Below are 61408 nucleotides of genomic sequence, written 5' to 3'. Positions count from 1 at the left end.
ACGTATTGTATACTTGTATAATAATACGCGTACATTTGATAATACTCATACTTAATCTATATTTTGTACTATGTACCTATTTCATGAATCACTAATCACAATGATTCGATTATTTGTTCGCTTCGACTGACATAATAGTATATTATGCAACTAGGGAGATAAAGTGCGTGATTACAAACGAGTGATAAATACAACACGAGGCGTAGCCGAGTGTTGTATCTCACTCGTTTATGATCGCGTACTCTATCTTCCTAATTGAATAATATATTTTTTATATAACATACATATGATACTTATCAGTACAACGTTGTTGTGAGGTGCAAAAATGACTGCCGCCTGCCGCAGATTGTGGGAATACCTACTAATACATACGTTTTGTTTTGAATTCAACTAAATTTTAATGAACATGTGAAGATAATTTTCAAAAGAGGTTTCATTTACCTAAACATTTATTGTGAATGTACATACGATTTATTTATATCAAAACTCAACAATTCTAAAGTGAAATGTATTTTGTGACCGTATCGTTCACCATTGTTAATCGAATATTCATTTTAAGTAATTCCCGCACGTCAAAATTCACTAATTAAATCACAATTATTTACTACAATGGCCTGAAGTTCGATTCACCGATTCGGTTGCATCAAATATTCATTTTAAGTAATTCACGCACGTCAAAATTCACTAAATAAATCACAATTATTTACTACAATGGTCAGAAGTTCGATTCACCGATTCAGTTTGCAACCTCAAACCTGTAACATGTGGCTGTACCTAGTTGTTAAGCTGAACGGCCGACGCGAAGTACGTACGGTCCGATAACGTGTTTACATTATACATGCTACGAAAGTAACGCGTTACCTACTCGCAGATAAATTATGTAGCCGAAATTATATAAGGAATACAAACGGAAGGGCGAGGAGGGAGGGGGAGGAGGATGGATCTCCATTTTTGCTGAATTTTTTTTGAGGTGTTGGGGCAACGTGTTCTTTCGTAGCAGTATAATGTAAACATAGCAGTGTTGCCAAATCGCAAAATTTTAGATTATCTCCCTAGGGAGTATCCAAAATTTAGATTACCTCCCGGATAGAGATTCATTCCTCTTCTTATTTACTCGCTCAGAATGTTCCAGTTTTTGCATCGAATAACAACGTTGTAATGATACGTATTATATGTATGTTATATGAAAAGAAAAATTTCAACACACGACGCACGTCAGTTCTTAACTTGAAATACCTATTACGTCCTACCTATCACATTTTTAAATGTTTTCACCCTCATCGACCTAGCAAGAAGGTATTATCCACTCGTATTTGGAATAAGTAGGTATCAAACTGCATCGGTACATAGATAATCTTAGGAGCGTAGTTAATTGAATCGTTTTTGAATTGCAACTGGACGAGAGTACTTCTTAGCAAAATAATTTTAAATATATATTTTTTTTTAAATTGAAAAGAAATATAGTACACAAAATATGAATACCTAAAAATGATTTAAAATGACGAAAAAATTAATATATGTAAGTAAAACTGCATAAAAATGAATGTGACAAAAGGTGACAAGGGCCAAGTAGGCGGACGCTGTAATGAAGTCGAATAGAAAGTAGGTAGCTAAAATTGTTCAAAATGTTATGAGCGTATTAGTAAATAATTGAAAATACGCGAAGGAGAAAAAAATTGAGAACTGTCAAATAGCCTATCGTTTAAATCAAAAAGTCGATAAACTTTCATTAACGTTTTTAATACTTTGAATAGATTTTAAGCATCAAAACTGTTCTGGTTCGTGACTGATTTCAACAATCGGACAATTTTTGCGACGATTTGAATACTTTTCAACGCTATTTTACTCAATTTTACGAAACCCTTGATTTTTCAAAACTTCCACGCTCATTCGATAAGTAAATCTTTTTAATCTTTGCGCTATTTTCCACTGGTTAATTCATTAGCATTACTGCATTAGTATTACCAATGAGTGACCTTGGTTTCAAAATGAAGCAGTGCACGGTGTTCGGCGCAATTTTTCTGTTCCTCTAGAGCTATGTGTACAGGGTGTTCCGAGAATTGTCTGCCAAAATTCAACTGTAGATAGTCCTCGAGGAGACGAACAAAAAACAGTATTATGACTGGTTGCCTATCTTGTGAATTGAAGGAGCCACGTGCTTCGCAAAAATCATCAAAAGTAAGTAAACGTTTGAATCATTCAAATGATGCCCATAACCCTTAGTACTCGAGTAGACGAACAAAAAATATTATTATGGCAGATTGCCCATCTTCAAAATTGAAGGGGCACCTTGATTCAACATTTCTAAATTTGGGATACTTCCAATTCAAATTTTCAAATTGTGTTGGCGCCTTCAATTTTGAAGATAGGCAATTTGTTATAACATTTTTTTGTTCGTCCATTTGAGCACTATGGATTACTGAAGTCATTTCAATGAAGCAGACATTTCTTACTACGTATCTGTAAATTGAAGAAGTTGCACAAGTTTTGGCCAATGAGAAAATGTTTGGATCATTTTAGTGACTATACTAACTCATAGTATTTTAGTGGACAAACAAAAAAAGTTATATTATGAGAAATAAATTGAAGGGGCCAACACAATTTGAAAATTTGAAATTGTCAAAATCTGGGACACTTAATTTGAAAATGTTGAATCAAGTTTGCCCCTTCAATTTTGAAGATAGGCAATCAGTCATGATAATATTTTTTGTTTGTCTTCTCGAGTACTATGGGTTATGGGCATCATTTGAATGATTCAAACATTTCCTTATTTTTGATGATTTTTTTCAAAAATTAGTAAATTTCGATTTTTTGTTAAGCACGTGGCTCCTTCAATTCACAAGATAGGCAACCAGTCGTAATAACGTTTTTTGTTCGTTTCCTCGAAGACGATCTGAAGTTGAATTTTGGCAGACGATTCTCAGAACACCCTGTAGACGCTTCCACCTGTTAAAAAAGCTGTACCTACATGAACAGAAAGTTGCAATGAGTATTGCTGGGTGCTGGAACAATACTTACTTACGGGTCATTCAACGTCAATTCGACCAAGAAGTGGTAAGGGGGAGGGGTCGGTGATTTTTTTGAAATTTTTCCCGAGGAAAGGCCTTCCGAAGGGATGATTAATGAAGCAAATCGCAGCTCTCTAGCACTTTTTTAACGGCTGTTAGGGGGGTGTCAAAGTTTTCAGTGAACTTGAAATATCATCCACTTCAGCAGTGGATTACTCAATAAATTTTATGCCAGGTCCAGGCCGGTCCACTCGATCTTGTGGGAATTTTTTTGAGTACGGTCGCGGCCATTGGTCCAGTTTTTCAGTCCGGTTCGACAAGCCTGTGAAAAAGTAGTGAAATTGAATGAACTGTATTTTTAGATTTTCATTTTTCTTTTGGAAAAGGACAAAAAAAATTTCGCTTGCACGTGGGGTGGGGGAGGTGAAATGGTTTTTTTTTTGACCTAGAAGGACAGAAAATTTGGCCATGTGACCTATCAAAATGAGTTGAAATTTTGCGCTGAACTCATAAATATCAACAGTTTTTTGTGTTACACCCCTCTCCGCGTATACTAACCCCCTAAAAGCCAAAACATTTTTGATTTAGAATAAGTAAATATAATGGTGAAAAACTTCTTTTTGTTTTTTCCGCTCCTCGGATGAGAAAATCACGCCATGCAATGTTCTTCCACCTGAATAAAAACTCAGTGGTGACGATGAGCCCCCTCCCCCATTGTACAAAATATAAAAAAATCAAAGTATCAGACAAAATTTTAAAAATTTCAAATTTTCCAGTTCCAACACCTCAGTCAAGTCCCTACATGGGTAAAATCAACTTAAATATAGCATACCAATTCAATTTTAGCCCCCTATCTCCACGCACTAACCTGTGGTTTTGAGGTGAGGGCTCTCAATCTCTCATTTATACGTACCTTGGTACTTATGAAAAATATATTTGTCAATGCTCTAAAATTGTAGGATTTCATGAGAAAAATTTCTTCAACCATGTTCGTAAAAATTCCCCATCCCCCATCCCTCGTTCTCAAAATACCTAGCTAAGGGTCATTTCACCTCATCTTGACCAACGTTTTTGAGTTATGTCCTTAGATTTTGCTCAATTTTTTTCTTACAATGTCTACCCACCTAATAAGTAAGAAACCCGCAATCAGTTTGGTCCCAGCCACCACTGGGGCGGGTGGGAGGGCTCCAAATTATTTTTACATTGTCTCGAGGTACTCAACTTCAGCAGCGCATACCTCCAAAGCTATGATACTTTGATCAAAACTGATTTTACAATTCGAAAGGGCATTGCATTTTGAACTTTTTAAGTATTTTGACATTTTCGAAAGCTGAAAGTTGGACTTTCAAATTGAAAGTTCAAATTTCAAAATGGCGCTGCATAAGTGGAAGCTACCATTTAGAATTTTGAAAAAATGTCCATGGATGTGCTTTTTGATGCTTTTTCGAAATGCTAAATTTTCGAGATGGGATCTTTTAATGGAAGAGGAGCACCGAGCACTCCCTCCCTCAAATTTGGGTGAAACTTAAAAAAAATCTGGGGCATGTGATATATCGAATTGTATGTTTTTGGTGACGCTGAACACAAATATGACGTTAGATTTTTGATTGGAACCCATCAACGGCCCCCAGCACCTCCCCAAAGGGGGTAACAGCCGGAAAAATGGTTTCATTCGTGTAACGCATGAAATAATAATGTTTTTTCGATATCGCTGAACACGAATATAGCCTTAGTTTTTCAAATTGACCTCACCCATGGCCACCAGAACTTCCCCCAATGGGTTAAAGCCCAAAAAAAATTGTTGGGAGTCGTGTATGGGTTCCAATCAAAAATCTGACGTTATATTCGTGTTTAGCGTCACCAAAAACATACTATTTCATGTGTCACACGAACAAAACACTTTTTTGAACTTTCACCCCACGTGGGGAGGTGCTGGAGGCCGTAGATGGGGTCCAATCAAAAATCTGACCTCATATTCATGTTCAGGATCAACAAAAACATACAACTCGATATATCACATGCCCCAGTTTTTTTTTGAAAGTTTTACCCAAATTGGGGGGGGGGTGGTCTGCATGATGAAAACAGTGGAAATCATCCCCTTTCTCAAAAAAAGAAAAAAAGGAATAAATATTTTTACTTAAAAAAAATCCAATCTTGGATTTGGTTCATCTTTATATTCTTTATAAGAAAATCATTACCTACCTGCGTATTTAATGCTTTCGATTTGCCCTCCTCCCCACTTCCACGATGAAGATTTTTTCATGTCATTTTCGTAAATGTTGAAGTGATACTAACGTTATCTCAAATAAACTTTTCGCCCCAAATTATTACGATATCGTTGATTTCAAGACTGATGCACTTTTTCCTCGTGAATCTTAGAATAGACTAACTTACGCTAGTTGCAAACTAATTCGCCAGAGGGCATACTTTTGCTTTTATTGGCGAATGCAAGCACGAGTAGCCGAGTAGGTCGACGCGACTTGCAGACTTTCAGATCAGAACTTACGTTGCATTGTTTGTAAAAACTAAACATTAAAAACGAAAAAAAAAAGGTCCCTTGCATTAGTGCGAATCGCGAATTTATTCTTTTCTCGTGAATTGGCATCGATACAAATTTCTGCGCGGCGTATGTTCGTACTTTGTTCTTGTATGAGAGAAGGAGGGGGGACGAAAAAGCAAATAAAAAAATAATAAACGAAGAAAATAGGCGACCGGAGAAAGAGAAAGGGAAAGAAATTGGACGTCAGCGCCCAGCGCCGCGCTACATTTACCATTCCACCTTCATCACCGCGATCGTCTTCATCGTGATTAGCAGCAGTGGCGCGGCGCCGGCAAATACTCGCAGTAGTTCAAGTCGTACATAAAAATAGATCGCAATGCTTCAACGTTGGCTGCTAAAGCACAATCATACCTATTTTGGTACGAACCGTACTCGACATTCGTTTAGTTTCATCAATCTGTATTATAAGAAACGTCGACGACTACTACGACGACTACGACGTCAACGTCGCGACACACAGCAGCGACAACGTTTATTTACGATTACGTACCTACGACCAGGACTCTGCGACTGCGACGAGTACTTTACGTCGCAGAATTCGACAATCGTCGTTTATTCGCATATTAATTGTAGTAAGTAGGTAGTGATAATAGGTATCCGAATCGCCGAATTGATTCGTCGCCGTGGTCGCGTTCTTCTCGCTTTTGTCGGTCAGTGTACTGTACATATTCGCATGTCGCACCCTCCACCACAAATGTCGCTTCGTCTTCTTCGACTCCTTTATATGCGTTGTGTTTGATCGCCGTCATCGCCGCTGCAGTTGAAATAGTTGTATTTTAAGCTATCGTTAATTTGCGAAGTTTCAAATTGTGATTTATTTTCGATTTTACCTTCTGATTTGGTTTGGTTTGGACCTCGGACTGTCGCGAATCGATGTATCTATCGTAATAGCAATCGCAATAACAAACGATCAGATCACACTCAAGCACAGTTATGCTTCTGCGTCTTCGCACCTATACCTAGGAACATAATCGCTCATGAAATCGGTAATACTTCCAGCCATATCTTACAGCTTGCGGTGCTTTGTTTTTTTACAAACTGGTGACAAGTGATTTCCATTACCGTCGTCGCCTACAACGCAGCAAAAACCGTCAAATAACGCGATCGAATCGGTAGAAGTAAAGGAAAAGTGCTGGTTCTTGGTCGTAGCAGCAGCAGGTAAGAAGTCAAGTGGACTGTCGCTAGTGCCAGTATCTTTAATATCGGAATTCGGAACATAGCTTACGTTAGTAGGATGATTAGACCTATTTACTCTTGTAAATGTCAAAAGCACCCAATCATCTCCGAACTACGCGAATAATCTCTGATGATAATAATATTCCCGAATATGCTCAGAATATTCTCGCAGATTCCCACATATTCTTATTCCTGGTAACAGAAGCAGTAAATATCACGAAATACCCCCCCCCCCTCTTCTCCTTCCTACATTACGCTCAACTCGTTTTATCAATAGAACGGATCGGAAAAAATGTATCATCTATTCAACGAAATTATGTACCTACAGTTCAATCTTAGGTTTACCTATACCTGAGTAGGTACTTATGTACCTACATTTGAACGAACGAAAATTCTTTTTAAGAAATCGAAATCACAATATTGCATGGGTACAATAATAAATTCAAGTCCAAGTATCAATCTAAACTTTAATTTTTGGTTCGTTCATTGTTTTATTTGTTTTTCATCATTATTCAGTTCATCGATGACGTTATCTGACTCTTCTACGATATCTGTATGTATCTGCATTTAAATGGTACAAAAGTGTCTGATTCTTATTTTGAGTCTTCATACATCATATGATAATGGATTGATGGCTCTGATTCTGACTGCTCTTTCTGCCTTTTTGCAATAATATGGGCAAACCTTTCGTTAGAAAATCGGGAATTTGTATCGATACTTTTTGAGCATTTTTGAAAAATTGCCAACTTGAAATTTGATTGGTTTTCAGAAATTATTATACGTCGTATTCCGGAAAATCGACTCAATTGAGGACTCGATAAAAAGAGGTCAAAAAAGTTCAGACATACATTTTCGATTTTCATTCTAATTCAACTTCATTATTTATGCTCAAAATTCTTCAAAATCGCTAAAATGATTTCTTTGGAATATTTGAATCACTCGCCGAATTTTAATCTAGTTTGGGAGGTCGTGCGACACTTTTAAAACTTGTGAAAATTATCACCCAATTTTGGACTTGAAATCCGCCAAAATATTTGAGTCATTCCATGTCAACTCGACAAAAAAAATTCGAGTTTGAAAGTCATGTCTTTCGATTTCGCTCGAATTTTTTTACCATACCTACCCCCCCTCCCCAATAAGTAAGAAACCCACAATCAAGTTTGGTCCCAGTCCCCTCAGGGGGCGGATGGGGGGCTTCAATTATTTCTACATTGGCTCAAGGTATACTCAACTTCAGCAGCGCATGCCTCCAAAGCTATGATATACCTTAATCAAAACTGATTTCACAGTTCAAAAAAGCATTGCATTTTGAACTTTCATGGTATTTTGAAATTTTCAAAAGTTGAAAGTTCAAATTTAAAAATGGTGCTGTAAGTGGGAGGTACCATTTAAAATTCTGAAAAAATTCCCATGCGTGTAAGTTCCTTTAGATGCTTTTTTGAAATATTCAATTTTTGAGGTAGGATCTTTCAATAGAGAGGAAGCACCCCCTCCCCCAAATTGGGGCAAAACTTTCAAAAAAAAAATCTGGGGCATGTGATATATCAAATTGTATGTTTTTGGTGACGCTGAACACGAATACGACGTCAGATTTTTGGTTGGACCTCATCCACGGCCCTCAGCATCTCCTCAAAGGGGGTATTAGTCCAACAAGTAGGTAATGATTTCCATATTATGAGGTTCAATCAAAAATTTGACGTCGTGTTCAGCGTCACCAAAAACATACTGTTCCATGTGTCGCACGAACAAAATACTTTTTGGAACTTTAATCCCATTTAGGGAGGTGCAAGGCCGTGGATGAGGTTCAATCAAAAATCTGACGGCATATTCGTGTTCAGCGTCGCCAAAAACATACAACTCGATATATCACATGCCCCAGATCTGTTTTTTTGAAAGTTTTGCCCCAATTTGGGGGAGAGGGTGCTCTCCGTCCATTAAAAAGTCCCATCTCAAAAATTGAATGTTTCGAAAAAGCAGCTAAAGGAACTTACATGTGTAGACAGTTTTTCAGAATTTTAAATGGTAGCTTCTACTTAAGCGCCATTTTGAAATTTGAACTTACATTTTTTGAAAATTTCAAAATACTTTGAAAGTTTAAAATGTATTGCCCTTTCGAACTGGGAAATCAGTTTTGATCAAAGCATCATAGCTTTGGAGGCATGCGCTGCTGAAGTTGAGTACCTCGAGACAATCTGGAAATAATTGACCCTCCCCATCAGCCCCCTAAGGGGGCTGGGACCGAACTGATTAGTGATTGTGGGTTTTTTACTTATTGGGTGAGTAGACACTGAAAAAAAATTGAGCGAAATGGAAGGACATGACTCAAAAACGTCGGCTGAATTAAAGTGGAATGACCCATTTGAATTTCTTGAAAAATTTTAACCCATTTCGTCACAGCATTAAAAACAAAAATCATGAATAAATTTTGGGCTAAAAATTCTTCGAAATCGTTCTAAAAAATATTGCATCAGTATTTGGATTTTTCACAAAACCCAAAATCCCGAATCACCACATTCCCGAATATTTTCATTCCGAATTTAAAAATCCTGAATTATTGATTTTCCAAATTTTCATTTTTTTATGGCAGATCCGATTTTTTCAAGACTACTTCGAATTTTAAATTTCAGCACTTATAATTTTTTAATAATTTTGCGGTTTTTTTCAAAACATGTCATTTCAAGTGATTTTTAAACATTTAAATTTTTCTTTGTTTTTTTAGATCTATTGCATTTGAAATTTCGACTTTTTAAATTGCATTATCATTTGTTTAGTCATTTTATTGATTGGTGTTGACATTTTCCACACATTAGATTGATTTTTCCACTTCAGATCAACTAACTCAAATTTTTTCAATTCACTTGCCAAATTTTATTATTGTTTTCTGGACCATTTTAATTTACAAAATTACACTTTGCATTCCTGCTCATTTGTTTCAATCTTTTTATTGAAGATCCGATTTTTTCAAAGCCTTTTTAAATTTTAAATTTCATCTTTTTTGATTTGTTTCATTCATTCACGACGTCTATTATTTTCCTTGATTAAGTTTGTCTGATTTCTCGAAATTTCAATATGTGCTCATTTGTTCAAATTTTTGGATGAAAAATTTAATTCTTTGAAAGAAAATTTTTTGAAATTTCGGGAAACAAAGAATTAAGGATTCTGGCATTCGGGAAATGTCCGTTCGGAAATTGGCGAATTCGGGAAAATGACCGTGAATCAACTTTAGCTAATTTTGAAAGGCTGTTTGACAATTTTTTTTTTCAAATTCCAAACATCGTTACCCAATTTCAAGCTTTCAAGCTTGGATTTTTTCAACATTGCTCAAAGAGAGATTTTGTCAAAGTATTTTGATTTCTCGCAAAATTTTAGCCTATTTTGATAGATTGTGCTTGTTAAAAAATTCCAATATCAGGACCAAATTTTTGACTCGGATTTTTTGAAACATGCTCAAAAAGCATTTCTGTCAAAATATTCAATTTCTCGCACAATTGATAATTTTGATGGGTTGCAAGGGTACTTTTGAATAATTCTACTACACTTCATTTTTGGCATAAATCGCAACTCCCCTAAAATCTGCAAGAGTCTCCAGAACAGCTGGAAATGCTTTGAAACCGTTTTCAATTGGTTCGGGGTTCGAAAATAAGATTTTAGTTTAGAAAAGTCCTCATCAAAATTTATGTAAATCACTTATCTACCTATTTCTACTAAAAAAAAAAAGTGAAAAAATATAATTTTTCCAATATACGAGTATGTAGATTGTAGGTAACCAAAAACTTGAAAATAATAACTTTTCTGAAAAAAAGCGAGAAATATGTAGTGCTATGGCGTCATCAATGAGGTACTCCGATCTTTGGTTAGATAGATATAATCAAAGATTGACATTTTGTTACAGCTGAAATCCAACATCGATTACGCGAATCAACGTTCACGAGAGCTTCGCAGGGACATCATCCGTAAGACCGTCACGTAACGCTATGGCAACCACCGATCCTGATTCCGCCACTCAAAGTAAGTGAACTCCTCTCCTGTTAAAATAAAACAGTAACATTCTGTAATTGTAAACGCGAATGGTTAGGTAAATTTGAACTTGTAAACGATGAATAAATCAGTCTGATGGCACATTTAATGAAAATTGAAGTTTCATCTGGACACCATAAATTTTTGTATATTAGAAAAATTTTATCATAAATTTTTGTATATTGGAAAAATGTTATTCAATTTACTTTTATAGTCGGGGGCCCGCATAACGATCACTTGCACCCCCCCCCCCCGCCGATCAAAATTATACCAAATTGACCTAGTACGCTGAAATTTGGGATATACTCTATTTTCGACTTGCCAAATCGATTGGAAACTGTTTCAAACCGTTTTGAGCAGTTCTGGAGCCTCCAGCAGATTTTTGAAACTCGAAATTCTCACAAAATTTCATCAAACGGAGTTGGAAGCCAAAATTAATTCTGAAAAATAATTTCAATACACTGTGAAGTTGACTGCAGGTAAATTTCAAGTCGTTTTGGAGCCTCCAGTAAATTTTTGAAACTAGAAATTTCCCTAGAATTTCGTCAAAATGGAAATGGAAAGCTGAAATTAACTATGCACTCCAATTTTAACACCCTCTGAAGACGACTTCTGGTGGGTTCAAGTAATTTTGTAGCCTCCAATGACTTTTTGAAAGGTTTCATGGTCAATTTGGTAAAATTTTGATTTTTTTCTCACATTTTGGCCAAAATTTGATTTTTGAAAATTCAACAAATATCGAAAAGGCACTTAAGCACTTGAAATTTTAACAGGTGATGAATTTTTGCCTGATCTTCCGATCTACCTTTGTACGGTTTAAAAAATTTTTTGCTAGTCCTATGTTGGAACGCAAAATCTGCTGTTTAGGCTGACCTGTCAATCAAAATGGCCGCCATTTTGTATGTAGGGCCACTTTTTTTTAGGACAAGGGCTAGAAATGTTCCTTAGGACTCCCCCTTTAAGAAAAAAGTAGTTCCGGAGGATCGGAAGGGGGTGCAAGTGATCCATATGCGCCCCCCCTCCGACCATCACTTTTAATCACTGGAAACATACAGATACAGAATATAAAGAGCAATTTGAACCAGATTTCTTAAAAATGCTCCCCACCCCATTAAAATAGGCGAAATGGCGGAATGCCCTCCCCCGCCTTACCCCACCACGGCCAGGGGGGCAAAAAACGCTTTTTAGGGTGAAAATAGAGATGATTTTTTTCTGATACAATCATACAATTGTGTGAAACTCGTGCTGTTTGCAGGGTGTTCAGAACCGATGCAAGCGCCCACTGTTTCAGCCGCCGTCGCCGCCACCACCGATCCGCATTCGTATACGCGAAATCACGGCGATCACAGCGGCGTGCCACTCGCTACGATATTACCGCAGCTGCAATCGCAGTCGCAGCCGCAGTCACAAAGCGTACGATGCGGCGAAAATGTGACCACCGCCATCGAAGACTCGGGAACCGAATCCGGAGAAGACTTACGGCTGCTGAATCCGCAGCTTCTGGACGAGGTGCGGGGAGCTTTGAACAAATTAGAAAACGCATTACCGGCGCTGGATGCGGCCCGACGTACATCTATAATTCCACTGGTTAATAAACTGCAGTCTTGTTTGAAAGTATCAGGTGGCGCCGGTGGAGGCGAAACGAGCAGCGCTAGCGCCGGCACCAGCCCTGTTCCGCAACAGTTGCTGTCCCCTAAACCAGCCACCAACGCCGGAACCGTTTCGGGGCGAAATCGTAAAGCCAGACACACCATCGGAGTCAGTCGAGAAGAACTGGACGACGCTCGTAAATGGCTAGCAGTCGCTCAAAACGTTACAAATCAATTGGATAACGATAACGATGAAGACGCTGCCGCCACAGCTACGTCAAGTTGCACACCGACGCCGTCACCAGCACCGGCGTCCAAGCCTATGAAATTCGATTCGCCGAATAGCACCAGTAAGGGGTATAAACCGGTGAAATTTACGCCGATAACAATGCAATCGCCTGCATCTGATGCGCACCAGGTCAACGAAACGTTGACTAAATCGAAATCGAAAACGCAGCCGCAGCCTTCGTCAGCTCCTTTGTATTGCACCAGCGACGAAGGCGACGTCTCCAGCGCAGGAGAGGAAACAAACGTAACCACTCCGGCAGCTACGAATGCACCACCTTGGTTATGCCAATCGGCCAATGAGCCTTTGTCGTCGTTCAAGAAAATGACGCCGTCTCGTTTTCAGCGTAAGAACAGCAAAAGCACTCGTATGAAACGGGCCAATACCATCGATGTGCCGAATCCGAGTGATTCTTGGGCTTGGGGCGACGATCATCAAAAACGTTATCACAACGACGCAGCTATCAAGGTAACCACAGTGGCACCGGTGGTGGCAGCCGTCGGTGGCTGCCAACCTGTACCACCTACGCTGCAATTGAAAACCGAAAACGATAAAAAATTCGCCGCATTTCTACAGCAAACCAAACAAGAGGAGTCGCAGTCTCATTCCAAAACGGTGGCGTACAATCCATCCGCAGCAGGTGGACTCCAGTGGAGCGCTCGTTTTTCCAACATTAAGACTGCTTTTGAAAGCACCGATTCGCCTACAACGCCTACGCCGACTCCGACACCAGCGTCAGCGGCAGCGGCAGCGTCTACAGTGGCCAAACCGAGTGCGTCTTTTTTCGAACCCATACATCGACCAACATCTGCCACGTTACCACGTCACAGCTTTACTCATGCTCAAAAGTCACCCTTCAAACCAGTCACGAAGGTGGCCCCATTTCATATGCATGCCCCATCGTCACCCATCGTAGTGGACTCGGCTGTTGCCCCCAGCAAGCCGAAATCGTCGGCCTTTAAAATGGGATCAACGACTGCCCCAAGTGCTGACCAACCAGTTCATGCTCCTAAGACATACTACCCACCAGCGACAGCCTCTGATGGCAAAATCAGCCACTCTCAACGGTATCCGGCCGACCGACAGCATCATCATCCCCATCAGCCTCATTATCCTCATCCTCAACATCTTCACTATCCTCATCCTCATCATCAGCAACAGCAGCAACCACACCAACAACACCAGCACCGACTTCCATTTGGAGATCCCCACAGCAATGACAATTCGCGCAAAAAACCGCTGACACCCAGCATGTATTACCCGAAACCCGATTACTTCTTGAACGAGCCTAGTTCTTACATTTCACAAAGCAACTGCAGCGGCAGCTCCAGTCAACCATGCTCGCCTCGTCCCGCATTTTTTGTAACTTCACCACCCATTGATTCCTTCAATGTCTGCACTTCCATTCCTTCGGCATATGGTGACCCCAACGCCGTTTACAGGTCTTTACCAACGTCACCAAATAACGACATGGTCGTTCAAACTCACCCATCCACAACAGCAGAAATGCAGCGTTTGCATCAGAATCAGAGTCAAAGTCAGAATCGCGATATTCATGCATCAATGGAAATGCAAACGCAAACGCTGCCGCTACAGCAGCAGTGGAATAAATTCCGACAAACAGATAATTATTCGGAAGAATGCGCACCTGTTGCCAAAATCATGGGAAAACCTCAGCAGTCTGTAGCGACCGTAGTCAACAGTAAAACAACTTACCATCAGCAGCAGCAGCCACAGCAGCACCAACAACAAAAGCATCAGCAGCACCAACAACAACAGCCACTGCAGCACCAACAGCAGCACCAGCAACAAAAGCATCAGCATCAGCAGCACCAACAACAACAGCAACTGCATCACCAACAGCAGCAACACCAACACCAACAAAAGTATCAGCAGCAGCAGCAACAAAAGCATCAGCATCAGCAGCACCAACGACAACAGCAACTGCAGCACCAACAACAACAGCAACTGCAGCACCAACAGCAGCACCAACAAAAGTATCAGCAGCAGCAGCAGCATCAAAAGCATCAGCATCAGCAGCACCAACAACAACAGCAACTGCAGCACCAACAGCATCAGCAGCATCAACAGCAACAAAATCAGCATCAGCAGCAACGCCAACAACAACAGCAGCAACATCACCAGTCCTCCATACTAAATACATATCAAAAATTAGCGGAAAAATCGCCCAGTTTGCAGAATTTCACAAAAACCCAGCCAAAAACGTGGTCATCCCAAAAATCATCTTCTTCGCCATCGTTGCCAAATGAGTCTCCGCAACCATCCAAAAAACAAATCAGAATCGTAACGTTAAACGAAAGCGAAGAGAATTTACCAGAGCAATTTTTCGTCCAAAATCAAAAGAATAAATTCGAAAGCATGAGCCGAGCAGCTGACGGCAACTTGCGAGCGCCGGCATCAACTTCGTGGTCGCAAGTCAACGAAAAAGCTTACTTTAAACCGCTGACGGTGGCTGCAGCACATACCAAAGTTTCACCGACCATTGTCGTGCAGCAGAGCAGATCTCCGCCTCAATCTCCTGTGATTATGCCGTCGGTGCTGCAGAAATCTGAGTCTTGGCATCAGATGATTATGGAAAAAATGAAACAAGCCAAGCCGCCGTCTCCGATTCGGCAAAATATACCGAGAGCCAAATCTACACATAATTTGAGCTGCATGCCCAAGCAATATGAACCAGCCTTCAGTGCCCAAGATATCTCTGTTAAACAGCAGACTGTCGAGCAGTTTTTGAATAAAGATAAGCGATCGAGGTCGCAAACGCAGAAGCAGACGATGATGTATACGGCGACAGGTAGCGCTTCTGGCATATCCACGCATTCTGGAACTTCTCAGGTCAAAGTTGACAAGCTGAATGAAGATTTTAAACACGTGGACGAAGCTTTCGAGATACTTTTCGAAGAGGCTAGTGGCAGAATCGCCAATCACTAGGTCGAGTACATACCTATCTACCTAATACGTACTTACAGGGTGCGCTAAAATATCGAGTACGTTGAAGAATGTTCTTTATCAAAATACCTATAGGTTGGCAATGTGAAATAGATACATATGATTGGTGGAATATTATCCCCTCATGTGCTATAATTATTATCATTTGCTGTGACCTACCTTAAGATTTAGCAGAAATTTTTTTTAGGGTACTCGATATTTTTGCACACCCTGTATATGTATCGGATCTATGCAGCGCACTTCGCCTTAGCATACAGTATTTTAGTTCGCACCTGTACCTACCTACCTATCTACCTAACCACCCTAAACTGGACACTCGACTCGATTCGATATTTGTCGCTGCTCTTAAATTTATCATCATAATTGCAATTGCAAATTAACCATTACCTACCTGTGATGAATTGGCTGTGATTCTGTGATACCTACCTACAAAATATACTTCTACAATTGAATAAGAATGAATGTGACGCATTACGTGACACGCTACTGTGACTGCGACCAAAACCTACCCAGCTAAGGGGTATCATAGTTACCTACCTACTTGTTACCATGCAGTAAATTGCGGAATTTCTTCGGCGGCGGGGCGGTGCGGTGTCAACGCAGTCATTCACCACCGTCAGATACAAAAATTTGTGATACAAGCTACAATTCACAACCAAAGCTCGACAGACTCCAAGACTCATTTCTAGATGCTAGTTTACTTTTCACCTTTACATAGAAGTGTATGTATTTTGAATGTAGCCTACAGTAGCGTTGCAATGTGTGTCATTTTCCCCTTTACCTAATCACGCCACTCATATTACACAAACCATCTTTTTTTTATTGTTCATTTTTTCATTTCACCATCATTGCCTTGATCGTTTCGTGACTGTATTTTGTTTGTCTACTTGTACGCAATTGTGAATGACCATTTTTGTGAACTTACTACACAAATTACCTGGTACTAATTTTCATATGTGGGTAGTTCTATCAATTTTACACAATTTTGCAGTAAGTATGTTTCCTCGCCAAAAAAAAATTTTTTGAGAATTTTTTTTTGGTTGGAATGGTTAATATATACACTTGAGGCTTCATTAATAGTGTTGTGCCCAATTCATATCTCTCAGGGGAGGGGGGAGAGCCATTTGAAAATGTGGGTCTTTTCTGCAAATTTCGAATCAAAACTGGTCTTTTTTGAGAGAACTGATCACCTACAAAATTAAGAAATGTGTTTCAGTAATTCAAATAATTTTTAAATTGAGAATATACCACGAATTTTAAGGATTTCTAGGTGAAAATTTCTCCGGCTTGGTCAAAAAAGTATAAATTCCATGACGAAGGAAAAAACATCATTCCCCATGACGGTGGATAAAACTTCATTAAGTAGGGATAATATAAATGTAAAATTGTTTAAATTTCGTGTTTTTTAGTGTAAGTAGTATCAGTACTCACCACATAATAATTTTTCAACATTTCTCAGTTTTTCTCTGTTTGTGTATGGCGAAGCTGAGAAACCATGACGAAAGAATCGGCAAAAGATAAATAACCATATTTTCATGGAATCACGTTTTTATATTGGATAGCAGTGTTCGGATTCAGTATTTTATCAGGGGACAAGATTTGGTTAACTGCTTAAACAGTTTTGCCATTTTCAAACACCAAAATTTGTAAATAGTGAGCCGTTGGGAATGCATTGAAAATTAACCACGCCGAGGGAACAAAAACTCGAAGACAGAGGTGTGAGGTCACTCCACAGCATATAGGTGTCACTGAAGTGAATTGTGTTCATACTGTAATTTTTGTGTAGTTTTCAGGAATAAAAAAACGAATGTCAAAATTGCAGAACATCACGACTCTTTGCTAACCAGCGATGTAACTATTTAAAAACGAAATGTAAGACAGCCATGACGATGGAACTTTTGATCATATAAGGGGGTCTGTGGCCCGGGGGGAGGGGGTTAAATTCATTGTAGTGCCTGAAAATGTTAGATGGGGACAACTTTTATTGACAAAACCATTCACCATTACTTTTCATGTGCATACTGTAAGTGATATTTTACACGGACACAAAAAGTGTAAAATTGGTAGAACTACCCATGTAGCACCTCTACCTACTCTTACTACCCATCGCCTATCGTCTTTGTTTTGAGTGCACATGTGCCTGTGCATGTTTGTGTTCATGTGTTGCACACTGTAATCTCCTTCTGCGGACTTAGACAAATGCAAACGAAAACCATGAACAGTGACATTGTCTTTCAGTCTCAAGTCTGCAATCCTCAAGGCAAGAAGTGTTCTAGAAATTGGTGTTATTAGGATTTTTTGGTGATGAAAAGTTTACTTGGCACAATGTCAGTCTCAGTTCCTACTACTCCCACAATTATGAAAATGACCAAAAAAATTTCATCTGCAAGTAGGGAGGGGGTAGGTTAAAAAAGGGTATCGTTTGATCTAGAGGAAGAGGTACACACAAATTGACTGGGGATCAATAGCACTGTATCTTGGGATGCTGAACTGGTTCTTTGATGGAACCATTTCACTGATCAAAGAGTTCAGGGATATCCCACATGATGCAAAATACCAGCGTAAGAAGAAATATGTGACTCAGCACCTCAACGAGCTTGCTCACCATGATAAGATAGGAACACCTACACCTACATATCCTCTGTATGTGAAGAAATTGAGTCTCATGCTGAAAAAAATGAAACACACCGCCTTATTCCAGAAGATCAGCTCTGTAAGCTGAGAATTCAAAACTAGCAGAGAAATCATTTGAGATGAATGGAGCGAGGTAAAGACTATTACCAAGGAAATTGCAAAAGTGTGGTAGAAGTACTGCTAAACATTATACAGTGAGGATACGATAGTGCTCAGAGTAGCAATCCACTGGGCAACAACATAAAAGAAAAAGAACCTTCAGTCATATACATATAATAAGTCTGTAAAAGCTATGGACTATCTAAAGAACAATAAAGCTCATGGACCTGACAACCTACCTGTCAAAGTCTTCAAAACTGGAAGTATACATGGAGTGCAGATATATCAAGCAAGGGCGTATTCAGGGGGGTGAATTGGGGTACAATCACCCCCCAGGGCCAAAAAATCCTTAGGTTAATATAATTTCCTACGATTTCTTGCATTGAATCACAGGAAAAAAATCATGTTGTTTTATGTTTCTAGGGAGATAATTTGCTACAAACTTCAAAATTCATTGAAAATCACATTATCTCTCTAGGTAGTTGCATAATCTATGTACTAATTATTTTTGTTTTTTGAATTATGAATTTCTAATGCTTTTGTTTCCTTTCCTTTTTTTGAAATTGAAATTTCTGGATGCATATTTTTCGTTATTATAAGGGAGAAAAAGTGCTCCTTTTGTTCCAGCTTACTGATCATTATTGGAATTGAATAGGTACTGGGATTTTTCTCCCTCACAACGAAAAATATGTTATCCAACTCAGGAGTAAAAATGATTTTTGACAATTTTGAATTATTTTCCTCGCGACGCTTGGGCAATAAACCTTGAAAATCGTCAAAAATCATTATCGCTCCCTAGTTGAACAAACTACGTAGGTACTAATTATTCAAGTCTGACTGTGAGGACGTGAGGAGTGTCAAGTTAAATCCAGAAAAATCAATTTTACAATCAGAAATGTAGTATTTTTTACTCATTGGATTGACAAATGTCCAAAATTTTGCCCTCGCTTCGAGTTCGCTCGTGCTTGTCTGAATTTCATTATAAATAGGTATAAACAATTTACTGGATAAATTTCAAAAACCTCACTCTGATCAACACGTTTTTCAAGCTCAAATTCAGCATGAAAATGTCTGCAATGTGCCTACTATTGACATTTTTATACATATGAGCCCGTTGGGAATTTTCTGATTTTTGTCCCCTACTTATGAGTCATTCATCACCCCCCAGGAGGAAATCCTGGATACGGGCTTGATATCAAGTGCCCCTAGAAAAATATTTTGCCAATTTTTTTTTGCTAGTCACAATGAATGATAATTTATTAATAAAAATGTCTGCTATTCTCACTTTTTTTGGCTGAAAGGAAACAAAATGGCATGGAACAAAATGATACCAATTTTATGGAATGAAAAGAAACAGGATAATGAAAAAGTTTGGTTCAAAGAGCTCAACTGAAACGAAACGATACGTTCAAGTTGTGTTCAACAGCCCAGTGACAGACACGGTTTGAAACCAGTGGTGGTGAGAGACACTGTTTAAAACCAGTGATAGTGACAGACACTGTTTAAAACCAGTGTTTGTGACACACACTGTTTGACACCAGTGTTTGAAACAGACACTGTTCAAAACCAGTGGTAGTGACAGACATTTCAAATCCAGTGTTTGTGACAGACACTGCTTAAAAACCAGTGGAAGTGGCAGACACTGGTTAAACCTGGTGGTAGTGACAGACACTGTTTGAAACAAGTGGTAGTGACAGACACTGGTTAAAACTGGCGGTAGTGACAGACACTGTTTGAAACAAGTGGTAGTGACAGACACTGGTTAAAACCATGTGTTTGTGACACACACTGCACAAAACCAGTATTTGTGACACACACTGTTTGAAACCAGTGTTTGAATCAGACACTGTTCAAAACCAGTGATAGTGACAGACACTTCAAAACCAGTGTTTGTGACAGACACTGTTTAAAACCAATGTTTTCGAAACAGACACTTCAAAACCAGTGTTTGTGACAGACACTGTTTAAAACCAGTGGTAGTGACAGACACTTCAAAACCAGTGTTTGTGACAGACATTGTTTAAAACCAGTGTTTATGACAGACACTGGTTTAAACCAGTAGTAGTGACAGACATTGGTTAAAACTGGTGGTAGTGACAGACACTGTTTTAAACCAGTAGTAGTGACAGACACTTCAAAACCAGTGTTTGTGACAGACACGGTTTGAAAATCAGTGTTTGATCAGACTCTGTTCAAAACCAGTCGTAGTGACAGACACTGTTTAAAACCAGTGGCAGTGACAGACACTGTTTTAAACCAGTGGTAGTTACAACCACTTCTTAAAAACCAGTGGTAGTGACAGATACGTACTGGTTAAAACTGGTGGTAGTGACAGACACTGTTTGAAACAAGTGGTAGTGACAGACACTGGTTAAAACTGGTGGTAGTGACAGACACTGTTTGAAACAAGTGGTAGTGACAGACACTGGTTAAAACTGGTGGTAGTGACAGATACTGTTTAAAACCAGTGTTTTTGACAGACACTGATTTATACCAGTGGTAGTTACAACCAGGGTTGTCAGCGTAGAATGTAAAATGTAGAATAACATGTAGAATAAATGTAGAATATGTAAAGTAGAATAAATTTTTATTCTACGTAGAATATGTAGAATAAGTAGAATAAATTGAAAAAATGCAAAAAATGTTCTAATTTGCTGGAAAATTGAACTTTGCTAAGCTTTTGGATGGTCAATTAATTATGTTTTTACCATTGTAATGCTGAAATTCTTCAAAAATGCTGAAAAAAGTTTAGTAGAAGCTGAATTTGTCATTTACCCCAACCCAACCCAACCCAACCCAACCCAAACAAATTACCTATTATAATAATTATTCTGGTTGAAAATTGAAAAATATTTTGAATTTCTCATGTGATTTCACCTCATTTTGATAGGTCACTTGACACTTTCTCAATTATCTCAAAATCATGACTCAATTATGATCTCAAAATTTTCCAAAAATGTTCAAATTCAATCAAAACATATTTTCATCATAAACTCATAATTTTAGTTTTTTTCGATTAGGTACCTATCTCAAAATCAGGACTCAATTTTTTGAGCTCAAGATTCTCTAAAAACTTTCAAAACATAATTATTTTAATCAAATTCAAAATATTCAAAATTGAAAAATTCCTCTCATAAATTCATAATTTCAAATTTTCGACCCATTGCATTTGCAGCAATAGGTTGGAAGGTTCCATGGCATGTCTCTTTTTCAATTATGAATTATTATCTCAAATTTTGAAATTTATGACTCAATTTTGAGCTCAAAATTCTTTAGAAATGATAAAAAAAATACATTTGTTGAAAATTGGAATTTCTCGTGAATAGTAAAGTTTTAACACATTTTGATAGGTTTCAACTTTCAAAGTTACTTTATTTGTTTGTTCTTTTTTTCTCCATGCATTCAACTTTCAAACTCACCAAAAAAAAATTAATGAACTTTTGGTCAATTTGTTATTGTTACATTTATTTTATTGTAAGTTGTAAGCTAAGCTCAAAGCTGCAGATTGTAATCACGTTTCATCATTTCTTATCTGGTAAACAGCCAATCAGAACTTTTTCTACATTCTACATTCTACGTATAGTCTACGTCGATATTCTACATATTCTACTTATTTTACATGTAGACGTAGAATAACTTATTCTACACGTAAAATGACAACCCTGGTTACAACCACTGCTCAAAAACCAGTGGTAGTGACAGACACTGGTTAAAATTGGTGGTAGTGACAGACACTGTTTTAAACCAGTGGTAGTGACAGATACCTACTGGTTAAAACTGGTGGTAGTGACAGACACTGGTTAAAACTGGTGGTAGTGACAGACACTGTTTGAAACAAGTGGTAGTGACAGACACTGGTTAAAACTGGTGGTAGTGACAGATACTGTTTAAAACCAGTGTTTTTGACAGACACTGATTTATACCAGTGGTAGTTACAACCACTGCTCAAAAACCAGTGGTAGTGACAGACACTGGTTAAAACTGGTGGTAGTGACAGACACTGTTTGAAACAAGTGGTAGTGACAGACACTGGTTAAAACTGGTGGTAGTGACAGACACTGTTTGAAACAAGTGGTAGTGACAGACACTGGTTAAAACTGGTGGTAGTGACAGACACTGTTTGAAACAAGTGGTAGTGACAGACACTGGTTAAAACTGGTGGTAGTGACAGATACTGTTTAAAACCAGTGTTTTTGACAGACACTGATTTATACCAGTGGTAGTTACAACCACTGCTCAAAAACCAGTGGTAGTGACAGACACTGTTTGAAACAAGTGGTAGTGACAGACTCTGTTTGAAACAAGTAGTAGTGACAGACACTGTTTTACACCAGTGGTAGTTACAACCACTGCTTAAAAACCAGTGGTAGTGACAGACACTGGTTACAACTGGTGGTAGTGACAGACACTGTTTTAAACCAGTGGTAGTGACAGATACCTACTGGTTAAAACTGGTGGTAGTGACAGACACTGTTTGAAACAAGTGGTAGTGACAGACACTGGTTAAAACTGGTGGTAGTGACAGATACTGTTTAAAACCAGTGTTTTTGACAGACACTGATTTATACCAGTGGTAGTTACAACCACTGCTCAAAAACCAGTGGTAGTGACAGACACTGTTTGAAACAAGTGGTAGTGACAGACCCTGTTTGAAACAAGTGGTAGTGACAGACACTGTTTTACACCAGTGGTAGTTACAACCACTGCTTAAAAACCAGTGGTAGTGACAGACACCGGTTAAAACTGGTGGTAGTGACAGACACTGTTTTAAACCAGTGGTAGTGACAGACACTGGTTAAAACTGGTGGTAGTCACAGACACTGTTCAAAACCAGTGGTAGTGACAGACACTGTTTAAAAACCAGTGATTGTGACACACACTGCTCAAAACCAGTGTTTTTTGTGACACACACTGTTTGAAGCCAGTGTTTGAAACAGACACTGTTCAAAACCAGTGGTAGTTACAGACACTGTTGCAAACAAGTGTTTGTGACAGACACTGTTTGAAACCAGTGGTAGTGACAGACACCGTTTGAAACCAGTGGTGGGGACAGACACTGTTCAAAACAAGTGGTAGGTAGTGACGGACACTATTCAAAATCAGAGTTTCAGACAGACACTGTTTAATACCAGCTGTAGTGACAGACATTGTTTGAAACAAGTGGAAGATCATAGATGGCTCAGATAGAGCTGAAAAATGGCGAGGAGGTGTCCTGATACTTACTGATAGATGGCTATAAAAGGATCTCCAACCTCCAGTATGCTGATGACACAACTTTGATGGCCTCAAATGTGGAGTAAAAGAAAAGATACCTACTTGTAATATTACAATGTAAATAATCAAGTACTTGCTGGCTACTTGGCTGTGACGTGCTTAGTTAAGTGAAAAACTGAAAATTTTAGGGCTGGGACTGTGCTCGTCACTCGCGCAGGGCAGAAGCAGTATTGGCCATTGCCTCATTCGGTACCTATACCAAAACCTACAAGCTACGTTTACCTGAAAATTTGTTGCACAATAGATATACATATAAGCACCTACCTTACTGTTGCTATAGTGCTGCTGTTGCCTTGTACTCTAACTTGTGACTTGCATGTAACCTATTGTAATGCTGTTTGAGTGTGAAAGTTAGTACCAAAAAGTAATCACAATCAGTCTAAAAAAAGTTGCAAATGGCAGACTGATGCCTTCGCCTATAGACCTAACGATGTACATAGACATACCTGTCATTTGCTTTGGTATTGGTACACATGTTTTTCATTACTTGGATACTTTGTTCACAGGTATGGAACCATATTCGGCAGAAAGAGTTGATGCGTCGTTGTCGCTGACAACCTTTGAAACTCGCCGGCAACAGGCTGAAAGCCAGGTCACTTCCATTTCAACCAAACAAGGTACGTCTATAGTAAAAGTAGGTATGTTTATAAGTACGTTAAAGTGCAAAATTATGAGATCCAGAAAACGGGTTAAAAAAAAGTCTATATGTATTTATTTTTCAAGGAAGTACTCCGTTGTCTCGTTACGGTATCGTAGACATCTTCTACATCGTTATGAAATGTAAATGAACGGCGAACATCGCTATCTGTAAATAAGTAAGTATATAGGCTTCCGGTGTAATAGGTACTTACTCTGTTCTTTCGCATTAACTCGCACCCTGCCTAGACTTTCAGTGTATTTAACAATACCTACGTGCATAATCCACAGGTTCGATTGTGAAGAAAGACGGTACTAATGTAATGGCATCTGTTCCATACCTGAGAAACGTGCTGCTGGATAAATCAAAACGAAACGTTTTATTTGAATCGACATTGCTTGCGAAATTGCTATCGATTTCAACATCCTCGCTCTACATAATCTTGCATCATGTTCGTATTGTTTTCTGCTTCCCATCTATCGATGGTAAATGAATTTCTATGTCGACTCAGGAGTTCTTTAAAAATGAAAATATACTCGTACCTCTACCTACTTACATTATTTTCATTTTTCACAGGTAGCTATTGCCGATGCTCTAGAACCATTAGCAAATAATTTAGATTTATTCGATCAAGTATTATGTTTCCAATACGCTGCCATTGAAAGAGGCACCGCAGTTGCTCAACAAGCTGAAATTTTTGCTTCGGTAAGTAATACTTTTTGTTTCTAAAAGTTCAGTTCCATAGTTTCGCATTCTTGATGATCCAATTCATCCATGATCTCGTTTCATTTAGCACATTCTTGAAAGATTATCTGCAGACGAAGCATTCGACATTATCACTTGCATTTTTCGATTCTTGATGAATTTTTCAAAATCATATTTCAGCCAAAAATCAGGAAAAAAACGAAATTCTACAAAACTGACCTGGAGAGCTGAAATTTGGGCTGTGCCCTATTTTTAACCAGCCAAATCGATTTGGAAACAGTTTCAACCCATTTTGAACAGTTCTGAAGCCTCTAGCAGGTTTTTGAAACTTGAAATCCCCACAAAATTTCATCAAATGAAGTTGAAAATCCGAAATTCACTCTGAACTCCAATTTAAACACTCTAATGATACGAATAAGTTTGACAATATTTTATTTAAAAACGTAGTACGAACATTTTATTACCAATTTACGAAAAAATTTACACCAATTAATTCTAAGAGGATTAATAAGCGAAATGATTTATTTTTGTTTCAGTACCTATTTCGTCAAAACGCCAGAAAGAATTTAACGCGGATGAGAATCACTTCACCATTTAGATAATCACGAAGCAAAAAAGTAGCATAAATAATACAAAATTTTGTTGAAAAATAAATGCATTATCACAATATTTTGATACTGTTGAGTCTTGATTTTGTTTTCAATCGTCCTAAATCATCGTAAAAAAAAATAATAGAAATAAAGTGAGTAAGTTTTAAGTAGGTCTAAAGAACTATAAACCGTTCCTTGACAGTTGGTTCTTCAAAAATACGTAATAAAAATTAAGTAAAAGAAAATTAAAAATGAGAAAAATTACAAACGTAAAAAAAAACACCGATTCCGTAAACATAATAAGTACTTATTAACATTTGCGAGACTTTATAACGTCAATACGAGCAGAAAATATCTAATCTTGTCGTTTCTTAATTTTTTTGATTACTCTTTTGATGACACGTTTGTTTTCGTCCAATTTAGTGGATTCTTCTTCGCTTAATGCGCCAGGTGGATGAAGTCTCATCTGAAAACGTATCAAAAACGTATAGGTATATTAGTCAAGGTTGAATTTTTTTCTGCTGGTCAGAGTGCACAGGGCTTCTTAGGCAAGATACTTATTCTTATAAGAAAGATATCCCGCAGGTAAAAAAATTGAATTGGACAAAGTTGAATTGGAAGAGCATGCAAAAATACATCACAAGTCGACATTCCAGGAGCTAAAGTGCGCTTTTTGATTCATTTTTAAAAACTAAATTTGAGTCAAAATGGGAAAAAATTAAAATGTTGACAATAGAATGCTGAAATTTGATATGGACTCTATTTTCGATCCTCCGGAATCGATTGGAAACGGTTTCGAGCTATTTTGAGCAGTTTTGAAGCCGCGAGCTGATTTCTAAAACCCAAAATTTCCACAAAATATGTCATATGTCTTACCCAATAAAATTGGAAAGTGAAAATTTACTATGCTGAGTCGACTGGAGATACTTGCAAGCCGTTCTGGAGCCTCCAGTAATTTTTTGCCAAATGCGAAATACCTTACAAAAATAGATTTCAAATCCAAAATCCTTTCAGAGAGCGGATTTCTAATCCAAAATCTTTTTAAAAAGTGGATTTAAAATCGAAAATTCAAAATCCAAAATTTAAGTGAAGATAAGTGGGGAAAAAACAGAAAAATATTCGGAATTTTGAAACGTTTTTATTGCAAAATTATTAAAATTAAGGATTTTGGAAAAAAAAAGATTTCAAATCCAAAATTCAAAATCCACTAAAGTTCATTTAAATCCAAAATCCAGATTGTGAGGATTTAAAATAATCGTTTTGGAATTAAGTAACATGCTTCCCGATGTTATTTCCTTCAAAAAAAAAATCAAAATAAATTTTTCGAGCAGAAATTTTCAGTATCTCAATTATCAAGCTAAAACGATCCAACTTACAAAGGAACCTCTTGAGGTGTTACACTCCAATTTGAACGGGACTACGATTTTTGGAAAGAGCATAGTCTAAAACCCCCAAAAGCAAATTTTCAGATACCCAAGTTCATTTTTCGATTTTTGGCGAATTTTTGAAAATTCAAAATTGACTGTTTTTGGCGATTTTTGTTTTTTTTTGAAAGTACGTACTTGATCAGTAAAAATGGTCAAAATAAGTTCCAAAACTAATATTACTTATTCAAATCCAAATTTCACCATTTCCAGCCATTCTGGAGCCTCCAGCGCGATTTTTTAATTTCTCCAGAAGTTTGAATTTGCTCCAGAAGGCGTGAATATGCAGTTGGGCAGCTAAAAATCGAGTTCTATATTACACTCGACCTGTTTAACGAGTTTATCAACATTTGAGCCGATTTTGATAGTGACACCTCAAATGTGGCGTTTTGACCAGCTTTTTCCAAAATTTAAAAATCCAAAAAAAATCAAACAATATCCGTTTGTGAGGAAATTTTTGAAATTTGTGCGAATTGATGTATTTCTTCAAGAACTAACTCTCGGAGCGCAAATTCTACCATTTCCAGCCGTTTTGAAGAGAGAGTGACACCTCAAAAAACCACTCTTGAGGTGTCACTCTCAAAATCAGCTAAAATGTGGATAAACTCGTTAAACAGGTCGAGTGTAATATAGAACTCGATTTTTAGCTGCCCAACTGCATATTCACGCCTTCTGGAGCAAATTCAAACTTCTGGAGAAATTAAAAAATCGCGCTGGAGGCTCCAGAATTGCTGGAAATTGTGAAATTTGGATTTGGAGGGTAACTTTTGGACAAAATACAGCAATTTGCGTGAATTTCAAAATTTTTCACACAAACGGGAAACTTTTGATTTTTTGGATTTTTAGTTTTGAAAAAAGCTGGTCAAAAAACCACTGTTGAGGTGTCACTCTCAAAATCGGCTCAGATGTGGATAAACTCGTTAAACAGGTCGAGTGTAATATACAACTCGATTTTTAGCTGCCCAACTTCATATTCACGCTTTTTGAAGCTAATTCAAAATTCTGGAGAAATTGAAAAATCGCGCTGGAGGCTCCAGAATGGCTGGAAATGGTGAAATTTTGGATTTGAATAAGTAATATTATTTTTGGGAATTATTTTGACCATTTTTACTGATCAGGTTCGTACTTTAAAAAAAAAAACATAAATCGCCAAAAACAGTCCATTTTGAATTTTCAAAAATTCGCCAAAAATGAACTTGGCCATCTGAAAATTTGGTTTTGGGGGTTTTAGACTATGCTCTTTCCAAAAATCGCAGTTCCGTTCAAATCGGAGTGTGACACCTCAAGAGGTTCTCTTTTTAGTTAAAAGGGAGCAAAAAAAAATAACATTTGTTCAATTATCAAGCAAATATTGAAATATAATTAGCACTTACCTTGTCCTTCTCAACATGCTCATCTCAAATTCGATTGTATGTGATTTAGAAAAAGCAAATAATTAAAATGAAAGTGAAAAAAAAACGCTTGCGTGAAGTGCACCATAAGTTAGAGGGATTTTCATTATACATGAGTGGAAGCGTTAAGCAGAAAGTGCCTTTAAATATCAAACTAATCGTAAGTAAAATTATGATTAAAAAAGCGAACCATTAATACCATTAAAATGGATGTGATAAGTAGGTACCTAGGTAAACATTTTTTGAAATATTCAACTGGACCGAGATATCGATTAATCATTCAAGTCTATTTCTCTTGAAATGGGAATAAATACCCTAAGAGATGGGATAAATTGCTCATTTCACACTTTCGATGTCAATAATTACACACCAACATAGTTTCTTTTCATTCATTTCCAATTCGAACGATTCGTTTTGAGGACTCCATACTCCAACATTTGATAAGCTGTGGGGAATATCTTATTCATATACTTTTGTTCATGCAAAATAATTCATTCTAAGCGTTTGAATCATACAGTAAAATAGCATATGAAAAATGCTATGTGCATATAGAGAAGGTTTTCTAGGTACAATAGACCTAAAAGCCCCATTAAGCTCAGAAGTAGGCAGCCACGAGTAGATAGGACTTGCTGCAGCGTATAAAGGTGTGGAAGATTTTCAATCAATAAATTCTTTACAATTCGTGCGAAACAAAAAATACAAAAATCATACTTTTACTTATTCTTTAAAATCGCTTTGCTGTTCTGTGGCTTCGAGTAATTTCTCCAAACTCTTTTTCGGTAGTCTTTTCTGTATAAAATAAGGATAGATTCTATGTATAGTTAGTAGTATAGGTAACTAGAGTAGTAATTAACTAGAGAAAAAAATCTCTCTCGTCTCTTCTCATTTTCAATTTGTGCAGGAAGATTTATGCGTTGGTAATCCTCATTCTCGATGAAGATTAAACCCGAATTACGAATTAGGTTGTACTTGTATGATTATTAATGATGGTGTTATTGTCGTTAAAAGTAATAATTAATTTGATTGAGATGTTCGATCAATTTACTTCACTGTGAATTAGAATTCTGCAGTGAAAAATGGTTATAATGAGATTATAAAGAACCGAACACAGATGTTGAATGAATGCCCTTATTTAAAGCCCATAACCTTTTGATTAGGTACTCGTATGTTTGATTTCGACCAAATTTTCTTTGAAACAATTACGAAAGTAATTACGATACCTATGAGACGAAAATATTTACGAACGTTAAATCTACAAAATATTTAAAAAAACAACCAATTTCTCATGACTTCTGACACATTACGCTTACCATAATTCTGTGTTTTTCTTTACACGCGTATTCGGTTTCATCCAAATCATGATAGCAGTCAGATTTGTACCCCTTTGGTGGAGGTTTTCCATCGAATTCGCAAAGTTTACTCAAAGGTTTGGCATGAACGTACAGTTTATCGAAACCTAAAAAAAAAATTCAACGTGGATTCATTTCTAGATAGGTCAACGATGCCACAACAATAATGCAACACGAAAGAAAATAATCTTACTTTTAGGTTTTTGCTGCGGACAATAAAACACGTCCGGTGTTTTCTTATCGAAAACTATGGATTTCCTCATCATGTCACCGCCATGGACGAACGCCTACGAAAAATAATTCCAAATAGGTAGGTAAGTATTAGTTCGATAATCCAAGTTGAATAGAACGAGAGCGTAATTATTTTCCAGTTCGAAAGAAAGAAAAAGAGAACATCAACCTTGTTCTTTGAAATACATAAAATCAGGTACAAAAGTCGGCACAATCAATGATTTCGCTCGAATGTCAAGGTAAAGCGAAGAAAATGAAGCGTTTCGAATTAAATTATTTGCAAAGCTACGGTTATCAACGGTTGAAGATGAAGGTTTACTGTATAAAATCACGACGAAAATCGAAATTTATTCTTTATGCATGCCGTGTAACTTATAATCTCGAAAAAGTGATCTTTTCTCAACTTATGTGCTTAATTAGGTTGAATATTATAACGATATAAAAATGATCGTAAATTAACGATTTAATTGGGTATAACTTACCACAAGGGCTAAAAGTAGTACGGCGAATAACGATAAATTACCTGAAACAATAAAATAATTTCAAAGTAACGAACGAAAATATAGACAGATCCCTATATTATTGGAGACTTCAATGGTGGATCAAGAATAAATATGCATATGAGATCGAACAACCATAAAATTATTCGTACATTCCATAAAAGCAATAAACTATATGCAATGAAACACCTGTTGAATTGAAAAATATCTCGGTTTAATATTAAAATATTATATTAGTTGACGAAGCTTACCCATTTTGCGGATTTAGTTCGTGGTTAATTTTCAATTCCGGTACAGAATAACGTTAGTTATCCCACACGAAGTATTTAGTTAGATAACATGTACGCAGACACTATCGTTGACGATGGAACAGAGAACACTACACAATTATTATAAGGTGAGGTTATAAGAAGTTTGAAGTTACATTCATGGAATTACTTACGCTAAAATTATTCGTGTTAGCGTGTTGGTGTTGGTGTTTCGTAATGGGAAACTGGAAGGGGAATATCTTGAACTGGAATACAGCATGCTGGGTCATTCGGATTACCTGCAAGGCTACTCACCTGGTTGTAATGCAATGGTAAGGGTGTGGGCGGTTGATTGGCGATTGCTGATGAACTGACGTAAGTCGCCTCTGCTTTGAGTCAGCTGAGCTCATCTTACTATACAGTATCTTCTTCTCTTTTTGATTTGACAAAATTATTAGCATTCGGAGTAGCTGGCGTTGTGTTTGTGTGGGTACCTATTTTCTTTGTTCATCATTCAATTATTTCAATTACCAGTATCTATTCTTCACTGCGAATAAAATTTCATTCATCTGCAATGTAACTCAGTCATAAACCAAATTTTTAGCTCTCAAGAACTGAAAATTATAACTTACTTCTCATTTTTAATTTCAACATTTTTAAAATTCTTCCTACAGGGTGGACAGAAATATCGGGTACCCCTAAAAAAGTTTTCTGCTAAATACTTCGGTTGGTCACAGTGAATGATAATAATGGTAGCACATGATTGGTTGTTAGACTGGAGAGATAACATTTCACCAATCATATGCATCTATTTCACATTGCCAACCTATATTTTTAATAAAAAACTTTCTTAGGGGTACCCGATATTTCTGTCCACCCTGTACTTGTTGAAAAGGTACCCATACTACACGATCGAATCATTCGACATTCGACATTGATTTTTTTGATTGAGTAAAATAAGAATGTATAAATTTCATTTCGAATTTGGCCCAATTAGAGTAATCAAACTAAAACAGTGAATTTAAGACGATCTAAATAATTCTTAAATTTTTTGATTTTTTTTCCTTTTCTAATTTTTTTTTTTTTTTTTTTGAAAAAAAACGTCGAAAAAAAAATAAAAATTTTATTTAATTCAGTGTTGCTTTTCGTACTATCGATAAAATTACCAAATAATGCAACACTGATTTTCAAAAAATGTTATCAAAATTATCACGAGCACAAAGCCAAAACAACTTTTTATTTTTTTTTTTCGATCGAAGTTTCTCAACCTTGCTCAACTCGACCCACTCGACCACCCTTCTGTACAGAAATTTTCTGACGAAAGACGAAAGTTCGTCCTCTGCAGTCAAATTTTCCGGCGTAAATCGTATTATTGCGCTTAATTTGACATTTTATCATCATGAGTATCGTCAATCACATCAGACACACTAGCAGAGGTAAGATTCAATCACATATTACTTCATATGTAGCATATTATGATACTCCTTTACATCCTAACATCAACCTCTCTGCACTCGATTGCCTCTTCAGCAGAAGTGTTTCATTTCATGTCTTTGTTTCCTTCTGTAACGAGTAATATACTGTATGTGTTTCTTTTTACAGTTTCCGGGCTATTTCGTAACAAATCAGAAATGCCTGTTTCCATATCGTTAGCTCTCAGTGGTCTAGCTGTGCAAGTCTACGCTTCGTATAACTTACTGAAGAATGATAACGGTACCCGAACGATTCCTTTCTTAAGTAAACAATAACTAATTTCATTCGCTGATCGGTCCTATAGATGAATATTTACTAATATGAAACACGCTGGCGTTATACGATGATTACATTATAGTAGATGAAACTTCCGATAAATTTGAATCTTTTTATACCTTATTTTAGATAATGCAATCTAAGATACTCCCAGCTCTGTTTAATCGAATATCTTAGCATAATTGTCAACTTTTCTTCGTTTTAAATACGTTATGCTTCTTTTGATCTACGTACCCGATCTACAAAGTATTATTTTTAGAAGTAATGCATAAATAACTTTCTTCTCTTTTTTTTGCGTTATTTCTTTGCTTTATCTTTTATTTTTGTACATCGGTGTAAAGTGCATAAGTTTCTGTTGATATTGTAGAATCTGTGAATATTATTAAAATGCGTTATTACAAAGTCCTAATGATGATTGTTTGTTTCTTGAATTTGTACATCTCTGTTCTCATTTTGCAGTTGAATCGTATTTAATCCAATTGTAATGTTTTAAAGGTTCCATTTTTGCCGAAAATGAACCGGAAGTTTTTGAACTTGTTGTATTTTAGGTTGGTGATTTCATCGTTAGCTTTCTGAAACCAGGGTCGACGTTGTTGCAGTTTTTGATACCAATTTTCTGAAATTAAACTTCGTTTAGACCGTGATTGAGTAATGCAAATTTTAAATCACCGGTGTTCATTGGTCTACCTCGTATTTCGTCCAAAGTGAACGTATTTCCTCCGTATTCTTTTGGAAGTATGATCACTGGGACGTGTTTTGAGAAATGTTCGGATCCTTCGGAGTAAACGTAAACCTACGCAGATTACGTGATTGTTAGCCATGCTTTAGTACAAGTTTTAAGTACTACTATAATGTAGGGGAAGTTGTTGTAAGAAGATTTATGATGCAATATATGTTTGTATGGCTTCCTAAACTCACCAAATCATGGTATCGTTTCGGAGTAAACCACTTCAAAGTATTGATTACAGTCTTGACTACCCTGCCAACGTTAGTTAAAACGAGTAATTGTACTCGCAATGGATAAACCTACGAAATATCATGATAATACTTCCATTTGCTTTGAACCTATCAGAAAAGTACCAAATGAGCTTTCTACCTTTAGAATAATCTGAAGAGATTTTATAAAATATGGAACAAATGCGATAATATGAAGTAAATTGATGTTATTGCAGTCGAATAAGATAATATCGCCGTTGTCTGGCTCGTCTTCCAAGAATCTAAGTTCTGTTTGCATGCAATAATACTTCATTATTTTTAAAACGTCGAATAAACTTTCATCTGAGCTGACTTTATCGATAAATATACGACATCCGTCGGTATTCAACTCGGGTAGGTAACAAGAGTAACTGAAATAGGGTGTTTCTTCGTTAACTCATTGTAAAATATACTTTAAAAAACGTTCAGGCCAAATTAAATTACTCACATTGATCGACAAAAATGGTTGAAATCGGAGCATCGTATATCATCGTGAAGTAAATACTCTGGAAACATTTTTTTCAAAACGAAGAACGAATCTATTTTCTCCAAACACTTCATTACATCGTTGTCACATTTGAGTAAATAATTCTTGAAGAAATTATGATCTAGAAAGAGCAATACAGATGATCATAAAAGACTAAATTACTCCCGGATGTATTCTCAATACGTTACCGTAGATCTTCGTATCGTAATACTCCAAGTGCTGCTTGATCTTAAGCATATTGATTTGAAACCTCTCTTCGTAATCGTGGTTTTCAGATCTTGTTACGATCATTTCCACTCGAACGAAACCGAGAATACACAACCCAGCGTAAAATAAAACAATTAAGACTGTAAATTGAAAACGAAAAATAAGATATATTTTCATTTTCCTAAAATATGCGATTTACATATTAAGTACATATGTCATTATAGTACATATTACCTAAGTAAAACAATAGAAAAAAAATCATCGTCATTTCTCACGAATACTATATCGTTGGCAGAAAACTCGAATTAAAAATTTTATAAGTAACTATTTTACTGCAAGAAATTCTTGTATCATTTAAATCACATGATTTTTTGTTATTTTTTTAATGCAATTCACAACCAATTCACTATCGCGAATGACAAAACGGTAATATTAAGATTCAAGTCGATATAATCGTCATTCACGACAAACAAAAAATAAAGCAAATCACGTAAAATATTGTTCGACAGTTTCGTAAAAATCTAATAAACTGAGACAAATGATAAGAAAAAAAATACCTTAAATAAAGATCCAACAGAAGATATCGAATGTCTAATTATGTACATAAAAAAGAAGCATAGTTACCCTATTTACGAGTAGTAAATGAAAGTATAAATAAAGCCCTAATAAATATAAATAAATTAAGATTGGAAAATAAAAGAAACTCGGTTTCGTTTTAAAACACTCGATTATGTTTTCAATTAAGTTTTAATAATGAGTAAAGTTACTCACGAGCGGAGAAGAAGGTAAAATTGGAGGACTTTTATAGCGATACTGTAATAATTTTTGATATGTAAACTACCTGATTTTGAAGAACAAAAAAAATCGCTTAATACGAATACGATCAAGAAAATTATTCAAGATGAAGTGATATCATTGTAGGTAAATCAAACAGGCACTTTTTAGTTAGTAGTTTTTGTAAAATTCAACTTGAGTTTTCAATGTGTTCAGGTAAGGGATTTTTTCAATAACCGAAGATATCACACTACAACATCACGTACTGATTTTCTTCAAGTTCAATAGCCAAAGAGCCCAGTTCATTTCCTCATTACCTTAGGTAAAGTCAAAATTTAGGGTTTATCGAACTCGAAGAAAATCAACACGTGTTGTAAAAAATGGTCCTCGACGAACATATTTTTCAATAAAGACACCTTTCGTACTTCAATAAACCGTTTCTGTTTGTATCAATAGACCCACTCGATATTTCAACAGAATTGAGTTGGAGTTTCGATACCTACGAGCAAACACTTTAACATACATAACATCGTGTCATTAACCTCAAAATACTATCGAACTATCCGTTAATATTATGATACAGAAGAAATCGGATTATTCGGAGATCCCATTTGAATTAAAACCTTATCCAACCACTGCAAAGCACCATGTAAATGAATTTCAATCCAACAAGGAGTAGAAGTGACATCTTGTCTGTGATAATCAGCTCCCCAACCTTTAACGAAAGACAACCTGGAAACATTCGACGACACAAACGAATATTAATTCACGAACGAAACTCTATTGAACACGTACGATTAGCTCGAATAAACAAATATATATTTACCTGATAGTGCACATTTTTGTGAGTTCGTAAACCGCTTCGAATCCATTATTGGCAGACTGTGTAAGTAAATCAGCGAATTCCTTGTTATTGAATATTTTCAGCGAATTACCAGGAGGTATTTTGCAAACGGTTGAGGGATGGAATCCATGATGATAGTTGAAATGTCGCGATTGCACGAATATCGCAGCATCTGATAAACATTCCGCGAACACTTCGCCTCCCACGAAGTACAATTGTACTCCTGAAAAATGAAAGCACAAATAATTTTAATAGACTGATCGGTTCGTTAATAAAGATTCGATGATCAATAGTGGTATTCTCACCTCTTCCAATATGTCGACGAGTATTTTCGATAGTTGAATTACGATTCACATTGGATAACTGACCTAGGCAAAACCTATTCAATTTACTGCCGGTAGGATTAGTAAACCCATCGACGATGACCGTTTGCGAATGACATGGAAATACTTCACCGACTTTACAGTTCAATTCGTAATATGCGATAGTTGCCCAGAAAGGAGGTTCCTGTAGATTCAAAGAGGGTAAAAAAAATGCAATTTGTACACGTCGTATTCAGAAAATAATTATTTTTACTTGATATGGTACTTCAGTGACGTCAGCCCCAAGAGATGATACGCTGCTTTTGTCATCATTAGGCGAGAACGATGGAGGTGGACTTTCTACAAGATTTGAACAAAAATTCACGTTAATGACTTTGAAATGAAATTCTCGATGTAAAATTCGCAAACAACACTAACCAGCTAAACAATTCATCGACATTTGCTGTTGACGTTGTTGTTGGTATTGCAATAAGGTATGATTGGGAGCAAATTCGCTATGTCTAGGAACAAGCACTGGTGGTAACACTAAAACAAAACGATGCAAAATAAAATTAAAATCGTTTCATCAAAACACTCGCCTATGCGTAGCTGGACTATCATAAAGCTTACATGTACCTGGGCTTTCAACCCTTTTATAATGGTATGGATTGATGCAAACTTCCTTCTCTTTGGCTGAGAATGGATATTTGCAATGATCTTCCGCTTTAAGTTCATGATGAGATTGTAGATCAGGCCACCTCCAAACTCGACAATAGATCACGTGTGGGAGTGCTTTTCTATGAGATACCTGCGGAATAAAAACACGCGATGAATGATATGATAAGATCTGGTGTTTTGATTGATTCAAACTGATATAAAATTAACGCTATTGTTACCTGTAATCTTCCATCTAAACTTCTAGGTATCGTAACACATTCACTGGGCTGTCCGGGGAAATTCAACGCTTTTATCAAGTCTTGATAAGCTTTTTTGTTTTGTTTTTTCAACTTCTTGAACAAAGATTCGACAGCCTTTTCTGCCCATTTTTCTTCTTCGTCGCCTTGCTTCCAGCCTAGAAGCTTTTTAATGGTGGGACTAGTGAACGAATATAAACTGGGAACTGGCCCGGAATCGGAGGTATCGGCGTCTTCAATATCCATGATTGTTTATGCAATAGATTCCAAAATAATTCATTGAAAATATCAACAACGCGGAGATTCCGATCTCATACACATCGCGAACTTCGACACAGATGGTTGAAAGTTTGGTTTTTACGAGGAATTATTAAACCGTAGAGTTATTTTATAACTGAGAATTGGGTAAATAAAATAAATTAGAGTAATTTGTAACCAATTCTTCCATTATCTAATAACTCGAGCTTGTTGGTATGGCTGCGCAGCGCATACATCGGAATGTTTTCGTCGGCCATGTTGCCAAGCCAAAGCAGCGTTGCCGATACTAGCGCTGTCTGGTGGCGCGTAAAGAGAATTATTTCTCCTGTAAATTATCAGCTTCTATTGGTGAAGTCAGAAATGACGAATAATGAGACAAAACGATTTTTTAAAAAAAAATTTTAGCAGCAACTGCAACTTGCAAGTTGCAAAGTTGCAAGTAGCCAAGTACAATAACGATTCGAATTCGAATTTTCGACAACAACAATTTTATTATAATAGCTAATTTATTTTGCATTCATCCGACCGATCTAATCAATTTTTGCTCTCAATTATTAATTTTTGAATTAATTTTGAAATTACGAAATTAGTAGCAAAAAAAAACAGGAGTTTGAGGAGTTCGTTGCAGAAAATGAGATTTGTTATCCACTTTTTTTCATGGTTAATAATTTTCAATCTTGATTTTTCTTCTGATGAGCAAAGAATCGAGAGAAAAAGGAATGAATCAGTGAAAAAATTGCTCCACTAAAAGTTAAAACTAATGATTGCAATTTCTTCACCAAGCAGTATAATTGGGTAATTGGAATGAGATTGAGAACGTCTTTTTGCAAAATTGTGAATAACTGAATAGTGAATATTCGCTTCCGTCAACATTTTTAGAAATATTTATGAAAAAACTGCCACAATGCGGACCCAAATAATTTGGATTGGAAAATATTTGGAATATTCACTGTCACTGTCACGAATCATTGAATCAAATATCTTTTTTTTTCTTTTCACTTTTCAGTTTTCTTTTCCATTCGTGCTCATGGGGAAAAAAAGAAAACCAAAATACATAACTTGATGTCAGAATTTATTTTTTTTTTAATTTTTGAATTATATTATCAACGATCAGCGATTTTAGATTGAGGAGATTGGTACGGTATTTAAGTTCTACTCTATTTATCCAATATCTTGTACCAGTTGTACCTACTTAATTTATTTCCCATTACTTAGTAGGTATTTCTATTTTCTATTTTCTATTTTAATTGAAAATTCTACAGAGCAGGCAAAAATTCATCACCTGTCAAAATTTCAAGGGCTAAAGTGACTTTTTCGATTTTTGGTGAATTTTCAAAAATCAAATTTTGAGTTTGACCAAAGTGTGGGGAAAAAATCAAAATTTTACCAAATCAACCTAGAAAGCTGAAATTTGAGATATACTCTATTTTTGACCAGCCAAATCGATTGAAAACTGTTTCAAGCCGTTTTGAGCAGTTCTGGAGCCTCCAGCAGATTTTAAAACTCGAAATTCTCACAAAATTTCATAAAAATGGAGTTGGAAAGCCGAAATTCATTCTGCAAACTAATTTCGATTCATTACGAAGTCGACTGCAGGTGAATTTGTAATCTCCAGCGATTTTTTGAAAATCACTGGAGCCTCTAGTAGATTTTTTAAAACTTGAAATTTCCCCAAAATTTCATCAAATGGAGATGGAAAGTTAAAATTAACTCTGCACTCCAATTTTAACACCCTCTGAAGATGACTTCAGGTGGGTTCAAGTCATTCTGGAGCCTCCGGTGACTTTTTGAAAGGTTTTATGGCGTTTTTAGGGAAATTGAAATTTCCAAAAAGTAGCTGGAAGCTTCAAAAAATCAAAACTACTTGAAACCACGGTGAAATCGACTTCATATTGTATTGAAATTAGTTTGCAGAGTAAATTCCAGCTTGCTAACCCCATTTGATGAAATTTTGAGGAAATTTCAAGTTTCAAAAATCTACTGATGGAGGCTCCAGTAATTTTCAAAAAGTCGCTGCGGGCTCCAAACTGACTTGAACCCAGCGGAAATCGTCTTCAGAGGGTGTTAAAATTGAAGTGCAGAGTTAATTTTAGCTTTCCATCTCCATTTGATGAGATTTTGAGGAAATTTCAAGTTTCAAAAATCTACTGGAGGCTCCTGTAATTTTTAAAAAATTGCTGTAGACTCAAAATGACCTCAAATTCACCTGAAGTTGACTTCGTAGAGAATTGACATTAGTTTGCAGAAAGAATTTCGTCTTTCCAACTCCATTTGATGAACTTTTGTGGAAATTTCGAGTTTTAAAAATCTGCTGGAGGCTTCAGAACTGCTCAAAACGGTTTGAAACAGTTTTCAATCGATTTTGCAGGTCAAGAATAGGGTATATTCCAAATTTCAGGCATTTCAGCTTTCTACGTTAATTTGGTAAAATTTTGATTTTTCCCCACACTTTGGTCAAAATTTGATTTTTGAAAATTAGATTTGAAACTAAATAAATTTATCGAACCACGAAAAGAGTCGCAAGAGTCGCGAAAAGAGTCGGACTCCTCTCAGACTCCTTCATTTAAAGAAACGACAAATAGGTACTTATATACCTAAATCTAATTCTTTTGTATTTATTCGACAGATCTATTCAAAAAATTCTCAAAAACCGAAACCCTAAATAGTATTTGTTTTTTGTCAACATTTTTATAAACGTTCGTGAAAAAGGAAATTTATGTAAAATAGTTGAATCTCCTGCAAGTGACTAGATGAGTTGGAAATGTAAACTGAAAAGCTCAACTTTTAACAAAACCAAATCTTTATCGAGTCGAGTCATTTTAAATTTCAAATTTTAATGCTGATAATCTTGAACGTTGAACCTTAATTGAACCAATAAAAAATATGAATAAATTAATTCCTTTTTAATTGAATACCTTTTTCCAAAATAGAGAATAGGTAACGTGAATAAATTTGTACCAAAATGCATTCATTTTTTTTTTTTTTAAACAACCAAAATTTTGCGGACTTTTTTGGCACGTTCTTTGCTCATGATTCAACAGACCACTCTCGTGTACCCCTGAGTTCAATCATTGAGTCAGCTTGGCTAAGACACCTTCAAAATAAATACCAGTTTTATGGCAGAATTCTAAATTTCTAATAATTGACGTTATAAATGATAATTATATACCTAAGCATCGAAAAATTATTTATAAAAATTGTCATGGATTGTCGTGGAAAACATGAGAGAGATGCTTGAAAATTTCGTAATCAAGAAAACTTCACCGGCAAGAAATTATATTATATATCATTACTTCGAAGAAATTGACTTGAAACGTAAAAATGACAAGACAAAAATATGCAGATTATAGATATATCTATCTGCTAAAATCCAGTCGATGACGAAAGCTCAAAGAAGTTTTATTCAACAACACACTTTCTTCATGCATAGTTATAGTATGCAGATATAAAATGTAAAACATTAAAAAAAAATAATTCAGAAGTACCTTTATCGTAACTCATCACATAACAATTAAGCGATGGAAACAAAAAATAAAAATAATAATACCTAATTAAAAAAACATAACTACACACCTTTATACCTTACTAACAAAGTCTTATTGAATAAGAATCACAATTTCGAATTTCAACATTATAGGTAGGTATACTAACTTATGACATCCATTCCTCGCGAAAAGCTTCATAGATGGATATTGGCTCTTCTTCCATCGCTTCATCATTTGCTTCACTAACCGGAGGTAACAATTTATGGAACTGTTCGACAAGAATTTTGTCTCCGTTAAAACACCACGCCATTACATCTACCATCGTTGCTGCTTTCATTTCATCAATTTGACGACATTCTTCAAAAACTTCGAATTTTACTTTGGCAAGGTGTTCTTCAGACGTCAAGTGCTTATCAATGACCGAAATAACTTCTTCAGCACTTCTATACGAGCACAACGAAGAGCACAACGTTTCAACATTTTCAGGATGCGAAATAATTGTATAAAAGAATTCTTCGTACTCGGTCGGAGTAAACACACCTTCGATAAATGAATTGAAGTCATCCGGTTCATGTGACGGACATGAAAAGAAAAATTTTAATTGAAGTTGCTTCGATGCCTTTGTTACGATTTGTTTCTTCATGTTGCGAATCAACTGCAGATCTGAGGTACAAAATTCCAGATATATCTGTAATTTAAAGAAACGCCTGTAGTACAAGTGATGTTCATAGTAAGGTGATATCGAATCGTAATTGAGCATCGTGGTGCATTTAAAAGCGGCGATTCTTTCGTCATCGACGAGGCAAAGCTTCATGATCTGATCGATAGAATTTCTGTTTCCTGTATAATAAAGTTGACCGGGGACTAAGTAAGGCCAATGTCGCAACCAGTATTGAAGTCGGCGTTTGGCACTGAACCGTGAAAGTAAATCTATGATGAGAGGGAAATTTTGTGTGTAGTAGAAATCACATTCGATGTTGAGCGATGTCTGGACAAAATCGCAGATATGGTTATCAACAATAAACATCTTTTGGCGTTCTGAGATGCAAAGCCACATTTCCCATAACAAAGGATCCAAACAGCATCGACTAAAGTCCTGAAATTCATGCATGAAGCGTAAGATATCAGCGAGTGTTTGATCGTTGATTACATTCACCATACGTTTCCAAGTTGGTACGATGTACTCGAGGTACTTTAGCTCTTTCACCAATGTTCGTATTATTCGAGAACTTCTTCGTTCAATTACGACGTCTAATTCGGTGCTCGATAGTTCAACCAATAGATGCCACGTATAAACAGGTCTATCTGCGTCGATTACTTCAACAGCTTCGGATAAGCGCTTCTCATAGTTTAATTGATTCCAAAAATATTTCACTGCCGACCAGTTATCGCGATACTTCTGAGAATTAACTAATCGAACGAGTAGATTTATGTGCAATGAGTATAAATCATCGAAGAAATCAGACAACTTGCTGTGCCAATAATCCAGGAATGGAACTCCATTCCCATGATCGCCACTGGTTGCATCTCTCAACTCGTTTTCCGTCAATGTCTGCTGTAAACGTACCACATCATCCATGAAACAATATGTACATGCGACCATGAATTTCTCAACGTTGGTCAATTCATCACTGTTTAGCATCTTTCTAGCGGTTTGTTCAAAACTGATTGAAGCGTCGGGTAACCAAACCAGTAGAGGAAGTAAAACGATCATACTATCGGGAGATTCACGATGCGAGAAAACACATTCGTAATGAAAAGTCCACCAATTTACTCTAGATCTATGCATATCGTAATTAAGACATTCCATTTCAGAACGGATGGATGGTGGTAATTCTGGTCGAATCAGATGATGTTCATATTGATATGCATATGCATTTGAACGTCCTTTTTTATTCTTCTGACACTTTGGATTTTGACGAATGAGCATTAACTCGGCTAACAATGACATTTGAGCTAACTTCGCAAGTTTGCCAACATGGTGATAGAATACTAGGGGTCCATTTGTTGTCCTTGTCGTGTGCTCGTCGTTCATTGTGATCGGAATGGTTTCTGAAAAACACGTACGAAGGAAATGAATGGAATGTGATCATCTTCAATAATTTTCGAAGTACCTAGATCTACTTACATTGTGATGTATGGAATTATGTTAACTCTCGGAGCATGGAACAGAACGGCTCAATCGGAACGTCAATGAAAAAATTACATATATTCAATCAATCCGCAACCATATTTTTGATTTTTGAAGTTTAACTATACCTATATTGAACGTATTAGGTTGAACACTGAGAACACTGAACTGAAAAGTGAAAATGATAAAAATGATAAGGTACGTAGTTTTCCCGCCAAAACTAATCAGTATTCATTCATGTCGTCATTGTCGTGACTCATCGTGCTTCGTTTAATGTGATCCGAATCTACTGTGACCTAGGTACAGGGTGCCCAGAAATATCGAGTACCCCTAAAAAAGTTTTCTACTAAAATACTTTGGTTGGTCACAGTGAATGGTGAATGATAATAATAATAGCACATGATTGGTTGTTGGACTAAAGAGATAACATTCCACCAATCATATACATCTATTTCACGTTGCCAACCTATATTTTTAATGAAAAACTTTCTTAGGGGTCCTCGATATTTCTGGGCACCCTGTAGTAGGTACTTCTTGTTTTGAGATTTTTTCTTTGATGAATTCAAAACACGAATTCTGAAAAGAGAGTAATACTGTGTTGAACTACATAAAATGATCGTTTAATTATGGTCTCTTAGAAAAGAGCAAGTCCTTCGTCGACTGTTTTCTCAATTATCTCAGCTAAAGAGAAGGACAAAGACAAAGTCATGATCGATCATTGATCAGCATTATTTTGTCTGAAAACTTTTGAGTTTTGATTAATATTTAATAATATATGTACTTAGTACTTACCATTTGATGTGATTTCATGAGAAATTTGATCTTAAAACATTCGGAGACAAAATTGAAGTTTTTTTTTTAGCCGGGGTGAGGACTAAAATTTGCCAACAAAATAAAAGGTAGAAATGGAAAAAAAATTTTAGTGCGCAATTTTGGAAAAGAGAGACGAGAGAAGAATTTATTTGAGTAAAGCGAGGGCAAAATATTTTAAAAATTTGCCCTTCGAGTAATACGTACCTACATAAAAAAACGACACTTGTTTTCCAAGGAATTTATTTTATACTTCAAATTAAAATTTCTTTAAATTCAAAGTTTTATAGTACCTATTTAAGTAACAAAGACAAAAGAGTAAAGAGACAAAGAGATTGAAGAATTTTGAAATTCAACTCTGTTCCTTTAAAATTTATGAAAAGTTGTTCTCCTTCCAATGAATGTCGACCTCGACCTCCCAGAATCATGTTTCAAAAATTTCCAATCCAACCGATTTAGAATTTTTTGCGAGGAAATAATTATATGTACAGCGACGTGAGATGAAAAGAGCTTGGGAAAAGCTTAGTGGATTCGACTGAGTGATTAAAAATTTACAAATGAGGAGCTGAGAATCAAAACTCACATTTGCCAAAAAAAAAAAAAACCGTTTTATGGCAGATTTGGATATACCGTTTTACACTCTATAATGTGACATATTCGGTTTTTTAGGATCAAAGTCATTTTGGTGTGAAATTCACCTTCAAAACCAAGGGTTAGAATCAAAACTCACATTTGCCAATGGCAAATGTGAGTTTTGATGAAAACTTAGTTTTGTTTGCAAAATTCCATAGGGAAAAGTTTGATAACAAGCTGAATTTTGGTACACGGGGGTTTTTTGATACGCTGAACACGAATTTGGGGTGTCCAGGTGAATCCGGTGTACGCTTCCCCCTTTTTTGTGGACCTTAAGCCCCCAAATTTGTTTTTTTGCGTTCAAGTCCGAAAATATGCAATTTTATGCAAGATTTATGTTTTTTGGGTCGCAGAATACGAATTTGACAATATTTTTTTTGTAGGGGTGGGGGATGAGGGGGTTAGGGGGGCGAGAAATTCAAAATTTGACTATAATGATGTGTGATATGTCGAAATGTATGTTTTTGAGGGTGTAGATCACGAATTTGACAATATTTTTTTCGTAGGGGTCAATGGTGGGGGCTGAGGGGTGAAAATGGTTAAAAATTCAAAATTTGACTATAATGATGTGTGACATGTCGAAATGTATGTTTTTGTGGTTGTAGATCACGAATTTGACAATATTTTTTTCGTAAGGGTTGATGGTGGGGGATGAAGGGGGTGAAAAATTCAAAATTTGACCATAATGATGTGTGATATGTCGAAATGTATGTTTTTGAGGGTGTAGATCACGAATTTGACAATATTTTTTTCGTAAGGGTGAATTGTGGGGGATGAAGGGGGTGAAAACGGTGAACAATTCAAAATTTGACTATAATGATGTGTAATATGTCGAAATGTACCAAGTATGAATAATTCAACTGAAAGTGAGTAATTTTCATCAATTTACTCGATTTTAGTTGTTATAAAGTCATTATAGAGGTTTAATTTACGTTAAAACTCCGTGTTTTGCCTATTCTGCTACATAAATAGGAATAGAACAAATTTTTGCACGTAGATGCACGGGAAATCCCAGGGGCTAGTACTTCAGATAGTGTATTTCAAGATGTCATTTGCCATTTTTGCCCCCGAATGCCCCGGCGACGACAACAGTCAATTATAGTGAAAAATCATGGTGAATTTTGTTTAAATGTTACAAATTTTTTCTTCCAGGGACTTTGACGGCTCTCCAATAGAAAATTCTCCATCCCCCACCCTTCACCTTTTCTACACCTTCAAAAACATACATTTTGACATATCACACATCATTATGGTCAAATTTTGAATTTTTCACCGTTTTCACCCCCTTCATCCCCCACAATTCACCCCTACGAAAAAAATATTGTCAAATTCGTGATCTACACCCTCAAAAACATACATTTCGACATATCACACATCATTATGGTCAAATTTTGAATTTTTCACCCCCTTCATCCCCCACCATCAACCCTTACGAAAAAAATATTGTCAAATTCGTGATCTACAACCACGAAAACATACATTTCGACATGTCACACATCATTATAGTCAAATTTTGAATTTTTAACCATTTTCACCCCTCAGCCCCCACCATTGACCCCTACGAAAAAAATATTGTCAAATTCGTGATCTACACCCTCAAAAACATACATTTCGACATATCACACATCATTATAGTCAAATTTTGAATTTTTAACCATTTTCACCCCTCAGCCCCCACCATTGACCCCTACGAAAAAAATATTGTCAAATTCGTGATCTACACCCTCAAAAACATACATTTCGACATATCACACATCATTATAGTCAAATTTTGAATTTCTCGCCCCCCTAACCCCCTCATCCCCCACCCCTACAAAAAAAATATTGTCAAATTCGTATTCTGCGACTCAAAAAACATAAATCTTGCATAAAATTGCATATTTTCGGACTTGAACGCAAAAAAACAAATTTGGGGGCTTAAGGTCCACAAAAAAGGGGGAAGCGTACACCGGATTCACCTGGACACCCCAAATTCGTGTTCAGCGTATCAAAAAACCCCCGTGTACCAAAATTTAGCTTGTTATCAAACTTTTCCCTATCGTCGTAATTAAAACAGTGAAAAAAAATTTGATTGCAAATCTTGGAGTCAAAACTCACATTTGCCATTCTTTGTCTGGATATTAAAGCAGAAGGGAGCTAGGTGAAAATCAGTCAACACAGGGAATCGTGTTCTAGTAGCGCTATCTAATGATTCATTTTGGTATTATAAGTTTTTTCAACTGGCAACACTACTAACTCAGTTTTTCGCGTTTTTCTCAAAATCGTTTATGGTGGCAAATGTGAGTTTTGATTCTCAGCTCCTCAAATCATTTATTTAATGTAAAATTCGTGTTTTGAAAATTTTTCCTTCTGAAAGGGAGCAATATTTTTTTGGAATGCATCGATGCCGATTTTCAGTCTTCATTTCGAATTTTAAAAACATGCCGATTTTTGGCTATAATTTCTTTCAAATTTATGCATTTTTGACAAACTTCATTCAAATGCCATTACCTACTCTTTGGAAACTTTTTTAATGATTTCAATGCTTTTTTGAGTAGGTATTTTTGAATAGGTAGTTACAGCATTGTTTTCAACACTTTTTCGTGCATTTTTGACAAAATTTTGTTCAGTTATGCATACAAACTTTTAATGATTCTGATGCTTTTTTGAATGTGTTTGTATCGTTTTAACACGTTTCTATAACTTTTTCGAGCATTTTTGGTAAATTTCATTCGTGATTTCGTCAATTTTCGTTACCATACTGTATACCTATACAGTGATTTCGGTGCTTTTTAAGGGTCTTACTTACGAGTCTTTTCAACGCCTTTTCATGCATTTCCATGTATATTTTCAGTGTTTTTTCCCCTGATTTTCAATGATTGTGAACCTTTGAAATTTTTCAAATCGTTCAATACGTTTTTAATTGTTTTTCATGCATTTTTGTCACATTTTTTGCTTTCGGTTTTATTTTTGAAATTTTTCTTGCTTTTGGAATTTCAATTCAGTTTTTTCATAATCGATTTCGTTTAAAATTTTTTTTGTGATACAATTTTGTTTTATTGTTAAAGTACATTCTCTAGCTCTTGTCCTCAAAAAAAAAAAAAAAAATTGGCCCTACTTACAAAATGGCGGCCATTTTGATTGACAGGTCAGCCAAAATCGCAGATTTTGCGTTCCTTTTCGATTTTTGGTGAATTTTCAAAAATCAAATTTTGGCCAAAATGTGAGAAAAAAATCAAAATTTTACCAAATTGACCAAGAAATCTGAAATATGGGATATACCCTATTATCGACCTGCCAAATCGATTGGAAACTGTTTCAACCCGTTTTGAGCTGTTCTGGAGCCTCCAGCAGATTTTTGAAACTCGAAATTCTCACAAAATTCATCAAATGGAGTTGGAAAGCCAAAATCAATTCTGGAAACTAATTTCAATACGCTGTGAAGTCGACATGCACGTAAATTTCGTGTCGTTTTGGAGCCTCCAGCGATCTTTTGAAAATTACCGGAGCCTCCAGTAAATTTTTGAAACTTGATCAAAATGGAGATGGAAAGCTGAAATCAGCTATGCACTCCAATTTTAACACCTTCTGAGGACGACTTAAAGTGAGTTCAAGTAATTTTGGAGCTCCTAGCGACTTTTTGAAAGGTTTCATGGCGTTTTTAGGGGAATTGAAATTTCCAAAAAGTAGCTGGAAGCTTCAAAACCACTTGAAACCACCATGCAGTCGACTTCATATTATTGTATTAAAATTAGTTTGATGAGTAAATTTCGGCTTGCTAACCCCATTTGATGAAATTTTGGGGAAATTTCAAGTTTCAAAAATCTACTGGAAGCTTCAGTAATTTTCAAAAAATCGATGGAGCGGCTCCAAAACGACTTGAAATTCACCTGCAGTCGACTTCATAGCGTATTGAAATAAGTTTTCAGAGTTAATTTTGGCTTTCCAATTCCATTAAATGAAATTTTGTGGGAATTTCGAGTTTCAAAAATTTACTGGAGGTTCCAGTAATTTTCAAAAAATCACTTGGAGGCTCCAAAACGACTTGAAATTTACCTGCAGTGGACTTCAAAGCGTATTGAAATTAGTTTGCAGAATTAATTTCGACTTTCCAACTCCATTTGATGAATTTTTGTGGGAATTTCGAGTTTCAAAAATCTACTGGAGGCTCAAAAAAAAATTGAAATTCACCTGCATTCGACTTCATAGCGTATAGAAATTAGTTTGCAAAATTAATTTTGGCTTTCCAACTTCATTTGATGAAATTTTGGGGACATTTCAAGTTCAAAAATCTACTGGAGGCTCCAGGAGTTTTCCAAAAATCACTGGAGGCTCCAAAACGACTTGAAATTTACCTGCAGTCGACTTCCCAGCGTATTGAAATTAGTTTGCAGAATTAATTTCGGCTTTCTAACTCCATTTGATGCAATTTTGTGGGAATTTCGAATTTCAAAAATCTGCTGGAGACTCCAGAACTGCTCTAAACGGTTTGAAACAGTTTCCAATCGATTTGGCAGGTCAAAAATAGGGTATATCCCAAATTTCAGCTTTCTAGGTCAATTTGGTAAAATTTTGATTTTTTTCTCACATTTTGGCCAAAATTTGATTTTTAAAAATTCACCAAAAATCAAAAAAGGCACTTTAGCATTTGAAATTTTGACAGGTGATGAATTTTTGCCTGCTATTTCGATCTACCTTTGTACGGTTTAAAAAATGTTATGCAAGTCCTATGTTAGAACGCAAAATCAGCGATTTCGGCTGACCTGCCAATCAAAATAGCCGCCATTTTGTAAGTAGGGCCACTTTTTTTTTGAGGAAAAGGGCTAGAAATGTTCCTTAGGACTCCCCTTTTGACCCTCCCCCCTTCACAAATTGTCAAAATTGGATTTTGGCTCTCGGATTTTGAAAACCTATTTTTTGCCCCTTCAATTTTCAAGACAGACAACTTGTTTATCTTACGTTTTTTTTACTCCAACCGATTATATGCAATTCCAAATTTGAAGTTTGTTCGACCACTCCCCGGACATCCTGTATAATTTTTTCTCATTTCAAGAATTTTCAAAAAAAATCAATGTACAGAGGGGACCAAATGCATTGGTTATGAAGACGTAAATTTTGATGAGAACTTTTCCTAAAGAAAGCGAAAAGTCATTATTCTCAATTACTGCACCTTCATTCAGATTACTATTAATATAGCACTTTCGTTGGTTGTTTGTTCTCATTTCTCATTTGGAGATATCTACTGATCCTGAACATGGAGAAAATATTGTCTTCGGTGTTCCCTGTGCGGACATTTTGACTACAAAAATTGAAAACTGAACAAAAGAGTACCTATCGAAGTTTGAAATCTGAATTTTCTGAAGATGAGATGGTGGAAGACTTTAGCTATCACTATGAAGATCATACTATTGAGAATTCAGTAACACACATCAATTCAACATTTATTTAACTTTATTTCAACAGTAGGTAAATATTGATTCGTAATGGGGAAGATATAATGATAGGAAGGAAGTAATGAGTATTGAAGGTTACATCAATCAACAACGCACAACAAAACATAAATAGCAAATTTTTCAAAATGATACAAGATTGCAGGCTTACAACGTATACGTATGTACTATAAGGTACCTAATGTAATATATTTATAAATCTCTAGCTAGGTATCCTAACTTAATTCTATATATAACCCACTAATAGTATATGAACACATTTTCGGGGTGTCATTGCATCAAATTCTGCATTACCTACTACAAGAACATCAAAGCATATTGCAATTCCTCATTCAAGCATCAACCACTTACGAAGGATGGAAGAAAACAACGAAAAGCCTGTACGAATAACGATTGCCTACATTTATTCTCCAAAGTAAAGTAGGTACCTACCTTTTTATAAAGTTTTTTCCAAAGTCAAACATTTAATGCTTCAACCACCGAAATTAATTTTATATCAGTAGGTAAGTAATAACCCACACACTTTACCTATATCTTGATCGATGATCCGCGAATATGAATATTTTACATATTTTCTTTATCGCAAGACGATTGTGAATTTTGTTTTTGTTTCTGAAGCATTCGAATTTTCTGAAATTCCCTCACCAACGAACTAACTGCTTCTTCGTGTCCTTCAAAACTGTCCGACTTTTTGACCGTGTCCGATTCCAAAGTTACTATATCGAACTGGCTTTTGTAATTATCTGGATTTTTATTGTAATACAACGATGAAATTTCTTCGATTTTCTTTTTCGGCGGAAATGTTTCCCAAGATCTTTGTTTCTGAACTTGTTTCTCCATTTTATTCTTGCTACTACCGATGACTAAAAAAATTGCTTTCCTGTCTTTCATTTTAGCGCTGGTTGGTCTGTAAATTGTGATTTCAAAATGTTACTCGAATAGAAAAATTATCTAGGTACTTACCTATTTAACTTAGGTATATATATTATTTCAACTTACAACGATCTAGTAGTAGTATCTCGGTAAAAAACCGATTCCTCTGTATCAGAGTGAGGATACCGTCTGTGACGTCGAGTTCGAGGTGGAGGTGAAGGAGGAGCTGATTTTTTGGTCGGTTTCATTAATCGTTTTTCGGCCGGACAAAAATCTTCCTCGTCTGAGCTGTAGCATCGGTTATTTCTCGAATGGAAGATGGATGTTGCTTCGCTGATGCTTTGGTAATCGGATTCCTTTTTTTCAGCGCCTGGTGGACCTATTGTAGGATTAATGAAATATCGCTAATGGGGATAGGAAGATCAAATGTTCGATAAGGTGTTACAAAAAAGGTTTAATAACCTTTAAATATGGTCGTTTCTTTCCAGCGAAATTCGGCGTATTTTTCCGGATCTTTGTTCGGTTCACCGGAGGGTAAAAAATTTGGCGAGAATTGTTCGTTTCTTTCGTTTTCTTCACTTTTCTAGAAAAAAAATTGAGCGATAAAGTTTCCAAGTTGTATTAAATTTTATTGTAATGTAAGGTTGGTGCTTCACGAACCTGATTACGAGGAAATACTTCTTTAGCTGATCCGCACGATTTATAAGTCGCGTAATTGTTATACAAACTTGATATTCTCTTTGGTTTCACTCTTACACTACCTTCGCTACCTATTCGAATAAAAAACATTCATTTTTGTACAATATTTGGGGGATAAAAGCAATAAAAACATTCAAGTGTAGGTGAATTCTATTTACAAGCAGCGTAAACTTTTTGACAAGACTGATTCGTACACTCTTTCAGTCTGTCTTCAGATTTACTTCTTTCTTTGAAACTCTCAGCAGCTGCAGTTTTTTCCTTGCTTCGAACTTTATCTATTAGTTGAGAAAAAACTCCTCGATTGCTTTTGTGTTCTGATATAGAATGAGCTCGTTCGCCACGAAGACAACTGTCTCGTTTAGGTTCCTCTGAAAAATCAACGATGAGGATTGCAATGGCTTTTAATGATTCAAAAAAAAACAATGGAGGTAGTCTATTACGAGTATACTCACCTCCGGCCAATGATTTTGTTTCAGCGCTGAGAGAAACTGTACTTTGGCAGTGTTTACGAGATAATCCTTTCGAAAACTTGGCTTCCTTTTCGTATCGTAAGCTACACAACAGGAAAATACCCATTATAAAACGGTATGAAAAATTTAAGTGTGTTTTCAGAAAGATTACCGTTGAGGATCCTTTAGCTGTGAAATTTCACTGAGTAAAGATTTAAGTTTGGCTATTTCTTCGCTATCGCCGCAGGATGTAAGCTGGCTAACATACGGTTCTAAATTTTTAGCAGCTACTGAAAGTTGCTTCACTTCACCACGTAGACTGACCACATCCGTCATCTAGGAAAAGTAGGTATGCCAGGAATAAATTGTAAAATTATCGAATCGTTGTGATTATTTATTATGGTGCATGGTAAGGCGGTAGGTATAGCTCACTTGTTGATGGAAAATATCTTGTTCAACATGAATTCGATATAGTTGCTCTTGCCATATAGACTGAAAAACGGTTTTCAAACGTTCCAGTTCAACTTGTATTTGTTCGAGGGTATCGTTCAATCTGGCACAATCCTGCGAGATCACTTGGTGACGTAAAACTAGAGGAGGGGTTGCAGAACGATGCAGAACAGTCACATCTTTACGTAGGTCTCCTAATCGATCTTTGATATTTTTCATCATTGTTCCCAGTTCCTGAAACGTACGAATTTCATTATAGTAATTTCACGAACAGAACACAGAAGATAGCTTCCAGTCAATTTAGCAAAATTTTTAGTCGAACCTCGAAAAAATTGGGAGAAAGCTGAATTTCTCATTATTTGTTCAGATTGGTCTTGAAAACAACCCATCAAAAGTTGCACCTCCCCCCCCACTTGCCGGCTACCCCCGCAAGAGGTCATTAACCTTTGCCGATACAGGTTTTTCGGCTGTATCGCCAAAATGAATGGGTCCGAGAGGAAAAATGTTCGAACAAAAATTGTTCTACGCTAAATTTCCTATCAGCATGGCCAGTCCAGCTTTTCCCAAAATGGCGATTTCACCCTTACTGAGGAGGGGGTAAAATTGTCAATTTTATGAAAATTGTTTTAAAAAATGAAAATCGGCAATGTAAAACGTGAAATCGATTCACGGTAGACTCAGAAATATTTGGACTAAAGTTGCACACTGCAACTTGTCTGCTACCCCCGCAAAAGGTCATTAACCCTTGTCAATCGACGTTTTTCGGCTATATCGCCGAAATGAAGGGTCGGAGGGAAAAAAGTGATTGAACTAAAATTATTCTACGTTAAATTTCCTATAAGAATGGCCAGTTCCGTTGAAATATATTTTTCGATTTTTGGTGAATTTTTAAAAAACCAAATTTAGGCCAAAAATGAGAAGAAAATCAAAATTTTACCAAATTGAGCTATAAAGCTGAAATTTGGGACATACCCTATTTTCGACCTGCCAAATCGCTTGGAAACAATTTCAAACCGTTTTGAGCAGTTCTGGAGCCTCCAGAACATTTTTGAAACTTGAAATTTCCACTAAATTTTATTAAAAGCAGTTAGGAAGCTAAAATTTATTCTGTAAACTAATTTCAATATGCTAGAGAGTCGACTGCAAGAAGATTTCAAGTCGTTTTGGAGCCTTCAGCGAGTTTTCATAAATTACAGGAACCTACTGTGAATTTTTGAAACGTGTATCTTCTGCAAAATTTCATCAAAAGGAGTTTGAAAGCCGAAAGTTTATTCGGATACATTTTGTGGCATTTTTTGAAACACAGAAGTTTCTAAAAATCTGCTGTAGACTCCAAAACGGATTGAAACTGCCTGCGATCCACCTCAGAATAATGTCAAAAATAAGGTGTCTCAGTTTGGTGGAATTTTATGGGAATTTCGAGCATTGAAAAATCTTCCGGAGGCTCCGGTAATTTCCAAAAAGTTGCTAGAGGCTTCAAAACGTCTTGAAAAATCTACCGGTAGTCAACTTCATAGCATACTGGAATTAGTTCATAGAGTGAATTTTTACTTTCCAACTGCCTTTAATGAAATTTCAAGTTTCTAAAATCTGTTGGAGGCTCCAAGAATTTTCAAAAAATTGCTGGTGGCCACAAAATGACTCAAACCTACCAGCAGTTGACTTAATAGCGTGTTTAAATTAGATTGCAGAGTGAACTTTCGCTTACCAACTTCATTTGATGAAATTTTGTGGAAATTCCAAGTTTCATAAATGTGCTGGAGGTTCCAGAACTGCTCAAAACGGTTTGAAATGGTTTTCAATCGATTTCGCTGGTCGAAAATAGGGTATGTCCCAAATTTCAGCTTTATAGCTAAATTTGGTAAAATTTTGATTTTTTTTCTCATTTTTGGCCTAAATTTGATTTTTAAAAATTCACCAAAAATCGAAAAATATATTTCAACTGAACTGGCCATCCTTATAGGAAATGTGACATAGAATAATTTTAGTTCACATACTTTTTTCCCTCCGACCCTTCATTTCGGCGATATAGCCGAAAAACGTAGATTGACAAAGGTTAATGACCTTTTGCGGGGGTAGCAGACAAGTTGCAGTGTGCAACTTTGGTCAAAATATTTTTGAGTCTACCGTAAATCGAGTTCACGTTTTAAATTGCCAATTTTCATTTTTAAAAACAATTTTCATAAAATTGACAACTTTACCCCCTCCTCAGTAAGGGTGAAATCGCCATTTTGGGAAAAACTGGACTGGTCATGCTGATATTAAATTTAGCATAGAACAATTTTTGTTCGAACATTTTTCCTCTTGGACCCTTCATTTTGGGCGATACAACCGAAAAACCAGAATCGGCAAAGGTTAATGACCTCTTGCGGGGGTAGCCGGAAAGTTGGGGGGTGCAACTTTTAATGAGTTGTTTTAAAGACCAATCTGAACAAATAATCATGTGAAATTCAGCTTTCCCCCAATTTTTTCGAGGTTGGACTAAAAATTTTGCTAAAATGACTGGACTAAGATCAATTGAATTCATTTTTTTTACTAAGCTGTCACCTTGACTTGCGAATTAAAACTTCTGCAGTGATTTGAAAATGGTCCATCGCCTTCGAGAGCTTTCATTTTTAACGCGGATTGTTGTTTTTGCGAAGGAGTACCGGTCATCGGATGTATTATTTGAGAATTCGATAGTTTGGTTGGTAAAGCTGTTTCGTAAACTGAAATTGGTTCGGTGGAAAATTGGAATTTAGAATACATATTCAATCACACATTACGAGTTTTATTTAATCATTTAATTGTTTACCTGACTCGTGCGTTTGCTGAACCGAAGATGCTAATAATCGACCTACCCAGGGCTCCAAACAGTGGGCAAACTCTGATCGATAATTGGTTTTTATTTGACTGGATAATGTTGGCCTGTACCAACAAGAAGTAAAATTTATTGAATTTGAATTTTCATTTCGACTCATGTTTTAGTATTCTTAAAGCCATTCGAGCTTTACTACGTTCTTACCTGAGTAATCGAGGTAGATTAGCGACGGTGTTTAAACGATCAATCATTGAAAATACGACTTCCAAAAATTGAAATTTATTCGCAGTTGATGAGAACGACTGACAAAGTAAAATATGTTGTTGAAGTATTGGAAGAACCGTACTCAGGCTGACCAACTGATTACGAAATGATCTTTCCTTCATTTCGTACTGTCTGAAAATATATAACATTTGTCTTAGGTTTTTATTCTGGATACCTATCTACGAATATTTACGTGTACGGAACGTCGAATTGTTCCTCCCTTCTTTCCCTCTCTGGGATTGTTGTGGAAAAAGTCAGATAAGTTGCCCCCTTTGTGGTTAGTAGGGGTTTTATTTGTATGTGAATCAAATATTCATACCTTTGTACTTCCAAAAGGATGGTAGATTGAGTTTTATTTATTGCATCTTGCAAGCCTTGAGTGAACGAATGAACTGTCATTTTTTCTGCATCCGTATTATGAAGCAATTCATCCAACTGCGATCTGCATAAGATTATACCATCTCGGACGGAATTTTGTGTTTCACAAACAGCCTATTTTGAAACAGAAATTTTCAATTTAAACGCTTGATGTGATATGAAACATTATTTTACTTTATATAGCTCTCACCAGTCTTGTAATATTTGCGAAGAATAAATCGTAAGATAGGTACTTACTGTAATGACAGATTCCAGTTTCATGACCGATTGCGTGTAAGCTGTATCCACATCAATACAATGTTGTCTGCTTTCTGCAGGTAAATCGCGAAAACAATTAACGCAAAGCATGATTTTTTGCGACACTAAGTACATAACGTAGGGCTCTCCGTGTATTGGACACTGTTATAAAAGAAGATATAATTGTATTCGAACTGAAATTTAATTCAGATCAAATTCTAAAAATAATATAGGTAGGTAACTTGCTTTCTTCAATCCTTCTTGAGAAAATTTGGACGTTGGTGAAATTTCGTGAGACGAAAACATTTTGGCTCGATGTGTATTTTCTCTGCAAATTCCGCATAAAGCTTGATCTAGGTAATGAAGATAGGTTTAATCTCACAGTAAGATTAGCTTGTATTAATATGATGTTATCACGTAGAGGAAGAAAACTTACTACAAGTGGAACAAAAAAACATGGACGATCGTTCTCGTTTGTCGCAATTGGCACATGGTGGATTATCCATATCGAAAAGTTCGACCAATTTTTTGAGTAATAAATCCGTAGGAGGTGCATTCCCTTCGCATTCGGTTTGAGTCCTGCCAAACATCAACGATAAGTATATAATTAAAAAAGAACATGGAACTCGGTGAATAATTTCACAAGGCTTAGTAGTAGGTACTTTTTTGAGCTACTTACCCACAAAGTGGACAGTGGATGACTCCATTATCCCATCTGTTCTCCAAACACCGCGAGCAGAAAGAATGGTAACACGATAGTAAGCAAGGATTAGAGTAGTAATCCTCGCATAAACAGCAAATCAACGGTTTTCGCGTATTCCCGGGAAAGTATCTGGGTTTTTCGTTTTCCATTTTTGATCTATCGAATGTAGCTTCCATTTTTGAAGACGCCGTGTTGAATTTTTTTTCGGTCTTTTAGAAAATCATCTGCAATAGAATGATGGAATCTAACGAAAAATTGCTAGCATTTTTTTGTGCTGGTTTTGTTCTCATTTGAAATGAATATCGCCGGAAACACATCACGAATTTTCACAGCGACCCGAATACCGAATCTGAATTTTTAGCCGAGCTTACTGAAGTCTGAAAATCAATAAAATTTTGATTTCGCCAATTTTAAACGTGATTTTGCGCGCAAGTCGCGCAAGCTCCAAAGAAGAATGTAGTACGATGTGATGTCAAATTTAGCTCCAACTAAAGTCTCTTTTTAAAGAGTTGCTTCGTGATTGAAGTATTCTAATTTTAATGCTCTCAATTTCTCTAATTTAGTCAAAATTGTGCTATTTTTCAATGGTCATTTTCATTTATTTTTAAAAAAATGAAAAATTTCATCGAACGTCTGAAATAGATGAAATTTGACAACACTGTATCATCTTTCAGTGTGCATTATTCGTTTTTAGCACGTGCGAAAAAAAGTTGTTTGATATCATAAACATACTGATAAAAAAATCAATTCACCAAGTTCAAAAGTTGGAGTATTTTACAATGAGCTTCGAGTTAATAAATTTTGAATGCTGTATTTCAGGTGGGAACAATCCATTCATCGTCCATATACATATATGTAGTCAACTTGCACGAGAACAAGCTGTATTAATTTCGGATTATTTCCAACAGATAAACACCACTGGCAAATCGTACTTCCCGCATAGCCCTTCCAGTCACCACTCCATCGAAGAAAAAGGTTCTTCAACCCCTTTGTTTACATACGATGAAATACTGGGTCACTGGGTCATCATCCTTTCAACTCCGGTTTGCGCAAATATAGTAAAGGTCCACTATACCGTTGAACTGGCAAACTGATTTTACATCTCTGCGGTCGGTACGTGTTTTATTTGTTGGTCACCGTTACGCAGTTGTCTCGCAAATACATTCCGATGTTGACATTTTCACCCACCGAACGTGTTTTGTAGTGGCGATGGCATCACCTCGAGCTAAATGCATATCTAGTTGGAAGAAATGTGATTCGTGTAATACAATTTTGGCTAAAAATGATGTAGAATTACACTCGAAGTCTCACTGCCCTCCTGATTCGACGACTGACTGGTCTTATGGACATATTCACGAAAAAAAGTTGTTCAGTTTTCTTAAGCAGTTCGAACCACAAGGTTGGTACGATACGAGTAAAAATAAAAATGGGGTTTCTGTTTTACTTGAATAATTATTTTGTTCGCAGATAAAAACGAATTGTTTTTCAACGACGTGATACAAATCTCTTTGAGTTCAGCTCAGCTTTGCGAGTTCCCGATCGGTGATCCTGTTATTATCACTGCTAAGAAGAACAGTCGGTCTATTGTGAAACCCTTATGGCCCATAGAAGATAATTTGCTTTCGTCGGTTTTCCTTACCAAGCAAAGTAATGAGAAATTAGAACAAATCTTCGGTTTTGCTTTCACAATCTCATTAATAATCAATTTTTAGGTTTAAGGGAACTGGATTGTTTCGAAGGTCCGGTAGAAGTGAGAAAAATTGAAAATGTTCCTCAACCAGCGAAGCACGTTACTTTGAAGCTGATCAAACCAGAAGTGCTGACGGAAATGCAAATAACTGAGATAACTAAAATGTTGAGTATCACTTTCGGTAACAGGGTTGTTTTTAACGGGCAGTTCCTAATCGTGAATTTCTACGGATTGAAACCCAAATTCAAGGTAACTAAATATCGATTCGTTGCTAATACTCGTTCATGAAATATGTAATAATAATTTCAAACCGATTTTCATTTCTAGATTGTTAACATATTGCCTCATCAATCGTCCAAAGATCCCATGGATAATTTGAACGATGATCTTTCGAATTTGAAAATCGAAAATCAAGAACCAAATAAATTATACAAAATACTCTCGAACACCAAATGGAAAATTCAAACGAGTCTAAACGAAGATACGAAGAAATCGTGCTGTGAAAAATATTGTTTATCGAAACTCGGTGGAATCACTAATATTATTTCTGATTTGAGTAATGTGATGCTTAACGTTCTAATCTCAGATTATACTACAGGTAACTTGGGTACTTATTTGATTAACTCTGGTTTTTATTTCGATGGAAATTCATGCTTGGTGTTTCTTTCAGGTGAAAGTATTTCGTGCGGTGTGCTCATTCACGGTATATCAGGCACAGGAAAAACATATCTTGCTCGAGCTATGATTAACAATACCAAGTTACCAGTAATCCACGTTTGCGTGAGTAATATTTTAATTTCATTATTAATTTTATCGTTCGGTTTTCGCTTGAATAATTTTATTATGATTACAGAGTTGGCAAATAATAAGTAAATATTTCGGCGAAGCTGAATCTCGTATCAAGGGTTTATTCGAGGAAGCTATCGAAAAAGCTCCCAGTGTAGTTCTTATCGACGAATTAGATTCGTTTTGTCCGAATAAAAGTGGCAACGATCAAGAAAGACGAATACTCAGTGTTTTATTATCCATGCTAGATAAACTAAACGATTTCAAAGTTGTCGTATTAGGAATAACGAGACAGTTAGATTCCATCGATGCTGCTCTACGAAGACCGGGAAGGTAACTTGATTACTAATTAGAAATTGCGTAAGCATCCAGCAGCAAAACTCTTCTAACTTTGTATTTTTCATTTCATAGATTTGATTACGAAATCGAAATCCCTGTACCAGATGCTGATGCGAGAATTGAAATTTTACAGTGTTTACTAACGTCGTACAGTCACGATATTTCGAAGCAAGCGATCACGCAATTAGGTGCTGCTTCGCACGGATTCGTTGGATCTGATTTGTCTTTAGCTTGTTCGCTGGCCAATACGAAGGCCATAAATAGTTACAAGTGTGGTTCGGGTACCAGTAATGAAAGTCTGTGTCCTGTTATGAAAGATGAACATCTCACTTGGGCATTTACTCAAATTAAACCTTCGGCTATGCGAGAAATACTGGTAGAAGTTCCTAATGTAAGTCGTAATTGTATTATTTATATAATGGAATTGGGTTCATTTCGAGTAGTAAATGTACTGAATACAAGTAATCGTTGGGATTTCTGTGTATAGGTGAAATGGTCGGATATCGGAGGTGAAAAAGATTTAAAATTGAAACTGCAGCAAGTTCTAGAGTGGCCTACGAAGTATCGAGAATCCTTCGAACGTTTAGGGATCACTCCTCCAAAAGGTATTCTTCTTTTTGGACCTCCTGGTTGTTCGAAAACAATGATCGCTAAAGCAGTAGCTACCGAAAGTAAACTTAATTTCATTTCGATCAAGGTAAGTTGGAGAAAAATTCACGAAACTTGTTAGATCGGTCCGAATAAAATAATTTACATGTGTGTTTAATATCAGGGAGCCGAATTATTCAGTAAATGGGTCGGCGAATCCGAAAAAGCTGTTCGTGAAGTATTTCGTAAAGCCAGAACGGTATCACCTTGCGTTATTTTCTTCGATGAAATTGACGCGATTAGCGGTGAACGTGATACAGACGGTGGTAGTGGATCAAATGTTCAAGATCGAGTATTAGCTCAGCTACTCACCGAACTCGATGGCGTTCAACCGTTGTCTAATGTTACCATTATCTCTGCCACTAATCGACCCGATCGCATTGATAGCGTAATTTCAATATTTTTTCACCCTTGTTGTCTACTCTACTCTACTCAATTACCTACGTTATCGTTCATCTTCTGTTTCATTAATTTTTATAGGCGTTGTTACGACCTGGTCGATTGGATCGAAAACTTTACGTATCACTGCCCGATGGCGAAACTCGACGCGCCATCTTAACCTTACAACTTTCCAAAACACCAGTTAGCGAAGACGTAGATGTCGAAGATCTTGTTCAGAAAACCGAAGGGTACTCCGGAGCGGAGGTAAAATACATATAATAATAATAATAATGTGCTTAATACATTATGTAAAAATAATCCACCAACTCGCTCAATTGATATATCTGTTTCTGTGTTGTATTAGGTCATTGCTGTTTGTCACGAAGCAGCCATGAAAGCTTTGCAGGATGATTTGAATGCGGATGTCGTCAGCAAAAAACATTTTAGCTACGCTCTTTCTATTCTTAAACCTAGAACACCACTGTCACTTTTGAAAATCTATGATAAATTTTTAGAGAATAAGTAAATACATAGTTTCGATAGCGGTTCCGGCTCGACGTGTTCAACCACTACACTACTTGTTCGTATACTGAGGAACTCTTCGTGGCATGGGTACAAAATTGGTGCTATGGAATTTATGTAATGTATCGTTTTTCGTTAAGACTTGATTGATGTTACCGCTGATTTGATAATTTAATTAAATCTTAAGATGAAATATCATTTTACTTTATTTCCAAATTGTGGACAGGAAAATACATATATTTACAGTGATCGTAATAAGTATAGGTAAATTTTTGAATTGAAATTAAAATAACGAAGTGAAAAAAGATTTTTTCAAGTTCGCACAAATTTTCAAATTTTGGCGTTAAAAAAAGGGATAAGTTTAAAAATCGCCCTCACAACAGCTTCATGATTTTTTTTTGAGAAACTTCCAAAATGAATTTTACAGAGCTCGTACTGTACTCAATTTTTTCTAAAAAAAAAAAAAAAATGGAAGTAGGCAACTTTGGTAATTAGAAAAGCTCGAA

General features: G+C 36.3%; 7 protein-coding genes and 1 long non-coding RNA gene across 18 annotated transcripts; 3 read left to right on the top strand and 5 right to left on the bottom strand.

Annotated features, from left to right (window-relative positions):
* Positions 1 to 4196: 4196 nt before the first annotated feature.
* LOC135849792 (mucin-2-like) lies at positions 4197 to 25621 on the top strand. Of its 4 annotated transcripts, none has more exons than XM_065370378.1 (8): positions 4197 to 6726; positions 10637 to 10752; positions 12017 to 15585; positions 24117 to 24227; positions 24334 to 24425; positions 24538 to 24732; positions 24824 to 24952; positions 25489 to 25621. In XM_065370378.1, exons 2-3 carry the CDS (start codon positions 10719 to 10721, stop codon positions 15583 to 15585), a joined length of 3603 nt encoding a protein of 1200 aa, XP_065226450.1. In that variant the 5' UTR covers positions 4197 to 6726; positions 10637 to 10718; the 3' UTR covers positions 24117 to 24227; positions 24334 to 24425; positions 24538 to 24732; positions 24824 to 24952; positions 25489 to 25621. The 4 variants fall into 4 exon arrangements, with proteins under 4 accessions (XP_065226450.1, XP_065226451.1, XP_065226452.1 ...); XM_065370379.1 differs by having other exon boundaries at positions 12017 to 16325; positions 24338 to 24425; XM_065370380.1 differs by having other exon boundaries at positions 12017 to 16325; positions 24538 to 24698.
* LOC135849796 (uncharacterized) lies at positions 25368 to 30837 on the bottom strand. 2 transcript variants are annotated; one of them, XM_065370387.1, is made up of 6 exons: positions 30689 to 30837; positions 30420 to 30460; positions 29900 to 29993; positions 29668 to 29813; positions 29069 to 29146; positions 25368 to 26008 (listed from the first exon to the last, which is right to left on the bottom strand). In XM_065370387.1, the coding sequence occupies exons 1-5, from the start codon at positions 30690 to 30692 to the stop codon at positions 29075 to 29077; spliced, it is 357 nt and encodes a 118-aa protein (XP_065226459.1). In that variant the 5' UTR covers positions 30693 to 30837; the 3' UTR covers positions 25368 to 26008; positions 29069 to 29074. The 2 variants fall into 2 exon arrangements, with proteins under 2 accessions (XP_065226459.1, XP_065226458.1); XM_065370386.1 differs by lacking the exon at positions 29069 to 29146 and having other exon boundaries at positions 30689 to 30836.
* A 173-nt stretch (positions 30838 to 31010) lies between these two features.
* LOC135849798 (uncharacterized) lies at positions 31011 to 32849 on the top strand. The gene is made up of 2 exons (XR_010559613.1): positions 31011 to 32121; positions 32288 to 32849. It is a non-coding gene; the product is annotated as an uncharacterized LOC135849798 (long non-coding RNA).
* LOC135849795 (alpha-tocopherol transfer protein-like) lies at positions 32545 to 34280 on the bottom strand. 2 transcript variants are annotated; one of them, XM_065370384.1, is made up of 6 exons: positions 34085 to 34280; positions 33858 to 34017; positions 33531 to 33780; positions 33353 to 33460; positions 33122 to 33227; positions 32545 to 33050 (listed from the first exon to the last, which is right to left on the bottom strand). In XM_065370384.1, the coding sequence occupies exons 1-6, from the start codon at positions 34278 to 34280 to the stop codon at positions 32905 to 32907; spliced, it is 966 nt and encodes a 321-aa protein (XP_065226456.1). In that variant the 3' UTR covers positions 32545 to 32904. The 2 variants fall into 2 exon arrangements, with proteins under 2 accessions (XP_065226456.1, XP_065226457.1); XM_065370385.1 differs by lacking the exon at positions 33353 to 33460.
* Positions 34251 to 37437, bottom strand: LOC135849794 (protein mothers against dpp-like). 2 transcript variants are annotated; one of them, XM_065370382.1, is made up of 7 exons: positions 36920 to 37437; positions 36654 to 36831; positions 36462 to 36569; positions 36298 to 36383; positions 36027 to 36228; positions 35704 to 35944; positions 34251 to 35609 (listed from the first exon to the last, which is right to left on the bottom strand). In XM_065370382.1, the coding sequence occupies exons 1-7, from the start codon at positions 37181 to 37183 to the stop codon at positions 35450 to 35452; spliced, it is 1239 nt and encodes a 412-aa protein (XP_065226454.1). In that variant the 5' UTR covers positions 37184 to 37437; the 3' UTR covers positions 34251 to 35449. The 2 variants fall into 2 exon arrangements, with proteins under 2 accessions (XP_065226454.1, XP_065226455.1); XM_065370383.1 differs by having other exon boundaries at positions 36660 to 36831; positions 36920 to 37436.
* A 3017-nt stretch (positions 37438 to 40454) lies between these two features.
* LOC135849791 (uncharacterized) lies at positions 40455 to 43111 on the bottom strand. Its single transcript, XM_065370375.1, has 2 exons — positions 42809 to 43111; positions 40455 to 42732 (listed from the first exon to the last, which is right to left on the bottom strand). Exon 2 carries the CDS (start codon positions 42713 to 42715, stop codon positions 40847 to 40849), a length of 1869 nt encoding a protein of 622 aa, XP_065226447.1. The 5' UTR covers positions 42716 to 42732; positions 42809 to 43111; the 3' UTR covers positions 40455 to 40846.
* Positions 43112 to 49653: 6542 nt separating this feature from the next.
* LOC135849788 (RING finger protein 207-like) lies at positions 49654 to 57087 on the bottom strand. 4 transcript variants are annotated; one of them, XM_065370369.1, is made up of 16 exons: positions 56513 to 57087; positions 56270 to 56412; positions 56080 to 56186; positions 55834 to 55995; positions 55538 to 55710; positions 55159 to 55350; positions 54949 to 55061; positions 54702 to 54862; positions 52137 to 52388; positions 51877 to 52040; positions 51708 to 51808; positions 51414 to 51623; positions 51217 to 51326; positions 51019 to 51139; positions 50683 to 50935; positions 49654 to 50590 (listed from the first exon to the last, which is right to left on the bottom strand). In XM_065370369.1, exons 1-16 carry the CDS (start codon positions 56710 to 56712, stop codon positions 50248 to 50250), a joined length of 2805 nt encoding a protein of 934 aa, XP_065226441.1. In that variant the 5' UTR covers positions 56713 to 57087; the 3' UTR covers positions 49654 to 50247. The 4 variants fall into 4 exon arrangements, with proteins under 4 accessions (XP_065226441.1, XP_065226442.1, XP_065226443.1 ...); XM_065370370.1 differs by having other exon boundaries at positions 50683 to 50926; XM_065370371.1 differs by having other exon boundaries at positions 51450 to 51623.
* A 136-nt stretch (positions 57088 to 57223) lies between these two features.
* Positions 57224 to 61095, top strand: LOC135849789 (ATPase family gene 2 protein homolog A). Of its 2 annotated transcripts, XM_065370373.1 has the most exons (13): positions 57224 to 57355; positions 57445 to 57649; positions 57741 to 57935; positions 58004 to 58183; positions 58249 to 58475; positions 58554 to 58824; positions 58897 to 59006; positions 59080 to 59345; positions 59424 to 59742; positions 59839 to 60048; positions 60124 to 60387; positions 60480 to 60644; positions 60745 to 61095. In XM_065370373.1, exons 3-13 carry the CDS (start codon positions 57746 to 57748, stop codon positions 60904 to 60906), a joined length of 2364 nt encoding a protein of 787 aa, XP_065226445.1. In that variant the 5' UTR covers positions 57224 to 57355; positions 57445 to 57649; positions 57741 to 57745; the 3' UTR covers positions 60907 to 61095. The 2 variants fall into 2 exon arrangements, with proteins under 2 accessions (XP_065226445.1, XP_065226446.1); XM_065370374.1 differs by having other exon boundaries at positions 57445 to 57935.
* The last annotated feature ends 313 nt before the right edge of the window (positions 61096 to 61408 follow it).

Source organism: Planococcus citri, chromosome 1, assembly GCF_950023065.1.
Source record: "Planococcus citri chromosome 1, ihPlaCitr1.1, whole genome shotgun sequence".
NCBI lineage: Eukaryota > Metazoa > Arthropoda > Insecta > Hemiptera > Pseudococcidae > Planococcus > Planococcus citri.
Note: the sequence above shows the minus strand (reverse complement) of the source record. Positions and strands in the feature narration are given on the sequence as shown.

Excerpts from the sequence above, each read along its gene's own strand:
- LOC135849792 (XM_065370378.1), top strand. The coding sequence starts at position 10,719 with ATGGCAACCACCGATCCTGATTCCGCCACTCAAA. Across the intron at positions 10,753-12,016 it reads TCCTGATTCCGCCACTCAAA|GGTGTTCAGAACCGATGCAA; the intron begins GTAAGTGAACTC and ends TGCTGTTTGCAG.
- LOC135849796 (XM_065370386.1), bottom strand. Across the intron at positions 29,994-30,419 it reads TACTACTTTTAGCCCTTGTG|GCGTTCGTCCATGGCGGTGA; the intron begins GTAAGTTATACC and ends TATTTTTCGTAG. Across the intron at positions 29,814-29,899 it reads TCCGCAGCAAAAACCTAAAA|GTTTCGATAAACTGTACGTT; the intron begins GTAAGATTATTT and ends TTTTTTTTTTAG.
- LOC135849795 (XM_065370384.1), bottom strand. The coding sequence starts at position 34,280 with ATGAAAATATATCTTATTTTTCGTTTTCAATTTACAGTCTTAATTGTT. Across the intron at positions 34,018-34,084 it reads TTACGATACGAAGATCTACG|ATCATAATTTCTTCAAGAAT; the intron begins GTAACGTATTGA and ends TGCTCTTTCTAG. Across the intron at positions 33,781-33,857 it reads AACCATTTTTGTCGATCAAT|TTACTCTTGTTACCTACCCG; the intron begins GTGAGTAATTTA and ends ACCCTATTTCAG.
- LOC135849794 (XM_065370382.1), bottom strand. The coding sequence starts at position 37,183 with ATGGATATTGAAGACGCCGATACCTCCGATTCCGGGCCAGTTCCCAGT. Across the intron at positions 36,229-36,297 it reads TCACTGAAGTACCATATCAA|GAACCTCCTTTCTGGGCAAC; the intron begins GTAAAAATAATT and ends TTGAATCTACAG. Across the intron at positions 35,945-36,026 it reads TCGTCGACATATTGGAAGAG|GAGTACAATTGTACTTCGTG; the intron begins GTGAGAATACCA and ends TTCATTTTTCAG.
- LOC135849791 (XM_065370375.1), bottom strand. The coding sequence starts at position 42,715 with ATGAACGACGAGCACACGACAAGGACAACAAATGGACCCCTAGTATTC.
- LOC135849788 (XM_065370369.1), bottom strand. The coding sequence starts at position 56,712 with ATGGAAGCTACATTCGATAGATCAAAAATGGAAAACGAAAAACCCAGA. Across the intron at positions 54,863-54,948 it reads TCAGCAAACGCACGAGTCAG|TTTACGAAACAGCTTTACCA; the intron begins GTAAACAATTAA and ends AACCAATTTCAG. Across the intron at positions 51,140-51,216 it reads AAGTATTTCCTCGTAATCAG|AAAAGTGAAGAAAACGAAAG; the intron begins GTTCGTGAAGCA and ends TTTTTTTTCTAG.
- LOC135849789 (XM_065370373.1), top strand. The coding sequence starts at position 57,746 with ATGGCATCACCTCGAGCTAAATGCATATCTAGTTGGAAGAAATGTGAT. Across the intron at positions 59,346-59,423 it reads GCTCTACGAAGACCGGGAAG|ATTTGATTACGAAATCGAAA; the intron begins GTAACTTGATTA and ends TTCATTTCATAG. Across the intron at positions 60,645-60,744 it reads AAGGGTACTCCGGAGCGGAG|GTCATTGCTGTTTGTCACGA; the intron begins GTAAAATACATA and ends GTGTTGTATTAG.